This window comes from Cololabis saira, chromosome 18 (assembly GCF_033807715.1).
Source record: "Cololabis saira isolate AMF1-May2022 chromosome 18, fColSai1.1, whole genome shotgun sequence".
NCBI lineage: Eukaryota > Metazoa > Chordata > Actinopteri > Beloniformes > Belonidae > Cololabis > Cololabis saira.
In genome coordinates, this window is record NC_084604.1 from 14,903,436 (window position 1) to 14,975,524 (window position 72,089).

The following is a 72,089-nucleotide window of genomic DNA, read 5'->3' on the forward strand; positions in this document are numbered from 1 at the left end:
TTTTTTTCAATTTTATTTTTATTCTTCATTATTTTCTGTTTATACATTGCTTTTCATTTTCTATCACATTGTTTTTACTTATTTTCATTGTTTATTCCATACTGTATTTTTTCATTGTTTTTCATTTTCTCTCACATTGTTTTTTTCAATTTCATTTTTATTCTTTATTATTTTCTCTTTATTCATTGTTTTTCATTTTCTATCATTGTTTTTTTCATTTTTTTTATTGTTTATTCCATACTGTATCTTTTTCATTGTTTTTCATTTTCTATCATTGTTTTTTAAAATTTTATTTTTATTCTTCATTATTTTCTGTTCATTCATTGTTTTTCATTTTCTATCACATTGTATTTTTCAATTTTCACTTTTCTTATTTTCTGTTATCCATTGTGTTTCTTTATCATAGCACATTGTTTTTACTCATTTTTATTGTTTAATCCATACTGTATTTTCTCTTTTAGTTTTTCATTTTCTATCACATTGTATTTTTCAATTTTCACTTTTCTTATTTTCTGTTATCCATTGTCTTTCTTTATCATAGCACATTGATTTTACTCATTTTTATTGTTTAATCCATACTGTATTTTTTTTTATTTTCTATCACATTGTTTTTAATTATTTTTATTGTTTATTCCATACTGTATTTTTTTCATTGTGTTTCATTTTCTCTCACATTGTTTTTTGAAATCTTATTTTTATTCTTCATTATTTTCTGTTTATACATTGTTTTTCATTTTCTATCACATTATTTTTACTTATTTTTATCGTTTATTCCATATTGTATTTTTTTTTTGTTTTTCATTTTCTATCACATTGTATTTTTCAATTTTATTTTTATTCTTCATTATTTTCTGTTTATTCATTGTTTTTCATTTTCTATCACATTGTATTTTTCAATTTTCACTTTTCTTATTTTCTTTCATCCATTGTCTTTCTTTATCATAGCACATTGATTTTACTCATTTTTATTGTTTAATCCATACTGTATTTTTTCATTGTTTTTCATTTTCTCTCACATTGTTTTTTTTTCAATTTCATTTTTATTCTTCATTATTTTCTGTTTATTCATTGTTTTTCATTTTCTATCACATTGTATTTTTCAATTTTTACTTTTCTTATTTTCTGTTATCCATTGTCTTTCTTTATCATAGCACATTGTTTTTACTAATTTTTATTGTTTAATCCATACTGTATTTTTTTTTTTTTTCGTTTTTCATTTTCTATCACATTGTTTTTAATTATTTTTATTGTTTATTCCATACTGTATTTTTTTCATTGTGTTTCATTTTCTCTCACATTGTTTTTTTTAATTTTATTTTTATTCTTCATTATTTTCTGTTTATACATTGTTTTTCATTTTCTATCACATTATGTTTACTTATTTTTATCGTTTATTCCATACTGTATTTTTTTAGTTTTTCATTTTCTATCTCATTGTATTTTTCAATTTGTATTTTTATTTTTCATTATTTTCTGTTCATACATTGTTTTTCATTTTCTATCACATTGTTTTTACTTATTTTTATTGTTTATTCCATACTTTTTTTTTTTTTTTTCGTTTTTCATTTTCTATCACATTGTTTTTAATTATTTTTATTGTTTATTCCATACTGTATTTTTTTCATTGTGTTTCATTTTCTCTCACATTGTTTTTTTTAATTTTATTTTTATTCTTCATTATTTTCTGTTTATACATTGTTTTTCATTTTCTATCACATTATGTTTACTTATTTTTATCGTTTATTCCATACTGTATTTTTTTTGTTTTTCATTTTCTATCTAATTGTATTTTTCAATTTGTATTTTTATTTTTCATTATTTTCTGTTCATACATTGTTTTTCATTTTCTATCACATTGTTTTTACTTATTTTTATTGTTTATTCCATACTGTATTTTTTTCATTGTTTTTCATTTTCTATCACATTGTATTTTTCAATTTCATTTTTATTCTTCATTATTTTCCGTTTATTCATTGTTTTTCATTTTCTATCACATTGTATTTTTCAATTTTTACTTTTCTGATTTTCTGTTATCCATTGTCTTTCTTTATCATAGCACATTGTTTTTACTAATTTTTATTGCTTAATCCATACTGTATTTTTTTTTGTTTTTCATTTTCTAACACATTGTATTTTTCAATTTGTATTTTTATTCTTCATTATTTTCTGTTTATTCATTGTTTTTCATTTTCTATCACATTGTATTTTTCACTTTTCACTTTTCTTATTTTCTGTTATCCATTGTCTTTCATCATTGCGCATTGTTTTTACTCATTTTTATTGTTTAATCCATACTGTATTTTTTTTTATTCTCTATCACATTGTTTTTAATTATTTTTATTGTTTATTCCATACTGTATTTTTTTCATTGTGTTTCATTTTCTCTCACATTGTTTTTTGAAATCTTATTTTTATTCTTCATTATTTTCTGTTTATACATTGTTTTTTATTTTCTATCACATTATTTTTACTTATTTTTATCGTTTATTCCATATTGTATTTTTTTTTTGTTTTTCATTTTCTATCACATTGTATTTTTCAATTTGTATTTTTATTCTTCATTATTTTCTGTTTATTCATTGTTTTTCATTTTCTATCACATTGTATTTTTCAATTTTCACTTTTCTTATTTTCTTTCATCCATTGTCTTTCTTTATCATAGCACATTGATTTTACTCATTTTTATTGTTTAATCCATACTGTATTTTTTCATTGTTTTTCATTTTCTCTCACATTGTTTTTTTTTTCAATTTCATTTTTATTCTTCATTATTTTCTGTTTATTCATTGTTTTTCATTTTCTATCACATTGTGTTTTTCAATTTTTACTTTTCTTATTTTCTGTTATCCATTGTCTTTCTTTATCATAGCACATTGTTTTTACTAATTTTTATTGTTTAATCCATACTGTATTTTTTTTTTTTTTTCGTTTTTCATTTTCTATCACATTGTTTTTAATTATTTTTATTGTTTATTCCATACTGTATTTTTTTCATTGTGTTTCATTTTCTCTCACATTGTTTTTTTTTATTTTATTTTTATTCTTCATTATTTTCTGTTTATACATTGTTTTTCATTTTCTATCACATTATGTTTACTTATTTTTATCGTTTATTCCATACTGTATTTTTTTAGTTTTTCATTTTCTATCTCATTGTATTTTTCAATTTGTATTTTTATTTTTCATTATTTTCTGTTCATACATTGTTTTTCATTTTCTATCACATTGTTTTTACTTATTTTTATTGTTTATTCCATACTTTATTTTTTTTATTCGTTTTTCATTTTCTATCACATTGTTTTTAATTATTTTTATTGTTTATTCCATACTGTATTTTTTTCATTGTGTTTCATTTTCTCTCACATTGTTTTTTTTAATTTTATTTTTATTCTTCATTATTTTCTGTTTATTCATTGTTTTTCATTTTCTATCACATTGTATTTTTCAATTTTCACTTTTCTTATTTTCTGTTATCCATTGTCTTTATTTATCATAGCACATTGTTTTTACTCATTTTTATTGTTTAATCCATACTGTTTTTTTTTGTTTTTCATTTTCTATCACATTGTTTTTACTTATTTTTATTGTTTATTCCATATTGTATTTTTTTCATTGTTTTTCATCTTGTCCCACATAGTTTTTTTCAATTTTATTTTTATTCGTCATTATTTTCTGTTTATACATTGCTTTTCATTTTCTATCACATTGTATTTTTCAATTTTCACTTTTCTTATTTTCTGTTATCCATTGTCTTTCTTTATCATAGCACATTGATTTTACTCATTTTTATTGTTTAATCCATACTGTATTTTCTTTTTTAGTTTTTCATTTTATATCACATTGTTTTTTTCAATTTTCACTTTTCTTATTTTCTGTTATCCATTGTGTTTCTTTATCATAGCACATTGTTTTTACTCATTTTTATTGTTTAACCCATACTGTATTTTCTTTTTTAGTTTTTCATTTTCTATCACATTGTATTTTTCAATTTGTATTTTTATTCTTCATTATTTTCTGTTTATACATTGTTTTTCATTTTCTATCGCATTGTTTTTACTTATTTTTATTGTTTATTCCATACTGTATTTTTTTTTTTTGTTTATTTTCTCTCACATTGTTTTTTTCAATTTTCACTTTTCTTATTTTCTGTTATCCATTGTCTTTCTTTATCATAGCACATTGTTTTTACTCATTTTTATTGCTTAATCCATACTGTATTTTTTTTAGTTTTTCATTTACTATAACATTGTTTTTACTTATTTTTATTGTTTATTCCATACTGTCTTTTTTTTAATTGTTTTTCATTTTCTCTCACATTGTTGTTTTCAATTTCATTTTTATTCTTCATTATTTTCTGTTTGTTCATTGTTTTTCATTTTCTATCACATTGTATTTTTCAATTTGTATTTTTATTCTTCATTATTTTCTGTTTATACATTGTTTTTCATTTTATATCACATTGTATTTTTCAATTTGTATTTTTATTCTTCATTATTTTCTGTTTATACATTGTTTTTCATTGTTTTTTATTGTTTATTCCATACTGTACTTTTTTCATTGTTTTTCATTTTCTCACATTGTTTTTTTTTATTTAATTTTTATTCTTCATTATTTTCCGTTCATTCATTGTTTTTCATTTTCTATCACATTGTATTTTTCAATTTTCACTTTTCCATTGTCTTTCTTTATCATAGCACATTGTTTTTACTCATTTTTATTATTTAATCCATACTGTATTTTTTTTGGTTTTCATTTTCTATCACATTGTTTTTAATTATTTTTATTGTTTATTTCATACTGTATTTTTTTCATTGTGTTTCATTTTCTATCACAATGTTTTTACTTATTTTTATTCTTTATTCCATACTGTATTTTTTTCATTGTGTTTCATTTTCTCCCACATAGTTTTTTTCAATTTTATTTTTATTCTTCATTATTTTCTGTTTATACATTGTTTTTCATTTTCTCTCACATTGTTTTTTTCAATTTTATTTTTATTCTTCATTATTTTCTGTTTATACATTTTTTTTTTTCATTTTCTATCACATTGTATTTTTCAATTTTCACTTTTCTTATTTTCTGTTATCCATTGTCTTTCTTTATCATAGCACATTGTTTTTACTCATTTTTATTTTTCATTACTTTCTGTTTATACATTTTTTTTTTTCCCCTCCTTGAACCGCCACCTTACTGTGGTGGAGGGGTTTGTGTTGCCCGAGTGATCGTAGGAGCTAGTTTGTCTGGGGCATTACGCCCCTTGTAGGGTGTCCCATGGCAAACAGATCCTAGGTGACGGGCCAGACTAAGAGCGGTTCACAAAGCCAATCATGAAGAGGAAGAAATCAAGGACCGTCAAGTGGCCCGGATTGGCGTCACCGGGGCCCCTCCCTGGAGCCGGGCCTGGGGTTGGGGCTCGAAGGCCAGCGCCTGGTGGAGCCGGACTTTGTGCGTGAAGTTGAGAGATACCGGCTAGAGATAGTCAGGCTCACCTCCACACATAGCTTGGGCTCTGGAACCCAGCTCCTTGAAAGGGGCTGGACCCTCCACTACTCTGGAGTTGCCCAGGGTGAGAGGCGGCAAGCTGGTGTGGGCTTGTTAATAGCCCCTCAGCTCAGTCGCCATGTGTTGGAGTTCACCCCGGTGAACGAGAGGGTCACTTCCCTGCGCTTTCGGGTCAGGAAAAGGTCTCTCACTGTTGTTTGTGCCTACGGGCCGAACATCAGTGCGGAGTACCCGGCCTTATTGGAGTCCCTGGGAGGAGTACTGGATAGTGCTCCAACTGGGGACTCCATTGTTCTACTGGGGGACTTCAACGCTCACGTGGGCAATGACAGTGATACCTGAAGAGGCGTGATTGGGAGGAACGGCCTCCCCGATCTGAACCAGAGTAGTGCTTTGTTGTTGGACTTCTGTGCTAGTCACGGTCCATTTCTATCACATTGTTTTTCATTTTCTATTGCATTGTATTCTTCAATTTTAACTTTTCTTACTTTCTGTTCATCAATTATTTTTAATTTGCATATCACACTGTTTTTACTAATTCTTATTTTTTATTTCATCCTGCATTCTTTTTGGTTTTCCCATTGTCTGCATTCTTTTCCTGTTTATTAGGGCCCGAGCACTGACGAAAGCCCTATTGTATCTGTAGGAGATTTTTTCTCGTTCTTCTCGTTTTTCTTCCGATGAAATGAGGGCCTTTTGCCCCCCTAAACGTGCCCCAAAAGTCACCAAATTTTGCACGCAAGCCAGGCCTGGCAGAAAATTTGATATTTAATGGTTTGCATTAATGGGCGTGGCCTAATGGCTCAACAGTGCCCCCTTGAAAACTTCGTGCCTCAATTTCACGGTTTGACGTACATGCACGAAAATCGGTACACACCTAGATCATGTTGCAACTTAAAGAAAAGTCTCTTGGCGCCATGGCCCAAACCGAACAGGATGTCGGCCATTTTGAATTAATCGTGTAATTTTGGCGCAATTTATGCCATTTCTTCGTCCGCTTCTTCGCCCGAACCGTAACGTGCACCCAGGTGTGTTATACACCAAAATGTGCATCTCGATCCTGCGACGATGGACATTACTTTTCCCAGTCAAAATCGTTACCGTGGCGACGACAGATGCCAAAAAGCGCACCCCCCCTTCATCTGATTGGTCCATATTTGATAGTTGCTACTTTCTGCCATAACTTTTGAATGGTATGACATAGAGTCATGGGTGGTGTCATCGGACATGGTTTTGAGTCCTTGACCTTTATTGGTGAAAATTGCACGTGCGAGGGCCCGTTCATCGCTGCTTGCAACTTTAATTATTATCATCAACATCATCATTATTATTATGTTATTTAATGAAAACCTTGCAAGGGATCAGCATCCAATCACAACAAAGTATAACTGTTATTAAGGTGTAGGTGTGTGTTGTAGCCTATATGTTTTTCTATAGGGTATTACTATTGGGTTTCTATAGGTTGCTATCGGCTTATCGTGAACTCAATATCGTGTATCGTACCGTATCGTGAGATAAATGTATCGTTACACCCCTAATATAGATCCAACAAATCCATTATTCCTTCATATAAATTGTTGAAATTTCATGAATTAGTAGATTATAGTATTCTCCAAATTATGTTTAAAGCTCATTGTTACGTGTACTAGTATGGGGGGGCAGTTTGTGTTTTCTCCTCTTTGGTCCTGCTCCTCTCTCTCTCCCTCCATTTCTGTCTCATATTCACAGGTCCAGCCCATTCCCTCCACTCGGCTCCACCCCTCTCCTCCGGTTGGGACACCACTCAGCGGTCCCACCAATCATCTCAGCTCATCACAATATATAAAGCACCTGTGTCCTAGCCATCAGGCTCTTCTTCTCCAGCTGCAACCCTCCTGTGCTCCAAACACCCAACAGTCTCAGTACTTTGTTCAGTTCTCAGTTAAACTTTCCAAGCAGTACTTTCCACTCAGTTCCTTACGGGGAAGGGACAGGGTAAGATGAGGTACCCTGTACACCTAGCATCACGTAGGTAACGTTCTGTTATGTACACCAGGTTAGAGGTGAGTGCCACATATTGTAACTTCTTTTTTTTAGGTAGAGTAGGAAGTTTTGTTTGGCTAGGTAGGTTAGATTTTTTTTGACTAAACTTAGATAGCATTGTTTGATTGTACTCTTTACTTGGCACCACCAGTCCCTTCCCTTAACCTTTTGTGTTGTTGGATTTTCAGTTGCTTTAGTTAATAAACAAGTCTTTTCTGTTCACTTTAACCATTTGTCAGTTTCCATTTCTTTCATTTTTGGGTATACACATGTTATTGTCCCTATTGTGCTTATTACCACCACCTTGGGACACTCATAAGAAAACTTTACCAATCAACATTCAGAAAAGATTTGAAAAAAGAGAAAGCAAGTATAACTTAAAAGGAACAGAGATTCCCTAAAAAGGCAGAGGAATACGCCGAACAACTCTCTGCTCCAGGGCCGTCAACATCGGGGGACTTTTAAACTTTTAAATCATGGATCTCAGGAATAGACTGCATTATCGCCCGGTGGCTATCGCCACCACAACAGTGACCGTCACTGTCAAGAGGCACGTATATGCAACCTGCGCCTCACTATATGGCGGTAAGAATGGGGCCTTTCTGTGTGGAGTTTGCATGTTCTCCCCGTGCTTGCGTGGGTTTTCTCCGGGTACTCCGGCTTCCTCCCACAGTCCAAAAACACGCATATTAGGTTAATTGGTGATTCTATCTATTATAGATAATGGATGGATGGATTCTAAAGCCCAGTTCACTGTATTAGGGCCACAACCTGACGGTTACTGACCGTTTTGTCCCTGGAGTGCTAGTGTAAGATGATCATGATGCCTTCAAGTACCTGGCTGTCTCCAAGTAACAATCCATAATACAGAGGTTGAAGTTGCTGCCACGTTTAATGTTTGAGAAGCTGGATTTGTATTTATTCTTTCTGTTTTTGAAATAATTTAAATGGTTATATGATTGGTACAGAGCCTCAGAGAGGAAGACTCTAACACGTTTTTCTCCCTGTCGGTCTCTCATCACATTTATTTGTTCACGGGCTCAGGTTGGTAGATACATTTTAAATACCACACTGTGTTAATTATGAGTCTCCTGTTAATATCTGACTTTAGTACTGTGCTTACTTTGAAGTTCCTTCAAGTGTTTGCCTCTAGTTCATTAAAAATCTTAAGATTGCGATTAGGTTTTTCCTAAGGCGAAAGCCATAACTTTTTTGTTTTTTCTTATGTTAATCCATGTGTAAGGTTTGTATCTTTTACTGCAAGCTACTGTGGATTTCAAGTTTGAAAAAATGCGTGCTCCTACTTGATCGTCCGTTCCCCTTCCTATACCTCATTTAAATATCTTGTTATTGGATGTCAGAGCTGGTGGACCAATTTAGAAGTTAGCAGCAGGCTATCAACAAATGTGGGGCAGTAATATTATTTTATTTAGCTTCCCTAAGAAGCACCATTCACTTTGAATTGGCTAGAGTAGTTCTGTTTGTTCTTGTTATGTGGTTGTGGTTGACCGGGGAGGGATATTTGGGTGGGGGAAGGGACTAGTAGATGCTGTAGCTAACAAAGGGCGTACAGTGGCGGGGTGGGAGGGATACGAAGAACCTACGAAAAGATTTTGCATGACAGCTGAGCCACTAATTGTACAAAACTGCTGATGACTGCGAATGTCAATAACACAGGGATAAAAAATCTCACATTTTCCAGTTGGAATGTGCGAGGAGTAAATAATCCTGTCAAAAGAGGGAAGGTTTTGTCCCATCCTAAAACACTGGCCTCAGACATGTTTTTACAGGAGACTCATCTGAATAATAACTCACATGGCAGGCTTAGGACAAAGTGGATAGGAGAAATGTATCACTCTACTTTCTCATCCAAAGCAAGGGGTGCAGCAATTTTATTTAGAAAAGGTGTTCCTTTTGTGCAGAAAATATTTACCGATAAAGAGGGTCACTATATTATAGTGATTGGAGAAATACACTATCTCCCTTACACTAGTGAATATACGCCCCCAATACGGACAACCCTGTATTTTTTCAAAAAGTCTTCGCATTAATACCAGATATCTCACAAACTAATTTGATAATTGGAGGGGATTTTAATACCGTTTTGGATACTTATCTTGATAGATCCTCCACAACAAACCTCACAAATAAAACCTCAAGTGAATATCTGAATACATACATAAATAATACAAATAGTCGCCTACTTAATTGTAAATGTAACATTTATGGAGGAATAAATAGCATTACGCCTTCAAAGTAACACTTTGATCCTGTCCTGTCTGTATATTCTATAATGCAGCAGGTGGGTGTATTGTATAAATAATGTGTTTATTCTGGGCTGGATAAAAATGTTCAAATGAGAACGAACAAGTGAATTTAAAAACAAGCAGCCTTTATTATTAGCTCGAAAGTGTATTAAGACTACAACAACCAACCTAGCCTGTCTTAAGACAACCACAAGACACCAGCTAAACCATTTAATGAACTATACAGTGTGCCCCCTGCTGGTCAAACAGAGACATTGCATTGGTCCATTCTCTCCAGTTGTTCTTCTGAGTGTTTACTATTCATTCTTCAGACTCAGTCTCAGACAGTTCTACTACCTCTTATATGACATCAGGCCTTCTGCTGCTGCAGCCTTCTCCAGACTCTTCTTCAGAGTCAGACTCAGACAGTTCACCCGGAGGTAACATCGAGAAGAAAAAATAAAAAGGTGCTATGGTGCGCACAGTATTGGGAATCTCAATTTGATTTAGAAATGGCACAACAGTTGGGAATCTTGATTTTTCTAACTAGCCAAGTGGCGAGACAGCTAAAAATCTGTCTCGCCACTTGAGGAATTTGGGTCGCAAATGGAAAGTGGCGAGTGCTAAATTCAAGCACTGCATGCTGATAGAGGGATGTACTATAAGGACCAGTACGGTCCAAATCAATGTTAATTTCCAAAAATGATTCACCCCAAATGTGTCAATTTTTATTTAGCACTTCCCCCTCTTTTTCTCCCAACTTAGCCTTGCTAATTCCCTGTGTGTGTCATGGTGTTTCCTTACTATCCATGTACCTTGGTGAAGTTTTGCCAGAAAATCCTTCTACACTGTGTTGAGGTGTCACATATGGGATTAGTGTGTCTCGCGTCACATTGAATATTAACAGTATAATACAATGATTTGGTTTTTTCTTCTCATCAATCTCATGATTCAATTGATACATTCCTTCTTGTTCTTGTGTGTTTATATTAGTTGGAGGACCAGGTGATGTGGTGAAGAGGTACAAGGAAGTCCTTGCCATTTTCCAGACGGGGAAGAATATGGCCAAAGTATGGAGTAGACAGACTTACTATTGTGAGGACTGCAGCGATTGCCGAGCTTGCCATAGCTGCTCCAGAAGAATATGATCAGGTGGAGAAGGGGGGGGACGATGGCAGACTTTGCTAAAAGATGCGAGGAGGTTATAAAGGCCAACGAAGTCATTTCTGCTACAATAAATAAAATGAAGGATGATAGAAAGCTCCTGCGCATAACACAGAAAGTTTAGATTTACAGACAGTGGGGAGACGGATAGATAGACAAGGGAGGGGGGTAGACTTATGGACAGACAGGTAGACTGATAGACAGTGTAGAGACTAACAGACATTGGAAGACTGACAGACAGGTGGGAGACAGCAGGGAGACTGGTGGGGATAGACAGACAGACAGTGGGGAGAGTGATCTACAGGGAGCGGACATTTCCAGGGAGGGTAAACAGAGGGCAGCCTACCATATTGTCATGTTACTAAATAATGTTTGTTCAGAGCTCTCCTCTGTGCAAGTTGTTGTTATCTGTTATCACAGATGTATATATATATATATATATATATATATATATATATATATATATATATATATATATATATATATATATATATATATAAGATGTATACATATAACAGATGTTATCTGTTACAATCTGTTTTGTTTTGTTTTAAATAAACAGTGTAAACTTCTTTATATGTGATTGCTTCATTCACTAATGGTAAGTACACGAGGGTGCGTATTTAAAAATAGAGCGGGAGCAAAACTTTGTTTGATTGTAGGCTACTTTATTTCAGCTCCGCTAAATCAGCTGTGCCAGTCCGAATTTCCTCGCTGTCAGAGTCACTTTCCGTGCCGTGCAGCGCCTCGGAAATGCTGGCTTTTGCAAAAGCTCGCAAAATAGTACCAGCAGACACGTTAGCCCACGCATCAACAATACATCTGCAAACTGTGGCATAACTTGCCCGGCACTGCCTTCCACTCTTGGTGAAACTGTGTTCTCCCTCAGTCATCCATCTCTCCCACGCCGCTGCAGCCTTAAGGCTGATTTATGGTTCCGGGGGGTGGGGGGGGGGGGGGGGGGTACACGCCGCTCAACAGTACTTTGAAAGTGACTGCAGTACCAGTTTTGGCCATTTCTTACACACAGCTCCTTTAAGTAATACATAATAATGGTTATTTAACTATTATTAAACTGTTAATTAATGCTTAATAATGCATTAACTAACGTTAATTAAGGGGCCCTTATTGTAAAGTGTTACCTATTATTATTATTATTATTATTATTATTATATCTTATTATCTTATCAGAAACTTCCAGCTCCCTGGCGATCTCCCTCCGGCCAGCTGCCACTTTATTGAGGTTTTTATAGTGAAATGAGGAGGTATCATAGAGATAACTTCTCATTTCAACTAACTGGATCAGTCGTTCCTCATCCGTGACTGTTTCCTACAGCGCTTTCAACCGGCTTTCAACGCGAGCGACAGGGCGTCCGACAAATGTTCAGCTCAAAATGGCGCGCCGACGCAGCGCTGTGTTGCTCGCGGCCAGTTTGGACAGTCCAATAGAAAATAAAGCAATGGAATAGTTTTTGTCGCTGACGCTCGCTCACGTCGCATGCAGTTAGGACACGGTGTGCTGATGGATGGATGAGCTTGGCGTCTCACCTCCTCACAGGACCAGGCTAACCACGCAGAAGAAAAAAGCGGAAAAGGGAAATTCATCTGGAAAACATGGTAAGATGAATCTAACTACGTTTAACTGTTAGCGCTTAATGTTAACTTTATGACACTTTTTTTGCAAAGTTCACAATTCGAGTTGTCATAACAAATACATCATTCTGACAAAATGTAAAATTTTCAAAAAGATGCTGCATATTTGACTCAGTAACACTTGAATAATGGAGAAGAAGTTTACGTCGGTAAATTTGAAAGACTGACTTCTCAGTCATGTAACTGAAAGGGTGTGTGTAGAAGCTAATGCTTACACCTCGTGGAGGCTGACATTTTTTCAAGATTACCTGGCTGCAGGCAAGATGGCCGACAGGGGCGCGGCCATACTTCCATCCATACCGGAAGTCCATACCGGAAGGTGGTCTTCGTGTATATAATTTTTTTTTTTTTTTTTTTTTTTTTTTAATTTAAAACTTGCAAACAGTACAATGATAACAAAACTTCACATTATTCAATTTCACGTTGAATTATAACATATAAAGAGTATTACTCAAATAAAAAGCAAAACCAATGCATACCGGAAGTACATACCGGAAGTTGGTCTTCTTCGTGTATATTATTCAAATATGACGGAGGTAGTTTACAAGCGGCCATAAAACGAAAATTATAAAACATTATTATAAAACATTATATAACATTTTATATATATACTGTATATATATATATATATATATATATATATATATATATATATATATATATATATAGCCTATATAATATAAATTTACTTACTAATAATGATGTTTTTTTTTTACTCATTTATATACATATATAACAAAATAAAAAACATGTATGTATATATATATATAGCCTACGGAGGTAGTTTACAATAGACTAGTTTACAAGCAGCGATTCGAAAATGATAAAACACACACATTATATATATACATATATATATATATACATATATATATATATATACATATATATATATATATATATATATATATATATATATATATATATATATATATACATATATATATATAACATATATACATAAATATATATACATATATAACATAAACACTATCATGCTGGCAACAGTAAGAACTTGACTTGGAGTTCTTTTTTGAAATCAACTTTTTATTCTCCAAATATAAAATAGAAAAACAAACATACAAAGAAAAAAGATCAAAAACAAGGAAAAAGCATGAACAACAATGAGGAGGAACAAATTAAACTGAACATAACAATGAAATAATAATGAACAATGACTGTGGGATCAGCATCAGACTCCCACTGGCCATCATGATCTCAGCCTTCAGTCTGGTCATGCCCTCTCCTTCCAGGATTTTGATCATTATCTGAAAAACGGTTAAATGATCCAATCATACTCTAACGTGTGCACTGTTTTGGTTTTGTTTTCCAAAGGAATACAATATTGACCACCTAATAATTTCCTTCCATTTCCTAAGGAAGCTCTATTGACCATCTTACCTCTGGGAGCATCACATCAAAGACAAAATCCAGAAGTCTAATCTCCCCACTCTTTATTCTTGCTCCTATACCTGTGACCTCCTCAATCACCCCGAGTAGCACAAAGATCTATTGAAAATAAAAGTAGAAATCAATAAATTCATCTTTTATATGTTATATATCTGTGAACACACGTATACATGACTGATGGCATTTACATTTACCCGTTGGTCACTCAACTGGCTGTTTGAGGTTAATTGAGGTGGATTATACAGTGTGTATATATATATATATATATATATATATATATATATATATATATATATATATATATAATGTGTGTGTTTTATCATTTTCGAATCACTGCTTCTAAACTAGTCTATTGTAAATTACCTCCGTAGGCTATATATACATACATGTTTTTTATTTTGTTATATATGTATATAAATAAGTAAAAAAAAAACATCATTATTAGTAAGTACATTTATATTATATAGGCCATATATATATATATATATATAATGTTATATGTTTTATAATAATGTTTTATAATTTTCGTTTTATGGCCGCTTGTAAACTACCTCCGTCATATTTGATATTTAATATACATGTTATGTCTCTGTAGGCGTTGGGCTCAAGTGCAAGACACAGGATGGCAGAGATTTGGTTTAATGCCCGGGAGGGCCTTTATTGCTGTTTGGGGGGAGAAAAGGGTTGAGGCCTGGCGGGCTGGATCCAAGGCAGGCTGGGGTGACAGCAGGGTGAAGGAGTGGAGTAGGTGGGTAAGGGGTCAAGCCAGACTGCAGCACAACGGTGAGGGCAAAAACTGTTGAGCAAACAAAAAGGAGGCAGTTATCAAAAATCACAAAAGGTAGCTTCAGGAGTGTCAACATATAAACGAGCAGCTATGTATGCGACAAACACAGACAGGATACTTGCCATTCTTAGGGAAGATCTGGCGATGAATGACTGGAAAACTGGGGTTTAAATAGACAGAGGGATCTGATGAGGAGAGTGGCTGCAGCTGTGCTGGACCTGGCTGGAAGCTCCTTCCCCAATCACCCACAACTCACATGCAGTGGGGGTGACAGGTCACTGGTGACAAAGGGCTTTAACCGGGAGACGTGGAACACCGGGTGGCTACGTCGGAGGGAGTGAGGGAGGACCAGCCCGACGGCAGCGGGGTTGATGACCCGGTCAATGGTGTAGGGCCCAATGAATCTTGATGCCAGCTTCCGGGAGGAGACGTTGAGAGGGAGATCAGCTGTGGATAGCCAGACCTGCTGGCCGGTCTGGTACTCTGGGGCTGGAGACCGGCGTCGGTTGGCACTCCTGGTGGCTCGGGCGGTGGCCCGGAGCAAGGCAGTGCGCACAGAGGTCCAGACCCTATGACAACGACGGAGGTGAGCCTGCACCGATGCCTCAGTCTCCTGAGCTGGCAGTAGGGGAGGCTGGTAACCGAGGGAGCACTCAAAGGGTGAGCGACCGGTGGAGTCATTGACCATGGTGTTCAGGGAGTACTCAACCCAGGGTAAGTCCTTGCTCCAGGATGATGGGTGAAGGGAGGACATGCACCGGAGTGCCGATTCAAGGCTCTGGTTAGACCTCTCAGCCTGCCTATTGGTCTGAGGATGGTACCCAGAGGAGAGGCTGACAGTGGCCCCAATCCCTGAGCATAAGGCCTGCCACACCTTGGAAGTGAACTGGGGGCCACGGTCAGAAACGACATCCTGGGGGAGCCCATACAGACGGAATACATGGGTGGTGAGGAGGTCTGCCGTCTCTGCAGCAGTCAGTAGCTTTGCCAGGGCCACCAACCGCACGGACTTAGAAAACCGGTCCACAATGGTGAGGATGACAGTGTTGCCCTGGGCTGGAGGGAGACCAGTAACAAAATCCACGGAGACGTGGGACCATGGCCGGCTGGGCACAGGGAGAGGCTGCAGCAGGCCAGACGGTGGTCGGTGGGATGCCTTGCTGCAAGCGCAGGTGGGACAGGCAGAAACAAACTCCCTGACGTCCTTGGCCATGGTGGACCACCAAAATCGCCGACGTAGGAAGGACAGGGTACGTCGGATACCAGGGTGGCAGGCAAAGTGGCTGGCGTGACCCCATTGCATCACCTGGGTCTTGACGGAATCTGGGACGAAGAGACGGCCCTGTGGACCCGTCCGGGGGTCGGGCTGGGTAAGCTGGGCCCTTCTTACCACTGTCTCGAGGTCCATGGTGACCATGCCGATGACCCGGGAGGAAGGAAGGATGGTGTCGGGAGTGGTCACTTCCTCCCCTGCCGCATGAAGCCGCGAAAGGGAGTCAGCCTTGGCGTTCTGGGCCCCCGGGCGAAACGTGATGGAGAAGTCAAATCGCCCGAGGAACAGGGCCCAGCGTGCCTGCCGCGAGTTCAGCCGCCTGGCCGACCTGATGTACGTCAGGTTCTTGTGGTCTGACCAGACGGTGACGGGATGCTAGGCGCCTTCCAGCCAATTACGCCACTCCTGGAATGCCTCCACGACAGCCAGCAGCTCCCGGTTACCGATGTCATAGTTGGCCTCAGCGGGGGTATAGCGGCGGGAGAAGAAGGCACAGGGGTGCATCCTCTCGTCTGCCGACCGCTGTGACAGGACGCCGCCAACGCCAGTGTCCGAGGCATCCACCTCGATGATGAAGGGCTTGGAAGGATCCGGGTTGACCAGGACTGGTGCCGAGGTGAAGCGCCTCTTCAACTCAGCGAAAGCAGCGCTGGCTGCAGATGTCCAGTGGAAGGGGCGCAGAGAGGAGGTGAGGGCAGTGAGTGGGGCAGCCACCCGACTGTAGTCCTGAATGAATCGCCGGTAAAAGTTAGCGAAGCCGAGGAAGGACTGCAGCTGTTTCCGGGTGGTGGGTTGGCTCCACTCGACGATGGCCTGGATCTTTCTAGGGTCAGGCCGAGTCTGCCCACCCTCCACGATGAGCCCCAGGAACTCCACAGAGGGGGCATGGAAGGTGCACTTCTCAGCCTTGATGAATAGGCGGTTCCCCAGGAGGCGCTGGATGACGAGTCGAACATGCTGGACGTGCTCCTCGGCATTCCTGGAGAACACCAGGATGTCATCCAGGTAGAGGACCACAAAGATGTCCAACATGTCCCTAAGGACATCGTTCATTAGGGCCTGGAACACTGAGGGGGCGTTGGTGAGGCCGAAGGGCATGACCAGGTATTCGTAGTGGCCACGGGGGGTCTTGAACGCCGTTTTCCACTCATCCCCCTCACGAATCCGGACCAGGTGGTAGGCGTTCCGGAGGTCCAACTTTGTGAAGATGGTGGCCCCGAGGAGGGGCTCGAAGTTGGAACTCATGAGGGGGAGAGAGTAGGTGTTCCGGATGGTGATGGCGTTGAGCCCACGGAAGTCAATGCAAGGCCGGAGAGACTCATCCTTCTTCTTCACGAAGAAAAACCCTGCTGCCACCGGGGAGTGTGAAGGGCGGATGAGTCCCTCGGCCAGGCAGTCAGAGATGTAATTGTCCATGGCCGCCTTCTCAGGGGGAGCAAGGTTGTAGAGGCGACTGACCGGGAGTTCGCTGCCAGGGTGGAGGTCAATGGCACAGTTGTAAGGCCGGTGAGGAGGCAAGGTGCGGGCTCGCTCCTTGCTGAAAGCCTCTCCGAGGTCGTGGTAGACTTCCGGCACCAAGGAGAGATCAGGGGCAGCAGGAGGCAGTTTGGGTGACAATGGGACTGGTGCGGCACGGAGACACCGTGCGCAACAGGCCGTGCTCCAGCTCAGGATGCGTCCCTCACCATAGCTGACATGGGGAATGTGGAGTTCCAACCAAGGTCGACCCAGGATGAGAGGGGACTGGGGGGACCTCAGGATGTAAAATCGAACCTCCTCCACATGGTTCCCAGACATGGTCATGGTGAGGGGGCTCGAGCGATGGGTGAGGGGTCCCAGATTGTGTCCATCCAGTGCTGACACAGCGAGCAGGGACTCCAGGGTGACAAGGGGAATTGCTGCTGAGTCAGCCAGTTGAGCGTCCAGAAAGTTGTCATCTGCCCCAGATGCCTCGATGATGGCCTCCAGAGGGAGAGTTCTGCCAGGCCACGAGAGGGTGACTTTAAACTTGGCTGGGTTGGTGATTGGTGGGGAATGAGTAACACGGCTCACCCGGAACCCCCCCTCGGGTGGGCCTACTCTTTTGGCAGTACAGGGCAGGTATCACGGAGGTGCCCCTTCCTCCCACAGTAGAGACACAAGCCCTGAGCCCTTCTCCGTTCCTTCTCAGCCCCTGTGAGACGGGCCCGGCCTAGTTGCATGGGTTCTTCACCAGGGGAAAGAGTGGCGCTCGGCTCCGCTGCAGAAGGGGGATTAGCTCTGGGTGTGGACCGTGGGCCAAAATCCGGGAGGCGAGGTGAGGTTGTCTGGTGGCGTCCTCTTTCTCTCCGGCGCTCCCGGATGCGCTGGTCCACATCGATGGCCGTGGCCACAAGTTCATTCAGGGTGGTGGACTTGTCCCTGACGAGTTCGTCCTTGATAGCCTCACTCAGACCCTGGCGGAAAGCACACTTCAGCCCTGCATCATTCCACCCACTGCTGGCAGCCAGGGTGCGAAACTCAATGGAGTAGGCTGCAACTGTCCGGCTTCCCTGGTGGAGGGACATCAGCCGTACCCCGACATCCTGTCCTGCAGTGGGGTGGTCAAAAACCCTCCTGAACTCAGTGAGGAAGGCAGCATAGTCATTGAACAAGTCGGGGCGGGTGGAGAGGATGGACTGCGCCCAGTTCAGGGCGTCACCGGTGGTGAGGTTGGTGACGAAGGCGACAGGGGATGCAGGTGACAAGAAGACAAACACAGACAGGATACTTGCCATTCTTAGGGAAGATCTGGCGATGAATGACTGGAAAACCGGGGTTTAAATAGACAGAGGGATCTGATGAGGAGAGTGGCTGCAGCTGTGCTGGACCTGGCTGGAAGCTCCTTCCCCAATCACCCACAACTCACATCACCTGCGGCGAAGAGCACGCAGTGCACGAGCTGTGGGGGTGGGGCAGGCTGGTTGTTGAGGAGGGTGAGTGTTAGGTGGAATGAGTGGAGGTGACACCATAACAATACATCCCATATTGGAATAAATATGTAAAAAATATTAACTGTAAGAAGGTCTATTTTTACTTTTAATTGTGAATTAAAACAGTATCTGGACTCTATTAAGTTTTCTACTAATTCAAAAGCAATCAAAACCATAAATATATGTAAATATTTTGGCTTTCTGTTATAATTTCATCCCCCGTGTTGTGCTTTTTGTTTCGTTTTTTATTTGAGTAATACTCTTTATATGTTATAATTCAACGTGAAATTGCATAATGTGAAGTTTTGTTATCATTGTACTGTTTGCAAATGTTAAATAAAAAAAAAATTAAAAAAAATTGAATAATATACACGAAGAAGACCAACTTCCGGTATGGACTTCCGGTATGGATGGAAGTATGGCCGCGCCCATGTCGGCCATCTTGCCTGCAGCCAGGTCCCTCTCCATTTTTTAGGAATCCCGTGGGTCCCGGTGTCGTGCCAAAAAGTGATTGCCTGCCATAATCTGATTTCTCCCCTGAAAATGGGTCTTTTTACCTGCCAAAAATTGATTGAAGGCCAAATACAGTTAATGAAAAGTTGTTTCTGCCTAAATATGACTTGATCTCATTCTTGAGCTTCATAATCTGAAAATCTGACGTTTTAGCGCTATCGCTCAACGGGCTGCTGTGCGATCCGTGTACCTTCCGTTCATTCTATTTCCAATTTTGAAACGCAAATCGGAAAACGAAAAAAAAGGCATTTTTCTTTTTTCAATATATGTAGCAGGTTGTTTTCCTATTATTGATTTTTACATTCTCAGATAAACACAAAGAATCCAATATATGTTAATCCAAAATGCAAAAATGCTGGGATTTTTTAACATCTGTATTATTACAAGGTGAACCGGAAGCAGTATTTTAGCCTTTTTTCCGCGATTAGCGCGTCTTTAGCACAACAGTAGCAGATTTGGTTGGCAGGAGGCAGAAGACGACGAGATGGTGTCCCATCGAGCCTTATGGGAATTTTATAAGAGAAATGATAGCGCAAAATCTCTCGCACGCGGACATTTCGACAAATTTATTACAGTTAGGTGTGCAGCAAGGATGTTCTGAAATGAGTGTCAGGAGATTTTGTGCACATCACAACATTTCCAGGAGGGGACATGTATCCTGTATCATGTAATTGGAGGTCGCTATCAGCAGGGCAATAAATCAGGTAGGTTATTTTGGTTTTCTTCGATTTACAGAGGTGGGTAGTAACGAGTTACATTTACTCCGTTACTTTCACTTGATTAGGTTTTTGGATAAATTGTACTTTGGAGTAGTTTTACATCATCTCCATACTTTTTACTTTTACTTGAGTATATTTATGGAGAAGAATGTACTCTTACTCTACTACATTAGGCTACACTGTGCTAGTTACTTTTCTGTTTACCCGTTCAGTATTCTATGCATCATAATAATATTTTCCCCCCTACGCATCAATTTAATGTTTTATTTTGTCAGAGAGGGACTTCCGCCAAAGGTTCTACCACGTGACTGTGTTTCACCAATCAAATTTGTGTTTCTTGTGCCGTAATTTATTTTGTAAATATTTAATTTATTTTTCTTTTTTTTTTTTTTTTACCTTGTCTGCACACATATTATTGATTGATACCATGACGGTAGAAACCAAAAGTGTATATATGTGCATTATTACTATATGTAATATATACATATATATATACGCACACATATGCATACACATACATAAATATACACATACAAACCCAGTGTTTTTTTTTTTTTTTTTTTTTTTTTTTTTTAATTTATTTTTCACTTTTACTTATTCTATTATTTTTTTGGATTGGAAGTACTTGAATTTACCTGAAGATTATCATTTTGTATTTTTGTCTGATTAAATGTCTTCACAAATAAAGTAGACGTTACTCAACAGTTACTCAGTACTTGAGTAGTTTTTTTAACCAAGTACTTATTTACTCTTACTCAAGTATTATTTGGATGACTACTTTTTACTTCTAATTGAGTCATATTATTCTGAAGTAACAATAATCTTACTTGAGTACAATTTTTGGCTACTCTACCCACCTCGGTTTTATATTTTATATTTCATGTAGACTAGGCCTACATGTCACGCCTTATGTTGATTCATCAGACAGGGTCAACATATGGCCAAAAGATGATGACCTGTCTGCGATGGGAGTGGTTGCTGGTGAACGCCGAGTGGGGAAGATTTTGAGAACAACTCATTGTCCCTATCACGAAATGCGCAAACGTGTAAGTATCTTTTGCAAGCCTTTAATGTTGTAGTATATGGTATAATGTATTTTACTAGCTGACTTTTACTTACTTTTTCTCCCAAAGGGCGCACGTAACCTTAACCCCGTCCCCTACAGTGCTGCATCCATGGGACACAAAGTCCACATCGACCAGAACGAGAAATTGGTCATGTTTAGAGTGACACATGTTCTCGCAATAGATGGGTACAGCAGTAAGGTCGTTGCCCATGCAACCATGCCTGTCAAAAATAACCTCACAATTTATGAAGACGTTTACAGGTTAGTACAGTGCTTCTCAACCTTTTTTTTGGCTTCAATACCCCCTTTCTCTGATTTCTGAATCCTTTTTATGCAACTTTGACTATAGATGTGATTTATTAGCTGGGAAATACAATAGGGATATAGCCTGAAGCCTCACACAGTTCCACTACACATTTGAGAACAATAAATCACATCTATAGTCATCTGCAGGCTTCTGTTGCACAATTTATTTAGGTATGTCATCTCAATAATTAACATATATTTATTCTAATTTATTGATTTTCACCTGTAATTGTGCACACAATGCCCTAGTACATTGCAATATTCTTGGTCTATCCTACATTGCAGACTTAACATTTGATGAGTCAACATTTGATTGAGTCATTTTTCACTATTTTATAGATCAGCAGTTCTTGAATATGGGATGTGGGACCAGGTCAGGGTGGACCATGGCTGGGAATTTTACTTGTCCCTCTACATGCAGGGGATGCTGTCTAACCACAGACACAACTTGCAAAGGCAACCATATCTGCAAACTCAGTCAACAAAGGTGAGGTCCTTAATGTACAAAATGTGCCTTGTCTATGCCCGACATATGCTTTGGAGATGTTACTCAGATGTTTTGTACTGAACAACAAAATAACAAACTCTAGCAATGATTGTTGTTGGAATATACAGCTATTTAACACTTTTTTAAACAGAATATATCACTTAACCCAGCCTTCTCAACCGGGGTGTCGCGGCACCCTGGGGTGTCGTCTGACTGCTTCAGGGGTGTCGTCAAAAAATTACCTATTCTGACATTTCATATATAGATACCGTATTTTCGCGACCATAAGGGTGCCGTGTGCCTACCCTACCCTACCCTACCTACCCTCGGTTTTGTGTGTCATTTCTGTATTTAAAACACACACGGCGCACCGACCGAAAAGTCGCCGTCTACACACACTTACGACACACACGCGCACCGCAGAACACACACACAAGCACACAAGTGTGCGTATTTAAAAATAGAGCAGGAGCAAAAATTTGTTTGATTGTACTTTATTTCAGTTTTTACATTAATCAACCCCATCGAAGTCTCATCCTCTGTTTCTGCATTAAAGAGCTCCGCTAAATCAGCTGTGCCAGTCCGAATTTCCTCGCTGTCAGAGTCACTTTCCGTGCCGTGCAGCGCCTCGGAAATGCTGGCTTTTGCGAAAGCTCGCAAAATAGTCCCAGCAGACACGTTAGCCCACGCATCTACAATCTATCTGCAAACTGTGGCATAACTTGCCCAGTACTGCCTTCCACTCTTGGTGAAACTGTTCCCCCTCAGTCATCCATGGCTCCCACAGCGCTCGCAGCCTTAAGGCTGATTTATGGTTCCGCGTTACACCAACGCAGAGCCCACGCCGGAGGGTACGCGGAGAAGCACACCGTACGTGCGCGTCGCCGCGTACCCTACGCCGATTTAATGCAGAACCATAAATCAGGCTTCACTTTGAACGGCCGGTTCACACCGACGTCCAGCGGTTGGAATGCCTGCGTCAGACCTCCCGGAATAACAGCAAGCACAGCGTTCATATTTTTCACTTCTTTTTTTACATTGTGAGATGGGCGCGCATAGAGTCACAGATCAACAGCGATGGTGATGTGTGGAAAAAACCACCTGGTCACCTTACATAGACCTGCCTCAGCCACTCTTCATCATCCCTTCATCCATCCAGTCCTTTTAATTTGCCTTTATAATGACTCCGGCTGGAAAAGTCTCTTTAGGCAGTCTTTCTTTTAAAAATCACCATAGTTTCTGACTGTCCATCAGCGTGACAACCAAGCACAACAGTGAACGATGACTTCTACTCTGGTGCAGTTATCGTGTTCAAGTTATTGATACAAAATAAACGGGATATATGCATTTACAGTCAGAGCGATGCAGGGTGGTTTTTAATTATATTTTACTCTGAGTTGTCGTGAGATTTTATTAACTTTTGAACGGTGTCATGACTGAAAAAAGGTTGAGAAAGGCTGATTTAACCAGATGCACCCTTGAGTTGGGGTGCTTGTAGGTACCCCTACACATCAATGGTCCTGCTCCTTGGACTACCAATCAACCCTCTTTATATTGTCTGTTAACTTTTTTTGATTTTGCAGACTAAATTGAGTGGGGATTTTTTTTTGAGTGTTGGTTTTATATTATCCAACTTTTTAAGTTAAAAAAAAAAATCTACCCTTTTCTTGTCTACATTCTACATTGTAATCATACAGTAGAGCGAATGTGGGTAGAGATCAACCACCGGGTAAATTACCCATTGAAGGAGACCCTCATGCAGCTGCAGGATCAGGAAGTCCTCAACATGGACGACAACGTCACCAGATACTGTACATCTAACCTTACTGCTGAGCTGTGCAAGATTGGCATAACAAGAGCTGTACTTGCATGGAATGCACACATAATCCCAGGTGAGTTACATAAAAAAACATGTATCACAGTTCTTTTTTGTGAACTTTTTCTTTATTTTAAAGTTGACAGTGAATTCAAACAGTAGCTGACATTTTGTGACCTATGCTTTGCTTCACAGGCAAAGGAACACCCAATCGTTTGGCAGAAGGAGGATGTCCAAAAAAACTAGGAGAAGAGTTGTTGCCACATGCCTCCCAAGCAGCAGACATGTACCAGCAGTATGTTGGCTGTTCATGTAATGGAAAATTTTGGTATAACACTGTCTGTTGCCTGTTTTCATTCCTATGCCGAGGTCATGTTCCTTTGACACAGTGGCCTGGCATGGTTGCCAGGGTGATGGGTGATGTTTTGTCTTTTCCAGCTCCAGAGTATAAAATAACCTGTCTATAATCTTCTTCAGCGCACTCAGGACTGTCGGTTCATGTGACCGGTTGGACTGTGTGGCTCCGTTCAATTGAATGTTTGTCCTCTTTTCATTAAATCTTCGAAAGACAGCTGAGGTGTCCTGACATTCTTTTTGAACAACAATTTTTGCCACCACAATTTTGGCGACCACGAAGGGACCTCATCTGTGCCGGATTTTTTCCTTCTCTCCTCCGGAATCGAAGGTGTTTTAAGCATGCAACAACCTCGTACTCCCCCATCTTCACCCGTTTCACCCATCGGAGAGATGAGGAAAAGTGCTGGGAAGACTGGCTGTCTCAAGGACATTTTTGACTGGCAGAAAGCCTGCGTTTCGCCAGGAAAATTGTGAGACTATTGCTGCAAAAGGCTGAAAGAGTGCAACGGGGGGGCAGAACACATTGAGGGCCCACGCGAAAAGGGGGGCCGGACTGTCTAGGGGTGGCGAGGAGAGCCGGTGAGGTGTCCGGTGGAAACGCAGAGGCCGGCTGTGAAGTCTGCAGAACACGTGAGCACCTGAATACTAAATACACATACACACAAGAACCTTGTTTTTCATTTAATAGGTCTGGATTTTATGTTTAATGTCAAAAGGGAAGGGAAATCAGCACTTGTCTGTTTAAGATTAGGTTATGATTTAAGATTATAACGTAATTTATTAATAGACGTTGGAATTGAGTATTGTGTCAGGAGAGGTTATTCATGACGTGTGGGTACACACCCCAATGCTGTTGTAGCTGCTTTCCCGTGATTGGTATCGTCTCAGACGTGGTTATTGATAAATAAAAAACTTCAAGTTACGTGAAGACAATTGTAAAATTAAATAAGTATCGGTAATTTTACTCATGCCGAACTGTTAGAGAGTTAGAGGCTTCATTATAATACTTTCAGCTGTTAGAACAATGTTGCAGGGGCTGGTTTATACTTTTTGTTTATTCTACAGCAGGAAAACTCTTGCATCACATGCCAGACTGGAACGCCTCATTCATGGTTAATTAAAGATGAGGTACAAATAAGATGAAGTGATATAAATGGACTAGAAGCGAAATGGATTCGACCTGAATTCACACGCTATTTTCTCTCAGGTTCGGGTAGTTTTATTTATTTTTTGCTCGGCATTCCAGTCCATCCTAACAGTCAATTTTGTTTGCTGTTGTTTTGATGGTAAAATTTTGTTTGCTGTTGTTTTGATGGTAAAATTTTGTTTGCTGTTGTTTTGATGGTAAAATTTTGTTTGCTGTTGTTTTGATGGTAAAATTTTGTTTGCTGTTGTTTTGATGCTAAAATTTTGTTTGCTGTTGTTTTGATGGTAAAATGTTACACGTTTGTTTTGATGGTAAACTGTTACACGTTTGTTTTGATGGTAATATGTTATACGTTCACTCGTGTGGGGTCGGCTTGACCGGGGGTCAAGCGGCCGTGCTGACCAGGAGGAGTCTGGGAGACCCGGTGACCAGCAAGGAGGAGGGGTAGCTGACGTAAGAGACACTCCTCTCGATGGATCTAGGGGAATGGGAACTTTTGTTTGCCTGTTTTGGCTAATGGTTCTCCTGTCCAATGTTTTTGTCTAGTGTTCATGACTGGAACTGTTTATTGAATTGGGATTCCTGTAAATGCATTAAAGTGGGTTTGAGTCCCGCTGAGGGGTTGAGTTGAAGGTCAGGGACCTTCGGGGGTCTGGGACCCCCCCCCTTTTTTAGCTAGGGATTTAAATTGCCAGATAAACTTGGATGTTGATGGCGTGGCTTCGTGAAGATACTATGTTGATACTTTACTATGTTGACATGGGCCTGAAAAACATAAACAGAGATGTTGAGGTTGTGAAATGTATGTGAAATTCAGCATTAACTGCTGATGCGCCTGCGCTATGTGTGTGCGTGTGTGAACGCCTGGGTGTGTGTAAGCTCCGTGTCGCTTGTCTGACTGCGCGTTCACGCAGGGAGCGTTCACGTGAGGCTGCGTGGATGAGAGAGATGTTATCTCATTTTCCTTTCTGTTGACATTTTTTTTTTTGTTAAATTGATACAAGTAAAATAGTCTTTTACTCGTTCTTTTCCCTGTGTGGGGAATTGATGATGTGGAATTGTCAGAATTGGGTTGATTTACCGTTCGAATGGTTGCAGGTCACTTTTGTGATACTGTATTTGAACCGGATTGTGGGTCAAGGACGTATAAGGCCTTTGAGTAGCCCATTTTTAAAATACTTAAAATATAGATATTTTTGGCCATTTTCCAAACATTTGAAATGTAGTGTACACGTACATGTATGTGAAAGCTTCAAACAAAAGTATTTTTGTGTTTTTAAACCTACATCTATAGGGCAACGACCCTGGTTTTTGTTGTATGGAAATTGGATTCTTGCCGTTGAGCTGTGTATGATTGTGAAAAGCATGTTACATATCAATCATTTTCCTTTATTTTGTCTGTCGTAAAGTCACATACTGTTGATTGACGGTTTCGTCAGGAGTGGGTTTCGTCCCGTAAAATGAGTGCCCTGTGTTTTTTTTTGGATATGGGTCAATGACAAATAAGGCTTCCGCAGAAGGTATTTTTAAAAGAACTCTGTTGTATCTACAATATTTTAAGATTATTGCATTCCAGTGGCCAGGCATTTAGTATCTTTAGCGTCCAATTTTACATTTAAAGACGGAATAATAATTATACAAATATACAAATGAATGCATTTAATACGATATCTATTCACATCATAGTTGTCAACCATTCGTTCACTTCAACCTATTATTTATTGGTTTAAATGAATGTTTTATGTGGTCGCACCACCTGACATCAGTTGTACCACCTGACTTTTACAGCTAATTTTAAATTAGACGGGCTTCTACTTGGACACCTGTATTGGCTACCTTGGCTGTCAAGTTCATACATATCATTTTTAAATAGAATAGAGAGTTTTATGATAAAATCACATTTTCCTGGTTTTACATTGGTTGTACCATTTGACATTTTGGGGGTTTGAGATGCCAAAATGTAAAGTAACATATATTATCTGAATGTACCTGGAAGGTATACTGCCTGAGGGGCAGTTTGGAAGTGCTTATTGCAGTATGTTGTTGTTATCTTGGTTGCGAGTGAGTCCTGAGACGAGTGCGTTAAAGCTTCTCTGGACCTGTTGACCCATTTTGGCTGAACAGGGGCATCAACCCCTGTCCGAACTGCAGTTTGTTGCCACAAGGGTTGCGTTTCTGGGTCATGTCATTTCGGGGGAGGGCAGATCCCTCTCACCTGGCAGGATTAAGGCCATTCAAAAGGAGAAACGCCAGAACTGGTCATTAAGAAACAAATTATGTAAATTCTGGGCTCCACGAGGTATTGTCGACAGTGGGTCTCGCATTATGCGGAAATTGAGGCACCATTGGCAGCAATTGCCCATGGAGAAGGCCTACAAACATCAGACCCTGGTACCTGGACTGATGAGGCTGACGACGCCTTCACTGACCTGAAACTGACGTTACAGACGCCTCCACTACCTGGACAGCCTGACTGTTCACGACTTTTCGTCCAGACTGTGGACGGAAAGGGGGGTTACATGACTTCAAGTGCTACAGCAAGTTCTTAACCCTTACCCTTTTGCCAACAGCGGATGATGGAGAACCACTCGCAACGCTAACATCCATTTGTTCCCCAAGACCTGAATTTGAGTGATGATGCTGTTGTAATGATGTTGTCTTTGTTCCCCAAGACCTGAATTTGAGTGAGGTTGCAATTGACAATGCTGACTTTGATCTTTTTTGTTGTTGGTTCTGCTTCCAGGGCTCCTGCTACGTGAGTTAACATTGCAGGTTTTGCTTTTGGGGCTTTTGTCCCTGATACGTTTTTTTTATTTTTCCACAGGTAGACCCATAGCGCATCACGTGGATACAATGTTCCTGCCTACACAAATTGCTGTGTGTAAATGTGATGATCACACTAACAATCTGATTTTGTCTCTCAATGAAATGTTCAAGCTGACGCAGCTGCAAAAGATACTGCGTCCAAACAACCCTTGTCTCTCAAAGTACGATCTGTCTCCCTGCTACTTCCGTCCTCGGCTGTGACCTCGGTTGAGATTGGTGAATTGTAACTGTGAGGGAGCTGGAAATCATCCCCCTCACTAAGGTGATCAACACACTCTTAAACACATATGTGTTCAGTTGGAAAAACTGTTTAATATAGGAAGTTCTTTTTTGTTGTTTTTTGTATTTTTATTTTGGTGACCCTACTAACCACTCTCTCTTTGAGGTCGACTTCCGGGTGGGCGTGTTCTCATGGGTGCATACATGAACATGCAGCCACAGAACTCCAATTGATGGGATACAGCTGTGTCAATTGACTACCTGGTTGGGCTGTACCAAGTAGACCAGGACCAGAGAGGGGAGGAAGTAGAGGGTTTTGTTGAATTTAGCTTCTGTTGGACATTTATTCAGTTTATTATGTATTTTGTTTAATCTGTGTTATGCAGTATGCATTTGTAGATTGTTTGTGTAAATATTATTTGCAGGATTTATTGGTTAACATATTTAAACTTAGTTGGGTGTGTGTGGGAAATGGTAGAGGCCGTTAGTAGAAAGGCCAGGTGTGAGAACAAGTGGGGGGCGAGAGAGAGGGGCGTCAAGTTGGGCTTCACCTTGGCTGCCAGGATCTGCGGCACCTGTAAGCCTGTGCTTTGTTTGCCCTGCTCCATGTAGGAGAGTGTGACTTTGTGCAACAAGTAAAGAAAAAGAGTTCTGGAAAATCCCTGCTGGTCTCATGTCATGTCATTACTCGCTCTACACCTGAATCCCGCAAGGTTTCGTCCTGCCTGTAAGGGTTACCATCTCTAAAACCTTACATTTGGTGGCAGTGGTGGGATGAGACGTGGCAAGATTTAAGGTGAAAAGTGTTGAGAGCTGACAACATGGGACCTAAAGCACAGTCCAAGGCTCAAAAGATGGATGTTGTGGAGGATGCCTCTGAAGAGGGTGCTGCAGGAGGACAGCCCATGATCCTACACCCCAGCGTGGAGCACCGGGGGCCTGTGGATATGGAATCAATTACTGGTATGTTGCAGCAATGTCTTCACTTTCAACGTGACCTGAGTGAAAGGTGGGACAAAGAAACAATTAGACAGGACAAAAGGTGGCGCCAAATGCAGATTCAAATGAACAACCTCAGAGATGATCTGGAGCAGCAGCAGCAGGGAGGTGAAAATCAGCCCCAACTGAATGCATCACCAGAGCGGCGGCGGCAGCAGCAGCCACAGCAGGAGGAGGGGGAGGGGCATGTTTCCCAGTCCAGTGTCCGCAGCGAGCCAACGGGCAGGGGCTGGGGGCAGGCTGCAGTTCCCCGGCTGGAGGAGGGTGATGATATTGAGCAGTACCTGACTACATTCGAGCGCCTGGCGATGGCATATCAGTGGCCGGAGGTCGAGTGGGCAGTGAGGCTGATTCCTCACCTGACGGGGAAGGCACGAGCAGCATATGTGACCATGGCAGCAGAGGACACCTTTGACTATAAGGCAGTCAAGGAGGCCATCCTTGCCAAATATGAAATCAATGAAGATGTCTATCAGCAGAGGTTCAGGGAGCCTGACATCCGCCCTGATGAGAGCCCAAGAGAGTTTTACAATCGACTTAAAGACTTTTACGATAAGTGGATTCAACCGGAGAAGAAGACGAAGGAGCAGATTGGGGAGACCTTCATTCTAGAACAATTTTACCGCTCTCTGTCTCCAGAACTCAGAGTATGGGTGAAGGAAAGGGATCCAAAGTCAGCACGCCATGCAGCTCAGCTGGTGGAAACCTTCCTTGCTGCCCGATGGGGGTCCAAGAGCTACAGGTTCGAGCCTCCACAGAAGTCCATAACTACCCGTGGTAAGCCATTGGGGTCAGGGGGTTGGGGTGGTCCCAGAGAGCCAGAGCCAGCTAGGCCCCTAGAAAAACCTCAAACTCTCATTAGGACAGGTTCGGCTGCTAAACCTGTTTGCTATCACTGTGGTCAGGAGGGGCACATTAAGCCAGAATGTCCTGTCAGAAAAACTAAAGCAGATTATTTTTGTACTGTCCCTCGGCCTGGTCAAAGTGACAGTTGTGTAGTGGGGAAACGACGGGTCACTACAGTAAAGATAAATGGTAAACCAGCCCAGGCTCTCCTTGATACTGGTAGTACACAAACTCTCATACGCCCATCATTAGTCCAGAAGGAGGGTCCCCTAGGAAAGTCAGTTCTAGATATTTCTTGTGTGCATGGTGACCTTAAAGCCTATCCTATGACTATGGTGTACTTGGAGGTAGCGGGGCGAACTTACCTTCTCTCAGTGGGGGTGGTAGACAGCTTGGCCTATCCAGTACTCTTGGGAGAGGATGTTCCCATCCTGCAGGAGTTGGTTAGGTCATGTAAGCCAGTCAACATTGTCACTACGAGATCACAAAGACGGGTACAGGAGTTGGTTGAGGAAGGGCAAAGTGGAGACCAGGCAGGACCACCTGAAAGTGTTCCGGGCCTAGAGGAGCCAGTACCCCAGTCCTCAGTCCAGGTAAATCCAGAGGTTCACGGCCCAGGCCAGGATTCAGCTGAGGAGGATCTAAATGTTCTCTCCGAATTACCTTACTTTGATGAAGGTTTTCCGGAGGGCACTGTTAAAGTGAGGAAAAGTAGGAGACTGAAAAGACAAGAGAAAATGGCAGGTACAGTAAGGACAGGTTCAGGGCTTTCAGAGCCGGATATTTTTGATGGTGACAAAAGTTGTGATTTTTTACAACTTCAAAAACAGGATGAGTCACTTCAGGGCTTCTTTAAACAGGCAGTTGTAGTGCAGTGGGGTCAGGTGGCAGGCGAAGGCTATTTCCTCAGGGACCAGGTGCTGTACTACAAAGGCAACCTAGATGAGCGGGAAAGACTTGTGGTTCCACAGAGGCTCCGGGAACAGGTGCTAGAGTTGGGCCATAGTATTCCCTGGGCGGGTCATCTAGGAGCTAAAAAGACCTTGGACAGAATTGCCAGCAGATTTTACTGGCCAGGCCTGAACACAGAGGTACAGGATTACTGTCAGTCTTGTCCAATCTGTCAGCTATCAGGAAATAAGAATGTCCCCAGATTCCCATTGCAGTCGCTTCCCATCATGGAGGTGCCATTTAGCCGAATAGCCATGGATATTGTGGGTCCGTTAGAGCGAACACAGTCAGGACACCGCTACATATTGGTGGTTTGTGACTACAGCACCAGATATCCTGAAGCATTTCCCCTCAGAGACATTACAGCTAAACAAATAGCATATGCATTACTGCAGCTCTTTTCTAGAGTGGGTATTCCATCTGAGATCCTGACAGATCAGGGAACAAACTTCCTTTCAAACACTCTAAGGCAGGTCTACAGGCTCTTAGGCATTAGGACCATTCGGACCACCCCTTACCACCCCCAGACCGATGGCTTAGTGGAGAGGTACAACAGAACTTTGAAAAGCATGCTGAAGAAGTTTATCTCCACTAATGCCAAAGACTGGGACAAGTGGCTCCCGTATCTACTGTTTGCCTATAGGGAGGTGCCGCAAGCTTCAACTGGCTTCTCACCTTTTGAGCTCCTTTATGGCAGGCAAGTGAGGGGTCCCCTTGACGTGCTGCAGGAGACCTGGGTGGGATCCCAGGGTAAGGAAACCAGTGTTTTGGAATTTGTCCTTCAGATGAGGGAGAAAATGGAGCAGTCTACCAAGCTGGTGAGGAAAAAGATGGAGAAGGCGCAGCGTGGACAGCAAACCTGGTATGACAAGGCGGCCAGAGAGAGATCCTTCAGTCCAGGTCAGCAGGTACTTCTCCTTCTTCCTACAGTTGAAAACAAGTTGCTGGCGAAATGGCAAGGACCATATACTGTGCTGAAGAAGTTGGGTGCAACAACATATGAGATTGCGATGCCAGAGAGGAGAAATCCAAAGCAGACTTTCCACATCAATCTGCTGAAGGAGTGGAAAACTCGGGAAACCCCACCCCAACAGCATATGTTTGTTCGGACTGTGGGGGAGGAGGATGATGTTGTGGGTGAGTTTACTCCTACATGTCACAACTCTATACCCCTTGATCTCTCTCATCTCTCTCTGACTCAGCAGCAAGAGTTGCGGGCCATTTTTCCACCAGATTTGTTTCAGGAGAAACCAGGAGCAACCCAGCTAGTGGAGCATGACATCCGCCTGAAGAACAGCACCCCCATCAGGCAGAGAATGTACCGCACTCCACAGAGGCTGTTGCCGGTGTTAGAAGAGGAAATTGCTGTCATGCTGGAGTTGGGCGTCATCGAGCCCTCCAGCAGTGAGTGGAGCAATCCTATCGTCCTGGTGATCAAGAAGGATGGGAGCATCAGATTTTGCATTGACTTCCGGAAGATAAATGCACAATCTGAATTTGATGCTTATCCTCTGCCAAGATTGGATGATCTTATTGAGTGTGTGGGCCAAGCAAAGTTCATCACCACCCTGGATCTTTGCAAAGGCTACTGGCAGGTGCCCCTGTCGGATGCTGCCAAGCCGCTAACTGCTTTCAGGACCCCTCAAGGACTCTGGCAGTTCACCAAGATGCCTTTTGGTCTCCACGGGGCTCCTGCCACCTTCCAGAGGCTGATGAACCAAGTGCTGGCAGGTATGGACACATTTGCCGCTGCTTACCTTGACGATGTTGTCATATACAGTAACTCTTGGCAGGAACATCTGAACCACCTGGCGATGGTGCTGCAGAAAATCAAGGAGGCTGGCCTGACTATCAATCCGGGGAAGTGCGCAGTGGCGAAGCAGGAAACCCAATACCTGGGTTACATCCTAGGAGGCGGTGTCATTAAGCCTGTGCAGGACAAGGTGGAAGCAATCCGAGCAAGGGAGAGGCCAGGAGCAACCCAGCTAGTGGAGGCCAAATGTAAGGTTTTAGAGATGGTAACCCTTACAGGCAGGACGAAACCTTGCGGGATTCAGGTGTAGAGCGAGTAATGACATGACATGAGACCAGCAGGGATTTTCCAGAACTCTTTTTCTTTACTTGTTGCACAAAGTCACACTCTCCTACATGGAGCAGGGCAAACAAAGCACAGGCTTACAGGTGCCGCAGATCCTGGCAGCCAAGGTGAAGCCCAACTTGACGCCCCTCTCTCTCGCCCTGCTGTGGCTGCTGCTGCCGCCGCCGCTCTGGTGATGCATTCAGTTGGGGCTGATTTTCACCTCCCTGCTGCTGCTGCTCCAGATCATCTCTGAGGTTGTTCATTTGAATCTGCATTTGGCGCCACCTTTTGTCCTGTCTAATTGTTTCTTTGTCCCACCTTTCACTCAGGTCACGTTGAAAGTGAAGACATTGCTGCAACATACCAGTAATTGATTCCATATCCACAGGCCCCCGGTGCTCCACGCTGGGGTGTAGGATCATGGGCTGTCCTCCTGCAGCACCCTCTTCAGAGGCATCCTCCACAACATCCATCTTTTGAGCCTTGGACTGTGCTTTAGGTCCCATGTTGTCAGCTCTCAACACTTTTCACCTTAAATCTTGCCACGTCTCATCCCACTTCACCAAGATGCCTTTTGGTCTCCACGGGGCTCCTGCCACCTTCCAGAGGCTGATGAACCAAGTGCTGGCAGGTATGGACACATTTGCCGCTGCTTACCTTGACGATGTTGTCATATACAGTAACTCTTGGCAGGAACATCTGAACCACCTGGCGATGGTGCTGCAGAAAATCAAGGAGGCTGGCCTGACTATCAATCCGGGGAAGTGCGCAGTGGCGAAGCAGGAAACCCAATACCTGGGTTACATCCTAGGAGGCGGTGTCATTAAGCCTGTGCAGGACAAGGTGGAAGCAATCCGAGCAAGGGAGAGGCCGACTACCCGGAAGCAGGTCAAGTCGTTTTTGGGCCTGGTGGGCTGGTACCGGCGCTTCATCCAGGACTTCTCTGCAAGGGCGGCGCCCTTATCGGATCTCACCAGCACAGCAAAAACCAAGTTGGAGTGGGGTGAGGAGCAGGAAAAGGCATTCCAGGACCTCAAGGATGCCCTGTGCCAGGAGCCGGTTTTGCAGAGTCCAAACTTCAACTTGCCTTTCACAGTCCAGACGGATGCTTCTCGTCGGGGGATCGGTGGGGTCCTCCTACAAGGAGATGGAGAAGAAAGGAAACCAGTGGCATACATCAGCAGGAAGCTGTTTCCCAGGGAGACCCGATACTCGACTGTGGAGCTTGAATGTTTGGCCATTAAGTGGGCTGTTGACACCTTTAAGTACTACCTGCTTGGCAGGGAGTTCAACCTGGAAACGGATCATAGAGCGCTGCAATGGCTGGAGCAGATGAAGGATACCAACAGCCGGATCACTCGTTGGTTCCTGTCCCTTCAACCATACCGATTCTCCATCCACTACCGGCCAGGGAAGCAGAATACGGTGGCTGACTTCCTGTCTCGCCACGGGGTTGGCGAGACTGCCGGAGGGGGTGAGAAGTGTGAGGGAGCTGGAAATCATCCCCCTCACTAAGGTGATCAACACACTCTTAAACACATATGTGTTCAGTTGGAAAAACTGTTTAATATAGGAAGTTCTTTTTTGTTGTTTTTTGTATTTTTATTTTGGTGACCCTACTAACCACTCTCTCTTTGAGGTCGACTTCCGGGTGGGCGTGTTCTCATGGGTGCATACATGAACATGCAGCCACAGAACTCCAATTGATGGGATACAGCTGTGTCAATTGACTACCTGGTTGGGCTGTACCAAGTAGACCAGGACCAGAGAGGGGAGGAAGTAGAGGGTTTTGTTGAATTTAGCTTCTGTTGGACATTTATTCAGTTTATTATGTATTTTGTTTAATCTGTGTTATGCAGTATGCATTTGTAGATTGTTTGTGTAAATATTATTTGCAGGATTTATTGGTTAACATATTTAAACTTAGTTGGGTGTGTGTGGGAAATGGTAGAGGCCGTTAGTAGAAAGGCCAGGTGTGAGAACAAGTGGGGGGCGAGAGAGAGGGGCGTCAAGTTGGGCTTCACCTTGGCTGCCAGGATCTGCGGCACCTGTAAGCCTGTGCTTTGTTTGCCCTGCTCCATGTAGGAGAGTGTGACTTTGTGCAACAAGTAAAGAAAAAGAGTTCTGGAAAATCCCTGCTGGTCTCATGTCATGTCATTACTCGCTCTACACCTGAATCCCGCAAGGTTTCGTCCTGCCTGTAAGGGTTACCATCTCTAAAACCTTACAGTAACTAAGGGCTTTGCACACTGAAATATGGTCCTGGGAGGATGCGGACTGCAGGGTAATTAACAGGGTGTGAATGGGGCCCGACGGCCGGCCATGTCTCCCCAAGAATTTTTTCCCTCACTTTGCTTAATTGACACACGGTTTCATGTGTCAAGGGGTGGGGGATGGTGAGTGAAATACGCAATAGGAGTGAATATGAAGACACAACTCGCCCCCACCAGACAGACGTTTCAACATTTGCAGATGGATTTCATTGAACTTACACCCAGTGAAGGCAAAAAGTTTGTTTTTGGTTATCATTTGCATGTTTTCTAAATGGATTGAAGCTTTTCCCACAACAAGACAGGACTCCGCCGCAGTGGCCAAGGCTTTGATGAACCTGATAATTCCCAGGGATTCCCGGGGGATTCTGGCGAAAAAATCAGTTCAGACAATGGCGCTCCGTTTGTGAGCGCGGCACTGAAACAGGTCGGTGAGTACATGGGCGTAGATATACGACAACATTGCGCCTACCACCCAGCCTAATGTGGTGCTAATGTGGCGCGCCAGAGAAGCAAAAATGGCCTGAGCCCCTGTGAAATCCTGTTTCAAGAGACCTTTAAACAGGGATTGGGCCCGTTTAAGAGGCAGCAGCAAGAAACAGGCCTTTGTGAAGACGAAATGTTACGATATTGTGCAACCTTGTCGTCTGTTTTGTCTGATATCAACAAGCAGGTTAAGGCGGCCCTCCCCAAACCGGCAGAGACGAAACTCCATGACCTCGGAGTGGAGACTACATCGTGGTCAAAGACTTCAGACGTAAACACTGGAAAGCTCAGAGGTGGAACAGACCGTTCCAAGTGCTTCTGGTGACGGAGACAGCAGTCGAGGTTGCAGAGAGACGTACCACGTGGATCCACGCCAGCCACTGCCGACGGGTTCCTGATCCACGCGCACGCCATGCACCTGATCGAGAGGCCACGGCCGTACCATCCCCTTAGGCAGTTCGGATGCGGCCTAAGGGTGGCGACCAGCGTCCTGCTGGTCGTCTCCATAGGGGTGAGGTTGCTTCTGCTGCTGTTGGAGAGCCTGCACGATCACACGTCACAGACCAAGTGCACGACAATCTCACCTCCCTCTGACCACGATTCTGAGGCGGCACCTACCCCTCTTTGGCTGGTGAGAAGGGCTGCTGTTTACACGAACAACACGACCAACACGACCAACACAGCGTTGCAGCTACAGGACAACATATGGTTCCGTACCATGACCACTGTGACGAGGCAGCTGACCAACGAGATCGATGTGACACATGTTGTCGGACACCTGAATGAATTGTTGCATTTGCAGAGGAGGTCCTGGTTTTCCATTTCAGGGTGGGAAACTGCACTGTTCAACCTCTCTGCCCCTGAACTGACTATTCTTTTGGGTTTGTATGTTTTTCTGTGTTTTATTGTGCCATGGGTGAAGAAACTAGTAGCTTCTTCCATTCCCACCGCACCTGGACGGTTTGCCCAGGAGATGGACCACAATGATGAGTGGGTTCCTCCTTCCATGGAGGATCCAGAGCTACTTTAATTTATATTCTGCATTAATCCTTCCTCAGGTTGATGATGTTTTTTTTCATTTATGCTGTTTTGAACTGATTATGAGCTGTTATGTCCTGTTGACAGGTTGTGAGGGAATCAAGCATTAGCCCCGTGGTACGGTGGGTTAAAACATGGAGGGTTTTGCCAGGACATGTGGAGAATTTTGTCATTATTTTTATTATTATTATTATTATTATTTTACATGTTATCTCATTTTATCCTTGAACTGCATAGTCACACAGTGCCTTTGATTTTTTTCTCTTCTCCTTTTCCCTTCATGGACTATTGTGCTGAATGTGATTTGTTTTGGTATTGTTTGAAGTAGATTAGTTTATATTCCATGATGGGTTTTTCCCCTACGGGGGTTTTTTCCTTCCTTATCTATGATAGGGTAGCTAGACAGATTGAGTCTTTTGACTCTCCCCTTTTGCCTAGTGGAGGGAGAGGTTTTGGCTCTTCTGTACCCGTGACTTAGATCCTCTGTCGGGGTTTCTGTAACTCCCGCGTTGGAGAATGGGTGTGCTAGCGTTTGGCTGGTGCGCGACAGAGCATAAAGGTCACGGGATAGGTTATTGCGAAATTTCCTATTTTATGGTTTAGCATAAAAATGCTAAAAGGGGTGGAATGTAATGGAAAATTTTGGTATAACACTGTCTGTTGCCTGTTTTCATTCCTATGCCGAGGTCATGTTCCTTTGACACAGTGGCCTGGCATGGTTGCCAGGGTGATGGGTGATGTTTTGTCTTTTCCAGCTCCAGAGTATAAAATAACCTGTCTATAATCTTCTTCAGCGCACTCAGGACTGTCGGTTCATGTGACCGGTTGGACTGTGTGGCTCCGTTCAATTGAATGTTTGTCCTCTTTTCATTAAATCTTCGAAAGACAGCTGAGGTGTCCTGACATTCTTTTTGAACAACAATTTTTGCCACCACATTCACTGACTAGAGTCTCCTGCTTTGGAACTGACCCCTTCTCAACTGAGGAGGACAAAATATCAGCAGAACAACATTTGCTGAGGAGTACCCTGATATTTCAGTTTTATTAGACAACGTGGTAAACTACAGAATAACTTTGTACCTTTTCAGGATGCATTGCTGTATCTGATAAACATTACGCAACAATATGCATGAACATGTCAAATAAAGACCCCGTACACACGTAGCCGGGTATCTGCTAAACCGAAGATATTTTCCTACGTTTGGACCTGTCATCCACATGAAAATGCAAATACATTTTTTTTTTTTTTTTTATTTTACACGCCCAACTACTGCTCCAAGAGCACAGGCGACGGACAAGATTGCGGTCTGTAATTTACCACCTCTTGGACACTCCACCTAGGCATGAACCTCGCTGCAATCGTCAACGCCGCTTTTGGGTCAGACCGGGACGCACTGCCAGCTGGTGGGAAAACTTCGAGACTGAAGTCGTACTCCCAGAGGAATGGCGTGAGAATTTTCATATGTCCCGGTCCTCACTCCTGTCGCTGTCAGAGATGTTACGTCCTCATATCGAGGGGCGGTCCACGGTCATGCGATCACCCGTCAGTGTGATCAAAAAAGTTGCGTGCACGCTTTACTATTTAGCTGACGAGGGCAGATTACGGAAAACAGGTAATGCATTTGGTTTGTCAAGACAGGTTGTCTCAAACATTGTCAGGCAGGTGTGTAGAGCTATAACAGTGCACTTGGGACCCCAGTTCATACAACTGCCAACAACTGAAAGTGCAGTGCATTCACTAGTGGAAAAATGTGAACAGGTACATGGCCTTCCTCAGTGCATGGGTGCAGTGGATGGGACACATGTGGGGATTAAGCAGCCTTCAGCAAATTCCACTGATTATGTGAACAGAAAGGGTAATTTTACCTTAAATATCCAAGCAACATGTGATTATAAATACTGCTTTATGGATGTGGTAGTCAAGTGGCCAGGATGTGTCCATGACGCCCGTGTCTTTTCCAACTCAACCATCAATGACTTTTTAAAAAATGGAAAAATCCCTCCTTGTCCAAAACAAATTGTTGACAATGAAGCACCCATTCCAGTTTACATTTTGGGCGATCCCGCATACCCCTTATTGCCATATCTAACGAAGGAATATGATAATGGAGGAAGCACTGTTCAGGAGCAGTATTTCTGACTTTCTTTGTGCAGAGCGCGCATGGTAATAGAATGTGCCTTTGGGAGGCTAAAGGCCCGTTTTGGAGCTTTGAGGAGAGCCATGGATATAAATCTATGTAACCAGCACGAAAAATCAGGTTACTAACCCTGTATTTGTCATTTAGACAGTTCTAGTAAACGCCCAGTAGATGGCAGTATTTCCTTGTTAGTGGTTGTACCCCTTCGTGAACCTAGGTCAGGTTATCGCGTGAAGTTTGCACCTGAGAGTAGACGCCATTTCTCTCATACACGAGGCAGACAGCAGCAGAGCCGGTCATACCAGGTGAATCGAAAGACCAAACAGAGCAAACACGAAGCAAAGAGTAGCAGAGAGCCGTGGATAACGACAGAGACGTCCGCAGGCAGCCCGGTAGTCACAGGCGAATCCAGGTCCGACCGATAAGCTGTGAACCGAGGGGGAAACTCCCTTTGAGGGTAAAATACATGGAGCTCCGGTGAGTTAACACACAGTTAGCTTATAGTTCGGTAGCTGTTCATTGGTAAAAATGCATTTATTGTGCCATTAGCTTGGGTTAAGTTGGTCTATATTGCTTAAAATATGCCATGTGAATGTTTTTCTGTTACTTCTGTGCATTTTCTACCGTAGTTTATTGTTTGTAAAAAGATCGCTAGCTTAAAATGCTAATTGCTAAGCTAAAGCGAAGTTTCCATGTGGTTGCAACTGAGAAAATGCAGTTATTCATTATTTATACCAGCCTTTCTCAAACTGTGGTACGCGTACCACTAGTGGTACGCGGGCTCCCTCTAGTGGTACGGCACGCAAAATAATCACTTATACTAAAAAAAAAAATAATAATTTAAAAGGTGAAACACTATTCAAATAGACCCTCCAGAAAAACGCGGGCAAAAATCCTTGATTATGCGGGCTAAAATCCTTGATTTTGCGGGCTAAAATCATTGATTATGCGATTAAATGTGCGGGTTTTTTATGTGCTTTTATGCGGTGAAATTGCGGAATATGCGGGAATTTGTGAAATATGCGGAAAATTGCGAAATATGTGGAAAGTATGCGGGTACTGGAAAAAAGGTAATTCTTCTCACATAACCCTGTTAGGGGGCTACTTAGGCTACTACTGAATGCACAGGATAAATATTAATTAAAGCATAGTAGAAGCAAGCTACATCACAGATTCACAGTTCAGTTATTTTTTATTTTCTCAACTCAACTTAGGTCACAATATTTTACAACAAAACAAAGTGCAAACTCTTAAGTGCTCAAGTAGTATTAATGAACAGTTACAGACTATGCAGTCATTTCCCTGAGGCACAAAAAATGTAAACAGTCCTTCATAAAAGTGAGGTAGAACGAACAATTATATTTTCAAAAACACACTGTTGAAACTGAAATAAAAGCTGTGAGCTTGTAGACTGGCTATTTACCATTTTAAAATGTTTTAAAATAATAATACAAAAAAATGGTTTAGGAAATACAAAGTTCCCACCCGAACAGCAATGACATAAAAAATGTGATTATTTTGTAATGGTTCTAAACCTTCGTTAACACAATAATACTGTATTTGCAACAAAACAAAAGGTGCAATCTACAACGGTGTTGTTGTAAAGCTTAACGTGCTTAAAATTGTATGACTATGCAGTCACTGCCCAAATCAGTCATCCTCCATGCCCTCTCCCGCATCATCCAGGCCCTCCCACTCCTCCATATCCTCCCCCTCTACCACGTTTCCCTTCTCCCTCTCCTCTCTCTCAAACGCTCCACTGAGGATGCGTTCATTATGACACAAGAAAACCAACGCTTTTAGGTTGGGGTTGGTCGTTGACCTCCTTCTGTTTGACAACACCAGCTTATAGATGCTGTTACTCCGTTCAGCATCAGCTGAGTTGGAGACAGCATCCTTGTACCTGTGGGCTAAGCTGGACAGCACAGGAAGTCTCTCCTGTAAGCCATCCCAGAACACATCCAAATCCACCACACCACAACCTGAAGCTCTGAGTGCTGCTGGACCCAGGGCTTTGAAATAAGAATCAAATTCATCTCTCGGCACATGAGTGAAACCTGGAATGGCCTTGTAGCTTTCCACAGAGTCCTCAAGGAAGGCGATGTGACGAGGATCAAACACCCTGACCTCTTTGAGAAATTCTATGGCTGGCTGGCCATCCGACATATACTTAGTGAGCTTTTCCTCAGCATCGACATATGCCTCACCAACTGTGCCGAGGATCTCGGTCTTCGTGCAGTGTTGTAGGTCAAACTCCTCAAAGTATTCTGCACATATCTCATGCTGCAGCTCTTTGTTGGCAGCAATGACCACCTGAAGATCCTCCAGATAATTGTAGATCTTTGTGGTCACTGGGCGTCTGCTTTCAAAGATGTCTAGCAGATTGAGGATGGGTTGGCACTTGTCCGCCATGATGTTGATCTGCACATTCAGGGACTGAGCCAGGTTTGGGTGTTGAAGCATTTCATGGAGTCTCTCCACAGATGGTGGTACACTTCTGCCACACACCTGTGAATGAAAAAACACAGAGAAAGAAAAGAGAAAGAAATGTGATTAGGTCAAACATACAGTTAAGTGTTACATATGACTGTTTTTTTATTGTGACATAATTAACTCATTCATGCTTGTGCATTATCATTTATTTATTTGTTCATACATTATATATAAATAAATAAATATGTGTACGTTTAAGGGGCATAATTGGTGGCGAAAGGGACAATTACTGTTATGTGTAGTTAAACCTTTTTTACCTGTATCTCCGTCTCAATGAACTCCTTGTACAGTCCAAAGTACTTCTTGTGGTATTGTACGGCAAAGAACCAAGAGTTCCAGCGTGTTGCACAGGGGTTTGGAGGCATGGTCACCTTTTTTCCTGGCAGCTTGTTTATCATGAAGCAGAGGTATCTTCTCTTGCGTGCTCCAGCATTGAAGAACATCTGGGAGAAACTCAGCATGAAGCTGTTCAACTGTGCAAAAGGTTTGCGAAAGGAATTGCCGATGAGGTTCATAATGTGTGCCATGCATGTGATGTGCAGTGAGTTGGGGTACAGTGCATGAAGAGCAGCTGTGAATGCTTTCTTCATGTATGCTGCGTTATCTGTGTCAAACACAATGACATCCTCATTTTTGATGCTGTATTCTTGAAGGCAATTTACGACAGCCACCGATACAGTGGAATGATTGCACTGCTCAAGGAACACTGTGTCTGCAAGGTAGGCCAAGATCCGTCCAGAAGCATCCTTCTCTAGTGGTGCAAGCAGGATGTTCAACACACATCTCCCCTCTACATCTGGAGTCTCATCGAAGATCACAGCGACAGGTTTTCCTGCCAGGAGTGTCTTCAACTCTTCTTTTCTTTTCTCATATACTGCTCCCAAGTGTTTCTCTTGCAGCTGGTGAAATCCTGGAATCGCTCCACCATTTACTACTCTTTCTTTGAGGAATTTCCTCATTGTAGGGTGGTCACTTTTAGACAAGGGGATGTTCACTGCAGTGCAGGTGGAGACCCAGGTCTCACAAATCTAAACAAAATAAAGATAATGAATAATTAGCTTACATTTGGTGTGTGTGTGTGTGCGTGTGTGCGTGTGTGTGTGTGAGAGAGAGAGACACACACACGCACACACGCAAACGCACACACACGTAAAATTATGAATCCCCCTCCCACCCATCTCTTTCCCCTCTTTGATTGATTGATTGATGAATTTTATTAACAGATTGGAGAATTACAGTACAATTCAAGCACAACTCAAGACAATACTGTTAAATGTGGGCGACTCCATAAAAGCATTACACTTGTTTCCAATGGGGCCCACCATGTTCAATTCATCAGTTACAAATACAGACGTACAAATTATACGCTACTATATAATCAAAAATCATCAAGAAAAATCATCATGGGGAGGGCGAGGGCTCTATGTCTAAGTTTGTTCTTCCCCCTTTTCCATCCACAATTTTCTTGATGATTTTATGTTTTGGTTATATAGTAGTGTATATTTGTACGTCTCTAATTGTTATTGATGAATTGAACATGGTGGGCCCTATTGTAAACAAGTGTAATGCTTTAATTATGGGTCGAAATTATATAATTATTATATTATTATGGGTGAAATGTACTACTAATTCTCCGATCTGTTAATACAATTCATCAAACACACACACACACACACGCGCACGCGCACACACACACACACACACACACACACACACGCACACACACACACACACACATCCCCGTCTCTCATTCTATCTGACCAGCTCAAACTCACCTCATTTCGTGTCGCCCTTGCGACGGTTTTAGAAGTCGATGCCTCCAGGAGCGTCAGTTGTCTTGCGACAACTTTTCCTGCAGCAGCATTGAGCATTTTGGCATGTTTTGCGCTGGCAAAATGGTTTGTCACCGTCGACTTCCTTAAGTGCTCTAAAACACAGTTGCACGGGGTGCAGAACAATTTCCCGCCACTCTCGTGCAATAGCCCTGGGTACTGCTGTGCCCGGTCTCGGGCTGAAATGTGTGTAGGTAAGTGCGATTTATTAGCTTTTTTCATTTTTAGCTCCGTCCGTCCGTCGTCCGACTTCCACTCCATATCCATCCACATGCAATGTTGTTGTTGTCTGTGAACGCGCGAGCCGATTACGTCGCGCGTCGCATAACATGATGTCACTCACAACACTTCCCCCTTGTGAAATCAAGCGAGCCCCGCATAATCCCCGCATAATCGCATATTCAGCGCGGACATATGCGATCATCGCGGGAAATATGCGCCCTTTTAGGAATAAATGCATCCCCGCGTAATCTGCGCCATTTGGCTGATTATGCAATGAATTCTGCGATCGCGCAATCGCGTTTTTCTGGAGGGCCTATTCAAAGGTGACCTATTATGGCATTTAATGTATATTTTAAACAGGCCTTGAATGTCTTAAAAACAATCTAAAGCTTTTTTTTTGTCTACATAAATCATAAATCCAGCCTGTGGGCCCTGTCACTAGTTTTACCGCTTCTAACCTCTTTTTCTGTGTCTCATTCTAAGGGAAGGGGGGGGTATGATAATGAGGCTCTGTGCTGATTGGCTCCCTGAATGACGTGTAGCAGGGGAGGAGAATAAACCTGCTCCGCCAGAGCAGCCCGAGCCTGTAAATAAATATAACACTGAATTTTCACAAATGGAAACTTTATTGTTAAAAAAATAAAATATGAGTTGTATGTAAATAACATTTATGCACTATTTAAGCCGGATCTACCCGACGGAGTCTGAACGCTGGCCCCGGAGGCAGCGCGCATCACGGCGGCTTTAACCGGGAAATCTGACCGGTTCCGACCGGCCGGGACCGCAGGAACTGGCCTGGACTGGTAGCAGGGACTCCCGGGGACCGACCAGCGGAATTTCAGCCGGATCTGCCCGGCGGATGCTGCGTGACGGGCGCTGCAACCCCACGGCGGGCGCACAGATCCGCTCCGCGGCGCATCGCCCGTTACCGGGGATCTAACCGACAGATTTGCCTGAAAATCTCGGAGGGTGAAGCTGGTCCGACCTGGGACAGACCCCCGAGGACCCAGCTCCCAAACCACCCGGGAACCTGGATGATTTAACCCGGATCCGCTCCGCTGCGGCGCCGCGTCCGACTGGCTCGAGTAAGCACCGCTCCAGCAGCGGAGAGAGCTGGTTGTGGGTGTGGTTTCAGCAGCGGAGGAGACCGAGGGCGTGGTTTGCATTTTGGTGACGTAAAGAAAATGCACAAATCCAAACGGCTCACAGAAACCACATGACACTGGGGGATTCATTGGGCGGGGGAGAGCAGACCTTCCAGCAATATTCCCGCCGCTGCAGACGATAACAAGGATTTTAAAAATGAAGCGTTCAACAAAACTATTGTCGTGGCTTAAATCAACAAAAACAGATGTGCAACAGGAGACAACAAGAACCGAAGAGGAGGACGTGTGTGAGCCTAGCACAAGCGCGAACAGTGACGCCAGTACCAGCCGCCCCACAACATCTGCTACTGTTACCAAAAAAACGACAAAAAACAGTAAGGAGAAATGACGAGAACTACATCAAATTTGGATTTATTTGTAGCGGAACAGAGGAAGAGCCCAGACCGCAGTGTGTGCTGTGTGGTGACCTGCTGTCCAATGAATCAATGAAACCCTTGCATCTCACCCGGCATCTAACAACCAAACACCCGGCACTTGCGGACAAACCAGTGAGTTTTTTTTTACGAAAACGTGAAGGACTGAAGCAGTCAAAGTCCGCGATTCAGTCCTATGGTACACCCACAAGCAAAGCACAGGAAGCATCATATCGTGCCAGCCTCCGGATCGCCAGAGCCGGTAAGCCTCACACAATTGGAGAAGAGCTGTGTTTACCATTAGCCAAAGAGATGACAAAGATCATGTGTGGAGAAGATGCTGCCAAGAAGTTAAACTTCGTGCCGCTTTCAAACGACACAGTATCAAGAAGAATAACAGACATGGCCAACGATGTTAAAAACACACTGATTGAACGCGTTAAAAAAAGCCGATATTTTTCCATAGAGCTTGATGAGACAACAGACGTCGCAGATTTAGCACAATTATTGGTTTACGTGCGATATGAAAATGACGGTGCAGCTACGGAGGATTTGTTGTTTTGTCAACCACTTCAGACCAGAACTACAGCAGACCAAATATTCCAACTACTAAATGAGTTTATGCAAGAGAACGGACTGGACTGGAAAAGGTGTGTGGGTGTGTGTACGGATGGAGCAAGAGCAATGACTGGCCGTAATAGCGGGGTAGTGGCTCGCATCCGAGAGGTGGCGCCCGAGATGCGCTGGACTCACTGCAGCATCCATCGTGAGGCGCTGACAGTGAAGAGGATGCCTGAAGAGCTTAAGTCTGTGCTGGATTCAGCTGTAAAAACAGTGAACTTCATCAAGGCCAGACCAATGAATGCTCGGTTATTTCACGTGCTCTGTGAGGAGATGGGAAGTGAGCATGTCCAGCTTTTACTTCATACTGAAGTAAGATGGCTCTCAAGGGGGAAGGTGCTTTCGAGGCTGTTTGAACTACACAGAGAGGTGTATCTGTTCTTGCAAGGAACAACCTCCCCCTTCGCAGACCTTTTTGAGGAACATGTGTGGCTCTGCCAGTTGGCCTACCTGTCAGACATTTTCTCTCGTTTAAATGAACTCAACTTGGGACTACAGGGACTCTCTGTAAATGTTTTTGGTGTTCAGGACAAAATCAATGCACTGATAAAAAAACTTGAGTTATTTGAAATCAAAGTCAGAGCAGGTGATGTCTCAGCTTTCCCTGCGTTGGAGAGTTTTTTTGTCAGAAAATGACCTGATGCTTGAAGATGGAGTGAGGGAGAACATCGCTGCACACCTTGCCTCACTCAGAGAACAGTTCTGCAAGTATTTCCCAGGGCTGCACAAAGATGGAGCTGGCAGCTGGATGAGAAATCCCTTCACCATTGACATTACCCACATGGTCTCAGGGGACTTAAATGCTGTTGAGCAGGAGAGTTTGATAGAACTATCTTGTGATGAAACACTGAAGGCTTCTTTCAAAGAGCACACGTTGTTGGACTTTTGGATAAAGCAGTACAGTGAGTACCCTGTGCTTTCTGACAAAGCAGTGCGCACTCTCCTTCCCTTTGCAACCACCTACCTGTGTGAGAAAGGCTTCTCTTCACTTGTTGTCATAAAAACAAAGTACAGAAGCAGAGTGGAGGCTGAGCCCAACCTGAGACTGAAGCTGACCTCCATTGACCCAGACATTCCCCGACTGTGTTCACAGAGGCAAGCACATCCATCACATTAAGCTCATGTAAGTGGTCATCATATCTGTGGATGTTTAATTGGAACTTATTCTGAATGCTTTTCCACACTTTTTATTCTTAAATCTTATTGTTCTGTCTCTGTGTTTGTGTTTGTCTCTGTTTCAGAAAGGAGTCACTAAAGCTGAGAAACAGCAAGAACTGTAGTCAGGCATAGCCTGTTTTTATTTTTTTGTCTTTTTTTTAAGTGAAGTCAGTAAAGTTATAACATTTCAGCACAGCACAGTTTTATTTAAATTTTTAAGTACAGTTTCAAATAACATTGAAGATTTGTTTTATATTTATTTTATTACAATGTTTATTTCATTTTCATATGCAGTGCATTTTGATAGATTTTGTACAGTAGTTTATAATTTTCCAATTTTAAACACAGTGTTCCATCTGTGTATGATTGTTACAGTTGTCAACAATATTAAATAAACTTGTTAAATAAAACTTTCAAAATGTTTTTCATGAAAACTTTGACTTACTCCGCTACTGTACTTTAATGTTGGTCATTAGGTGGTACTTGGAGAGCAAATTATTTTCTCAGGTGGTACCAAGTGTAAAAAGTTTGAGAACCACTGATTTATACCATTCAATCTGCTTTATTTATGTTATTAGCCACTTCAAATGGTAGTAGCACCATTCAGGGTGTGGTATATTTCATTTATTGATGAAGAAATTGCACTTTAATGTATGAAAACTGTAATTAACTTCATGTTGAAGAGTTAAATATTAAAAAGGTGAATTAAAATAGTTATAAAGTAATGATAAAAGATAAATAGAGGTTTAAGAAGATACATTAAGCATGTGTCTGTTAAAAAAATACTATTGTTGATATGAATAATTGATTGCATTCATGGTTAAAACTAATTGTTTTAATTCATAATTCATTCATGGTGTTTTAATGTATTTCCTTAATTTTTTTGGTGATATACTTTTCATGTGTGAGCTGAGAAAATGATGAGTACTCATAGGAAACAGAGACAGAATCGGATTACGTTTCTTACACCTATGCACTTTCTGTCTAGGTTGGTCTTTTTTCTTTGCTAGTTTGAAACTGCTGTACGAGAAATAGAGAAAGAGACGATTGAGATGGCGAGCCCAGCCCAACGAGTCTGAGAGAACGTGAGAGAGTTGGAGCTGCAGTGTGGCCAGCTGCAGAACCTACCTTCCTCATCGAATCCGGATCATCTGAATCTCACATATCGAGAGCAGATAAGATACACTGATACTCCTCGCCTACCCGGGTAGTAGTGATAACAGAAAAGACTGAAGACAAAGAATCTCAGTTGACACAAATACACAGAACATACACATTGGATCCTCCGAGAGGAATCACCAGACCTGAGCAGGAGAGCTCAGTGTCCAAGGACTCTTTATTTTTCTTGCGTTTTATTTTTTTCTTGTTGTTTTCGAGTGCTTTGCGGTGGGTAAACGTGCACAACCCATATGTGAATGTTTATTATTTTGTCCTTCATTGATATTAAAATATCACCTGTTCAAGCCACTCCTCTTTTTGAGTCATTACAACTCCTTACCCGAACCTAGAGATGTGAGTAAGTAACCATTATTTCTTAAATCTAGGACTAAAGGTGCTACATCTACATGACCTGCCCTATGTCATTTATGCGTGTTTTGTGCTTCACAATTACTGCAAGGCCTCTAAAGACACAATAGATGACAACTATGTTGCTGAAGCCATTCGCTATAACAGGGACAACCAGCCAGACCCAGAACCAGCTGTTGTCAGAGGAGACAGCTTGACAGCTGAAGGGAAAAGGGTCAGGAGAGTCTTAACCCAGTATCTGGATCCATAAAGGGGCCAATTTTGTCAGAAAAAAGCAAAGAAAACTCTTCAAAGCTGTTTTACTGAAGTGGCAAATTTTTTTTTATTATTATTGTTCTGTCAAAACAAACATTGCACTTGTCACTGAACATTTGGAAATGTGCAAGAACAGTTAAGCAAATAAGAGCTCAAGAGGATGTTTCCGTTCTTTCCTCACAATCTTTTCTTTTTATCACCCGTTTAATTCAGTACCTATCTGTGGCTGATATTACTTATAACATATTGTATGTATCAGAGTCACTGCCGTCAGTATTGCTGCAGAAATAAAACTGTTGAAAACCAATATTGCCACTTTGTATAATTATAAACAGCATGAATAAACAGTGTTATAAATGTATGAAAGATTCTTTCAAAAAAAAAAAATTCTTTCAGTATGAAAGAATTTGGAAAAAGGATTTAACAAAGACCGCATTTTAAAAACATGCTACAGAAAATAAGTTTGCATCTTAAATGCAAAAAAGTAACCCAAATTCAGCTCCTGTAACCAACTGTAAACACTTCACATTTATCGCAAGAACATGCGATAAACATTTAAAGGAGCTTGAGGCAAGAATAAGAAATGAGACTCGGGGGTACTGCAGCCAACAGCGAAGCCGGCACGGGAGAACGGGGAGAACGTGCATGCAGCGTCATTTGACGTCACATCCGCAGTACAGCGCGGGAAATTCCGGGCCCGAATTTCCCGCGCTGTCCTGCGGATGTGACGTCAAATGACGTCTCATTTCTTATTCTTGCCTCAAGCTCCTTTAACACAAGAAAACTTTTGATCAGTACTCATCACTGAAAAGAACTTGAGTGTAAGAAAACCCTGTGCTGTCAGCAGTTGTGCTGGAATGAGCTGCATCTTGTGTGTTAACTGCATTCCGCTGTGTTCCTCTGACAGGAGGGGAGATGTTTGAGAGTGACTGAAAAGCTTGATTAGGATGTGCTGATTGTATATATGGTGTGTGTGACATGTGCCCTCTTGCTTCGTATGGCATGTAGTGTGATGGCTGAGTGGGTGGAGGCTGCATGATTTGTCTAAGGACAGAAAAACCTTCTGACGTTGTAGTTAACATGCTAAGAGCATCTGAAAGTTTAGCAAGTTTAAGTTATCAGCTGCTTGCTTCTCTGATGTTTCCAAAAAGTCCACCAATCTCTTCTTCACACGCTGGTCCTCTTCCATTGCATTAAGCCACTGGGTCTCGGCTGGCAGCTTTCTCTTCATTCGGTTGTGCCGATGTCCATTAAGTCTTTCCTTTAAACAAGAAGATCAAAAAAATGTATATTCGAATCGTTATTTCAGTGCAACTATAGCGTCCAGATGGCATCTGCAACACACACACACACACACACACACACACACACACACACACACACACAACACACTCCCCCCACACACATACACTGCCCCTTAACCCTCCAACCCCTACATACACACAGTACACCCCCCAACCCCCTGAATCATCAGTATGCCAATGCCCCTGCTCTTACTGCCCCCTCCCCCCCCCCCCCCCATGCACTGCATGCTTTACATCAGTAATCATATGCATGTGACGAATAAACATCTTTGTATCCTTGTAAACGTATACATACTCTGTTAAGCAAAACTGCATATACTTTACCTGCGACAAGTCTCTTCTTTCTCTCACTGAGGGTGTCACACTGCTCTCCTGATCGGTATCTGAAGCAGCCCCGGCGGCGGACGAGGAGGACGCAGTAGGCGAGGGAACAGAGAGGCTGTCATTCAAGTCATTTGTTTCTATGCCAGACGGCATGGTTGTGGTCGCGGGGGAACCACCCCATATCTGTTCACATAATTTGAAATAGAGAAGAACGACTCTGCCATACCCGCTACTGCGTCTGTTGTCAACAGCCAAACGATATTTGCTCCTCACAGCCTTTATTTTCATTGTCAAGATACTCGCGTTAACTCGCCCCTCTTATGAGGGAAGTCGTTAGAGTTCTCAGCGGGATACTGCTCCAAAAATTGTGTCAATATGTCCACATATTTACTTTGGCAAGATTCCCAATCTATGCTCTCCTGCGTCTTTTGAACTTTATATTCCAAAATTATATTAAGAAACAATTCTGTTTCCTTGTTGGTCCAAACGAAGTAACTTGGCGCCATGTTGCTTGTTTAGGCGGAAGTGACGACAACAGAGGGCTATTCTGATAGGGTAGGATTTGGGGAAATAACCGGAAATAATGCCATCTACAGGTTTGGATTGCTTATGAATGTGGTCGAAAACGCAGATCTTCGGTTATGTGTGGAAGGTTGTTTTTTTTTAAAAACAATGTAATGTGGATACAAATTATTTTATAAACGGAGGGGGGAAATATTCGGTTTTAAAAATACCCGGCTACGTGTGTACATAGCCAAAGACAAGTTGGTTGTGGATATAATGTATATTTTGTTACTTTCTGTAGCAGGGCGAGTGCTAAGGGTGCCCGACCGACAGAACAGAGAGGACACGGGTTTCAGTGCACAACCACTTTTATTCACTAACACCCAGGATACACGTGCTACAGCTTCAGCAGCCTCTCCAACAGCAGCCCCTTTGCTGCTGTGCAGTCCCTTCTTATGAAGGCAGGCAGGGTGGAGAGGTTGATGGGACACACCTGTGGCCCATCACCTGAGTGGCTGCTCCTCCACCCTGCCACACTTTCCTTTAAACTCTAGGGCTTAAGAGGTTAATTGCAACTAAAATTGAACACTTGCTACAATAGCAATGTTAAACATTACACTATGTTCCCCACCCAGTGAACATATTTTTCTAAAGTGCAACATGAAATACAAACAATATATAGAAATAAAAATATTCTGTATCCTCTACAGCCATTGAACAAGTGCAAAATTCCAACTGGCTTTGAACAAGGCAATTAGCCAGATGTACTGTAACAGAGGTAATCAAGCTTAAATCACAGAACGTGATACAATCACATCTTAATTACACCACCCAGTATGGAGAGAACATTGTCCAGACTGATCAGCCTGTGTGCATTGACAGACAACTCATCTGCCCTGCATTTGAGGCACTTGTCAGATGTCAGCATCCACTGGTCAACGCAGTTTTTGCAGCCAACAAAGCTTTTGCAGCACACAGCCATCACAGGTTCTTCCATTAGCCTTGTTTGATGAAGAAAATAAAAAGGACAATAAACATGCAAGATTAGAGTTCAATATATTATCTTCTCTTTACATATATATTACATATGTTTAAAAGTTTGGCAAGGGACAGTTTCACTTTAACATGCAAAAGTGAATTAATGCTTGATTCACTTCGACATTCAATTTGATCCTGTTTAAAGGTAGACTTTAATATAGATCAAACAGCAAATTATGTTACAGACCTTTGCACACAATACAACCAAAGGCATCCTTCATGCGTGTTATCATGGTGTGGGTCAGAACCAGCATGGCGCCCCTGGTGTTGCTGGCATGTGTTGACAGGTCCTTCATGACTGTGGTGACTTCACTCAGTCCTTGAGCAGCCAAGATCACTTCTTCTATTTTATCATGGACCTCCTGAAGACTTGTGGAGTCCATATCTTTAAGACTACAAGTGTTGTGCCACACAGGTAGCTAAGCTGATCAGTTATCGAAAGCTATTAATAATTTTATTAATAATTAGTAATAATTAATAAAGTCGACTATTTATCTAATTGAATTATCAAAATGATAATAATTCTCGTATGGGGCACCACCCCGGGGCCTTAAAGGAGCTTGAGGCTCCTTTTAAGAAATGAGACTCTCTAGCGCCACCCTTCACCACGACGGCCGTTGGGGGTACTGCAGCCAACAGTGAAGCCGGCACGGGAGAACGGGGAGAACGCACATGCAGCGTCATGTGACATCACATCCGCAGGACAGCGCGGGTAATTCGGGACCGAATTGCAGCACATTTTGCAGCAGACAGCCTGTTCAAGACAAAGGAGAGATACACTAGAGGGCTCATTCTTTTGGGTTTGGAACGCTTCATCTGACCTTATTACTAGAAAACTTAAAATGTATACAGATTTTTTTTCATAAATCTTGCCACAATCTGGCCTCAAGCTCCTTTAATCCAGGGAAAAATGATAACTTAACAGCAGAAAATCAGTCTCAGATGATTAAGGTTTAAGTATAGTATAATATAATTGAAGGGTGAGATTCGAGCACTGGCTCTGCTCAAACAACCAGAATGTGACCAAATTGCATGAAACAACAGAAACCACTCATTAAAAATCAATCAGAATTTATTTACATACGGGTATCAAAGCAGATGTAAATAAATTCCAAATAAATCCTGATGGCACACTACATTATTATAAAACCATTAATTAAGAAAAACAATCAATAAAAATAAAATGGAACTTAAATGCATGGAATGAAAAAAAGAAATCAAAGCAATAACAAAGATGATATCAACGAACATCTACGGTTTAAAACATTGCGGCTGCACAAAGATGGCTGCGGTGTTTAAAGACGGCAGGACTCTGTGGTATTTAAAGATGGACGCGCCCTTGCCACGTGCGATCAGACCAGATGGCAAAGGCAGCATTAAAACGTGCCTACGGCAGAAAACAACGACTACCAAATAATCAAACACGATAATGATAACAATGATGATGATGTATGCAGTAATCTCAGTTCGGAACACAGATTTAGCTCTGAAACGCTCCAATTTACTGATAACCAGGGATCATGACTTCACACAGTTCTGAACCGCTCTTAAGTCCTACTGATCACCGGGGCTCATGAGCTCACGTCTCCTCGGGATCCGGATCGGGTGCCTGCGGGCTTTGTCGACGGGGGTCGCGGTCCTGCTGGGGGGTTTCCCAGTCAGGCTCTCGCGTTCCGTCCCTTCCCCTGAAACGGATTAGACAGCGGCGGGGCCGCCTCGTGCCGGGCCGTGCTTCCGGACCAACGGAGGCTCTCACGCATTCCTAGGCGCGGCGGGAGACCGGTCATTCCTTGCCGTGCTTCCCTGCTCGCCGGTCGCCGACGCGCGGCCGTCCAGGCCCCGGGAAAGCTCACAACCGGAAAACCGTTCCGATCCCTGCGCGGTCAGCAGACAGGGGCTCGGACGGGGAAGGGGGCTTCAGTCGGAGCGTTCAGTCGCAGCTGTGTCCCAATCTGATGGCCGGGAGCGCGTGGGCGGCGTGAGCTCGGATCTGTAAAACTTAAAGAGGACAGAGTTTAGTGGGAGCCGGAGCCTCCCGGAGACCGCCGCTTCAACGGCCGGACCCCGCGGGCCCGGTCCGATGCGGGCCTCCTGCCTCCCCCCAGCCCGGGGGGGGGAGAGAAAGATGGGATCTTGGCCCGGAGCCAAAGATCCAGCTCGGATGAGATGTTGTGGGGAAGAGCGCGAAAAAGGAGCAGCTGCAGGGTTTTGATCCTACGCGCGCTGCAGTGACGTCATCAATGCCTCGTTTGCGATTGGATGCGCGCCGTTGTAGGCGCCCCCCCCCCCACGCAAGGCATGCTGGGGGTTGTAGTTCATGGCAAGGTGGCCATTTTAAGAGGCACATTACAGCCGATTTTCGGCTGAGCAGTCTCAAAGTTGAATATACACATTCACAAAATGTTCATACATTTATAAGTTCAGAGTTCACATGAGCATATGGGCGAGGCCCAAAACAAGGAAGGACAAAAAAGAAATTGTACAATATTCACCAGTTCTCTTCAGATAACCTTTTTTCTAAGAGAGATGTTATTAAAAACAAAATGAAAGACAAATATTAATGGGCAGGAACTAAAATGTTTACCTCAGTTTCTGTCCCTTTGTTCCTTGCTGGAACTCATGGAAGATCTGCTCTGGGACAGCAAGAAACTTTTTTGCATTTTGCTTCCAATATTTGGAGGCTAGCAAGAGAGGAAGACAAATCATTTAACAGATATAATGTAAACACATTTGCAGCAAAACAGAATACTACTTTGTGGGTCAAAAAGTTAAGAGACAAAGCGAGCACAGTATTGAAGTAGGTGGGGCATATAGTTGATCAAACAAAGCATTTTTATTTATTATGTAATCATTCATTTTTTCAATTAGTACCTCTTGTCCCTTCAGAGTCCACAATCTCATTTCCCTGGGCATCAGTCAGGATGAGAGGGTCATCACTCTGCAGGGCATTGTGTATTTTTGCAAGGATACCTGCGGTTGTGGCTTCAAACTCAAACAGTCTGAGTACAACCTTACGAGCAGACTTCAGTTTCCCCTGGCAGAGATCAGCAATGAAAACAGACCTACAAAGATTGTTGTGGGAGTGGTTTACATCAAGTCAAATTAATTAATTCCATCTCAAACACAAAGTGTACATTACAATTGATCCAATTACAATTGATTCACGTTTTTAAATTATCTTGGATACAAAGGATCTTAAGAATCACGAAAACAAATACAATTATGTTGATTTATTCATATGTAGCTTGCTAGTCAATTGTAGGGGCTGTGAACTGATGAGACTGGGGGTACCTTTGGAAGGTTATGCATGCTTGCTCGGGGGGGAGTGGGAGCTATGGCCTGAACAGGTGACCCTAGAGCAGCAGTGGGCCGTGCTGTACGGTGGAACTGGAAACGGTTCTGGCCTGACAATGGAGGAGTCTGCTCGGTGACTGGTAGACCAATATCATCCCCATGAACCTCATAGTGGCCACGAGCTCTTAGGTCCAAGCAGCTGAAATGTCCAGCTGATCCCGGGAATATCGCCACATTGTCATCATCAGTTATATACAGGCTAGGAGCATATACCTTTGAAAGAAAAGCATCAGCTAAATGTAAATTACATTTATTGCTATTCTATTATTATAATATTCTATTGCTCCCCCCCCAACTCTCACTCACACACACCAGCTCTCACTCACACACACCAGCTCTCACTCACACACACCAGCTCTCACTCACACACACCAGCTCTCACTCACACACACCATCATCTCTCTCTCTCTCTCTCTCTCTCTCTCTCTCTCTCTCTCTCTCTCTCTCTCTCTCTCTCTCTCTCTCTCTCTCTCTCTCTCTCTCTCTCTCTCTCTCTCTCTCTCTCTCTCTCTCTCTCTCTCTCTCTCTCTCTCTCTCTCTCTCTCTCTCTCTCTCTCTCTCTCTCTCTCTCTCTCTCTCTCTCTCTCTCTCTCTCTCTCTCTCTCTCTCTCTCTCTCTCTCTCTCTCTCTCTCACACGCGCACGCCGGAATGTCTAGAGAACAATATGTTGCTTCAGCAGGGTTTCACATTAATGTTAAAACTAAACAGTTTAAAGTGGAAATGAAGCAGTCAGTCAAGTATACATTATTTGCTAAATGGATATCCACTCTATTCACCAATTATGTAATAAACATGAAAAACGTAATACAATAAAAAATAAAAAGAACTCCCGTTATAGCTTTCATAGCACGGACGCCGCCATCTTGGCCGTGACGTAACGGGGTTGGTTAGCTTCGCGGGAGTCCACAGACAGAGGTAGAGGTAGTGAGAGACAGAGACAGAGACAGAGGAAGATAGAGACAGAAAAAGATCCAGATAGAGAAAGATAGACATTTATAGATAGAGATAGTGACATATAAAGATGGTTATATATAAAGACATTGATCTATATTAGTGATCAATAGAGTAAAAGAGGTAGCCTAGATAATTTGACAGACAGTCAAAGACGGAGACAGTTTTCACAGACAGACAAGATGGAGACTGAGGAAGAGCCACGACAGGACAGAAGAAGACAAGTCGGAGGTCATTATTGCATTGCTCCTGGGTGTAATAATGAATTTTACCGGGTTAAGGGCAGGGACAAAGCAGTCCATTTCCATAAACTGCCACTGAAACGGAGCGCAGTACTGCGGTGCTGGTTAACGGCGCTGAAAAGGAAGAGCCCGCCCATCGGCGCTGACTCTCGTGTTTGCAGTGAACACTTTTTGGAGGAAGATTATGTTGAGGAAAAGACCTTTGAGTCTGGCAAACTAGTTATTCACAGGACCAACAGACTAAAGCCAGAGGTTGTGCCATCTGTCTTTGATTTCTCTCAGTATAACTGGTGCTCTACAGACCGCCCTGTACACACTGACAGCCAGTCATCAGTCCGCCGCAAGGAAAGAGCAGTGAGACGCACCAAAGAGGCAGGGAAGAGACAGGTAATAGCCCCTAACGCAAAGGCAGTATTCACAAACATCAGTCACAGAAACCTAGCTGTTTGACATCATCATCACTGAAATAAAGTTTCACATCTCCCGCATTGAACACATCTTTCATTCCAAACAACAGCACTCATAACACCTGTCGCTGACAGCACAGACACTCCCCCTAGATTTCCATATCATCTCTGCAGCAGAAGAGTTTAGCTATACAATATAGCAGCCAAAAAGACAGTCAGAAATTAAAAATGAACCACATCTATTATAAACATCCGGGCTACAAAGCAATTCAGCCAAAACCTACGTTTTTCCACACCATACTGCTTCGTAAACAAGAGAAGCTAACAGCTGATGCACACAAATATCTGGACAGCAATAACGTTGAACAACTACTTCATGACAGATACTGTCAAATATCTGTCTCTAGACACAAATAGCCTACTGGTAACTATTACCAATTACGCCAAATAAAAAAAAACTAAGTCTAGTGTCCCCTTTTGCCTATTAAAAAGGCTACCTCTGGTTGCTAACTTCACTTATTTGTGATGAATCATTATTGCACACGATGATGAAAATGTCCGCTTTTTCCAATAAAGATGATTTACTTACAGATCGTGTTTTCCAATACAACGAAATGCATCCAACTTCTTCTGGGTTTTACGTCCATTTTCCACTCAAACAACAATAAAAAAAACGTGGCTTTTATACTCCACAGCACGGTCAAAAAAGTTCACCTCTGCTCTGCAGCAACACCTGCGTCCATCAACATGGTGTGCAATCATTACCGTGATAAAATTAATTTACTTTTTTCCCAAGTGACAGTGCCGCCCTCCCCCTAGTGTTCGGAGGCAAATTTCAAACAAAGCATACAAAAAACAACAACTATAAATCACACACTCTACTCAAAACAGATGGCTCTCACATTTAGAAATCAAAGTTAAGATTAGAATAGAAACTAGATTATCAATAATAATACTTATGATTAATATTATCATTATTAATAATAATAAAGATACTAGAGTATTTCATTAATCACAGGGAAATGAGTGTTACAGCACCCACTTGACACAAATCAAATCAAAAACAATGAAGTACTTAAAAGAAATCCAATTAAAAGATATTATATTAATTATATACAACAAAATACATAAACTTCAATATAAAAATATAAATAGCATACATAAAAATAGAATAGGCAGTGGAGATATACCCATGACTATAATATACTATGTCCTGAGTATACACTGCGCAATGATGTAAATTCCATAATACACTGCACATTAGTGGAAGTAAGGTGGATATTGCTGAAATAGCAAAGTGCATTATTACCCATGGATGTAAGAAATAACTTTACATTAATACTAGTATTACTTGTCACAAAAGTATAATAACTAGTAATATATCATTCACAGGGGAGGATAGGCACTACTGAGAAAAGACGTCAGATCACTGAGGAGAAAACTACTGACATATGATTCTGGCTGCTACATTCCATACATTGGTTTCAACAAGAAATGTGATATCAACATAATAATTTAGTTAATTTTGCCCGGTATTTACACATGTGAATTTCATGACAATAAAACACCAAAATTAAGTACTTTTAGTGATTTAACCCACACCACAACCAGAACTGGTAAAGACATTGAACCAAAAACAATTGCCCGAAACCACCACTTTAACAAAATATAAGAATAACTGGATAGTTTTCAATGCATGGCTATTGTAAAAAATAACAACACAACACATGTATCAGTATATGATTCTTTAATATGTATTCAGCATATCAGTACAAAGTATTTCATGTTAAGGTTGTCGACATAATTTGGGTACCTAAAAACAGTAAATCTTGTTAACAGGTTGAGCAGGCATGCATGCAACTGGTGGCCAGCAGCAAATCCCCAGAGGCTGACATCAGTGAGGACGTAGGGCAGAAGACAGGCAGTGTCCACATTCAGTCAGTCAGTGTCAGCGCCCAGACTGATACATTTGAGCAGCACACACAAGAGGGAGGAAATAAGCAGTACGTTTGCACAGGCACTTTAACAGATGATATAGTTACCAACCAAGTCATCAAAAATGACCATTCATACCCTACTTCTACTACATACTCTCATACATCATCTATGGAAGGCCACGCCCCAGCGAGGTCCCCACCATCTCAGCAAGATCTCGACCTTAGCAGTGAGGGCTGTGAAGAGTCTGAGGAGGAGAGCTTGATGGAAGTGAGTCAAGACAGTGTCAGTGAGGATGAGTTTGACTTGAGTGGTGAAGGAAGCATCAGTGATGAGGAGCAAAGTGTCAGTGATGAGGATGAGGATGTCTCTCAAGAAAGAAAAAGTATAGTGTCAACAGGAGAATTGTTGAAGCTCTTCCGTGTGTGCCACTGGGAAGGTTGTGGCAAATGTTTGGTGAGGTCACCAACAGTCACCAAAAGTGGATTTGGCCTCAGGATTAACACCGAGTGCATTGATGGCCATGATTATCAGTGGCATTCCCAGCCTTTAGTTAGAGGAATAATGGAATGTAATGTTTCTGTCCCTGCTGCTGTGTTTGTCACGGGAAATGAGTGTAGTCCATTCATGGAGGTGTGTGACACCATTGGTCTGGAAACCATCTCAAAAAGACAGTGGTTCAACATACAGAAGGCCTATGTCATCCCAGAGGTCAACCATGCGTGGACAGTACACAATGAGGCTGTACTGAGTGCCCTATATGACCAGCCGTTAACTTTGACAGGAGACGGCAGATATGACAGCCCAGGTCACAGTGCTACACACGGAACCTACTCACTCCTGGACGCCAAGTCGAAGTTGGTCGTGGCGCAGGAAACTGTATCAGTCACAGAGGTGAAGAACAGTTATTGGCTTGAGGTGGAGGGTCTGGAGAGGTGCCTTTCCAAGTTAGGAGACCATGATGTGACCATATCTGTTTTGGCAACTGACTGCCACCCATCAGTACAGAGTGTCATGCGCGAAGAATGTAAATACATACAGCATGAATATGACCTCTGGCACATTGTGAAGTCCGTCAAGAAACGACTCCTGCACTGTCACAACGAGGAGTTTTTTGAGTGGATCCGAATGATCACAAACCACCTCTGGTTTTGTGTCACAACATGTGAGGGAAGTGTGACCAAGTTAAAAGAGAAGTGGATTTCACTCCTGAGTCACATTACAAACGTGCACCACTGGGTATCTGGTGAGACCATGACAAAGTGTGAGCACCCTCCCTACACACCTGAGGAAGAGAGCCAGCGTCCGTGGCTCCTCCCAAGCTCTGCAGCGTTCCAGCACCTGCAGAAGATTGTGCTTGACAAGCTGCTCCTGAAGAAATTGAAGAAAACCACACTGGGCATTCATACGGGACAGCTGGAAAGTCTTCACTCCCAGTACACAAAATACGCCACAAAGAGGAAGAAATTTCTGAGAGACAGTTTGGAAGCACGTCTGCGTCTTGCTGCACTGGATCACAACAGTAACGTGAACAGGGAAACTGCTAAAACTGCAAAAGGTGAGGAGCAACATAAACACCAGTACTCAAAGGCTGCTCAGCGATATGTGGTGTCCCCACTGAAGGTGGAGAAGGATTACACCTTCAGGAAGAACATTGTGGCAGGAGTCGTCAACAGATGCAAGTCGGCTTCCATCCGGGCAACACTGCAGGAGCTGAAAACCGAGAGTCGGATCACTCTGGCCCAGCATAAAGGGGTGGAAAGACCAGAGAAAGCACTGTCTGTTGCCAAGCATCTGAGCAGATTTCAAAGCTGAAATTACATTAATGTTCAATGATTATATAGCAGAGTTCAGTTTGACAGAAAAAAATGTTCAAATTTAGAGTTCTAAAATGTATTTAATTGTAAACATTAGGTATGAAATATAGATAATACAATATATATATATATATATATAATATATATATATAATACAATATATAATATATATAATATATATATAATACAATATACAATATATAATATATATATATATATATATATATATATATATATATATATATATATATATATATATATATATATATATATACTATCCCTAGTAAGCATAGAAACCTTCATCATCATATATATAGGCGTACTCAAATCCATGGTACTCCAGGGAGGGAAAAATGTCTCTGATGGAGCTGACCACGCAGGCTGGAACTGGAATGTGGTTCCTCCTCCCCAGATATCCCCTGGCCCAAAGGGTGAACTGCCTGTAGGCAGTCAGCCTAAAGAGACTGATGAAACAGAAATGTATTGGTTAGATTTAGTTTATATTATAAGTGATATACATTCTGATTGTTTATATATAATACTTATGTTTGATATTTTTGAAGTATGCCTTTTGTATACTGCTTTATTCTATGTATTTCATTGAATTGTTAGTTGTTTTTTAATGTTTAACAATGAGTTATGTTGAAGTGAAGAATGAGGTTGAAGTAAACTTTTCTGGATGGATGAACACTTGGTGAATGTAATTGTAGGCTAAATCTTGTCCCACTGGCAGATTTTTCTACTTATTTCAAGTGAAAATTTACTTGAAACAGGTGAAAATGGTCAAATAAGTTATTTTTCTGGTGTTATTTTTCTGGTGATGACTCTAAATGTTGAAATAGCAGTAAAACCACATTCATTGATGAAATGACATAAGGGATGGAAAGGGGGGATGGCAGTTTTACAGGGGGGATGATTTGTACCGTTTTTATTTCAGGGGGGATGATTTGTACCGTTTTTATTTCAGGGGGGATGATTTGGACCAGTTTTAATTTCAGGGGGGGTGCCATCCCCCCTCAACTCGAGTACTGCTCACACGGAACTCAGAACTTCTTCATAAATAACTCAAAAATCCCAGAGAGAAAAAAAAAAACCAGCAAGCTAACAAACAAACAAACCAATAAAGCTCTGAGTTAACAAAACGTACCAGGAATGAACAACTGGCAGCCCCGCTGTGTTTTAAGGCATATTTATGGTTCCGCGTTACACCAACGCAGGCCCTACGCCGTGGGTTACGCGAACTACGGCGCACCCTACGGCGAAAGCTCCACGTCGATTTAACGCGGAACTATAAATCAGGCTCCACAGCGCCCGGCTCGTGCTCCTCGCCGTGCGCAGCTCTCGCCGACTCCGCGCTCATATATTTAATACATTTATATAGCCCATATATTTATAAAGCCTCACTTGGCCGAGCCCTAACGCTGGGGCCATGGTAGATTTAGGTTACACGCGGACACGCGGCACTGTTGACTTTTCCCTGCCGGCTCTGCTCACTCGCTAAACGGTCCCCACACAAACAGTGTCCAGCGGCGCTACGTTCCGCCGCGCAGCGTTCCCAACGTTGTGTGCGCTACTCACCGGTATTACGGTATATGAAAAATTCATATCATAAGACAAATAAACGGTAAACCTGATTTTATTTTTTAATTTTCTCGCAAACACCTCGGTATGCCGGAAATCCGGCGTGACGCCGGAGCGCTATCACCCCTGTCTATTACATGTCAAATTTAGGCCCATCATGTCTCATGTGTTATTTACTTATCCTAAGAATAATTTTGGCGAACAAAATAATATCTCCTGCGACCCAGACTTATGAAAAACAGCGAACAACTACTATCATTGTTAGCTAACAGCTGTTAGCATCAACTAGCTAGCGCTAGGATTTAGCTAGTAATTATCACCAATTATCGGTCAATTAACGTTTTACAGTATGTTAAGAAAAACTGCACATGAAAACATTGTTAGCACTGTATACTATCATCCCTGTCTCTGGCCAACACCATGTAGTGTGTATGTTTTTCGTTTACTGTAGTTTCACTTACCTGCTGTTGATAGGACGCACCAGGGTCTCCGCTCGGACATCTCTCAGGGACAGCATAGCCACCTCCAGCACATCCACCTCTCGACACAGCATGTTATAAGAGCAGTCCATCGTGATGCATATCTGACCACGCAATAAATGGTCCAGATCAGCCTCTTGGCAGCAGATACACTCCGGCACGGTGGGCATCACCGTGCATAAACCACACCTACACCAGGTAGTGTTGCCGACCCACTCCTCACCCAAAACACCCGGCTCCTCCACGACTTCTTCCTCCCTAACCATCACCACCGCTCGGTTCCCTCGTCTAATAGGCTCAAAAGCATAAGCCATAGGGTTGCTGACCTCCACAGTCCTCTCAATCTCGTCCTCATCCATGATCTTTCGCAAAAACCACTTGCTGTCCTGTCTTGCCAATAGAGCGTTCAAAGCACCAACCAACCCCGTGACGCAAGCACCGACGTCACTTCAAGATGGCGGCTCGCTAGCCAGAGAACTAGTTAGAAACTACGAAAATAAATGTGTTATTTCCATTGGGTTTCACAATTTAAAAAAATCAGATTTTAGACAAAGTCGTTTTTTAAATATATTTGACCACTACCAGTGCCAAAACATGCACGTTTCATTTCCACTTTAATTTGCCCTCACGATAGTTTCATAGTCGTTTCACTATAGCATCCCCCGGCACGCACGCACGCACGCACGCACACACGCACACACAGCACTTTATTTTGTAAATAGGCTTATAGTTTTTAATTTTCAATTATCTTACATTGAGGAGCCTTAATGAGTCGGCTAGCTGTGTGCTATATAAACCGGGTCCGATGATACCCGGACCTGCTATGCATAGCATCCTTAGCATGTTCTCCAAGCAAACGAAAAAAGTGTTACCTACCTGGAATATTCTGGCGATTTTATCTCCAATCATGTCGTCCTCCTTTAGCATTAGCCTTTTGTTTCCTTTAAAAAGGATATAACTCGAGTCCATTCTGCACAATGAATTGTTACCGCACCGACACAATAGAGGATGTTTGCAGACAGACACCACACTGAAGTTAATTAAGCTAGGCTACCGTACTCTTTCCTGCGTGTCCTGCAATGTGGGAGTTGGATGGGACAGGAGTGAAAATACACTCCCGTGTCACCCTCTAACACATACCCTTTTTACCTTACAAAAATAATATAGCAAAAGATAGAACAAATTTGAAATTATTACCTTCATACCAGTAAACTTAAATTTCAGCCTCTCATTTTAGAAAAATATACTTGTCACAAAAAAATGAGAATCAGTGTGCACAAATCGGAAAGTAATAATACAGTATCTGTAAACTTAAATTTCACTAATAACATGAAATTATGTATTTAACAACATTAATGACAACATTCATCAAGATTCCTTCACATGCTCTGTCAAGTCCATGATGGTGTCATGTCAGTCTCATCAACCTTCAAATAAAGTGTTACTGCTAATGTTAACATTAGGGAAGGAAGCTGGGATACACACCATAATTTAACCAGTCAAATTTAGATAATTTTGGAATTGCTATGTTCTGTTCTGAATAGATGATAAGACTACAGAGGCCACAACTGCCAAAGTTGCCATGGACACCCTGAGAAAAGAAAGGGACAAGTGGAAAGCACGTGCTGAGTTCCTGGAGGAAGAACTTTCAGATGTCACATCAGAACGTGATATTTGCAGGACTCAGCTCTCTGGTGGTGAGAGAAGATTCTAGACTACTTTCAGGATATGTAAATAAAATGGTCTTGGTATATTAGCACTGATATAAAAGAGTGAGTGTGAATATGGCTGAGAGAAAAAAAAATCACCTGCACTTGCATAAACATGCTATTCCACTCATCTAATAGATGAGCGAAGGCTTTCTTTTTATCAAGAAAAAACATTGATTTACACACACAAATACCAAGACCATTTTATGGTGTTCAGCTTTATTATTGCTATGCATTTTGCAAGGTAAGAGATCCAGACCTTCACTGAAACTTGATGTGATGAAGCTCTGCTGCCCCTGCTAGTTGTGGGGGGGGGGGGGGTCACCAGACATAAAACCTGTTTTCTCTGTATTTTGAAGGTAGAGGCTTAGATTTATTAGGAATTTGTGTGAAAAAAATTATAATAGGTAAGAATTACAGTACATCAAAAATATGTGGTTATAATGGGAGTCAATGGGGCAAATTTGGACATGATTTAAGTTTTTTAAATGAACTCTCATTGTTCCAAAAATAATGCATCAAAATCAATGTCATCAATTATTGACATAGTCAATGCTGTAATACCTTTCACTTTGAACCTATTTTTTTGAAAATATTGCATATTTTGTGATTTTCCTATTGAAAAAATCAGGAGTTGTAAAAAAGAATATTTAAAGATTATAATAAACTTCATATCTATGGCTAGTTCTGAATTTGTTGAAAAAATTTTATGTGGTGAAAGTGAAAATAAATATGTATTTATTACATTTTTATTGCACTTTTATGAGAGGGTAGTCAATGAGGCAAATTTGGAAATTAGGGTAAAAAGTATATATTAATTTTAAGGGATGCTCAAGGGTTAAAGAATGATGGGTGTGTACGCTGTGGGTGCGAAAGTTGTGTCATAGCTGTGTTTGTTGTTGTAGGTGTTTGTATACAATAAGCAATCAAACTGATGTAATCAACTATCAATCCTCGCATCCATAGCTTTGGCATGTCCAGCTCTGAATCCAGCTCTGACTCCAGTTATGACTCGTCAGAGAGTTCTGATTCATCACCAGACAGAAAGAGGAAGAAGAAGGGGAGAGGGAAGAGAAAGAAGAGTGGGAAGAAGAGAAAGAATAAGGAGAAAAAGGCGAAGAAAAGCAAACATTGCTCTCGCCTGCGGGGTATGTGAAGCGTATTTCTTGGCTGGCTTGGGCTGTATGTGTTCTGTCTGTTGTTCCTACAAGTAGATCAATTACTCATCACAAGACGCTGATAGAGGGATGTACTATAAGGACCAGTACGGTCCAAATCAATGTTAATTTCCAAAAATGATTCACCCCAAATGTGTCCATTTTAATTTAGCATTTCCCCCTCTTTTTCTCCCAATTTAGCCTTGCTAATTCCCTGTGTGTGTCATGGTGTTTCCTTACTATCCATGTACCTTGGTGAAGTTGTGCCAGAAAATCATTCTACACTGTGTTGAGGTGTCACATAAGGGATTAGTGTGTCTAGCGGCACATTGAACATTAACAGTATAATACAACGATCGGGTTTTTTCTTCTCGTCAATCTCATGATTCAAATGATAAATTCCTTCTTGCTCTTGTGTGTTTATATTAGTTGTAGGACCAGGTGATGTGATGAAGAGGTACAAGGAAGTCCTTGCCATTTTCCAGACGGGGAAGAATATGGCCAAATCCTTCGAGAAGTATGGAGTAGACAGACTTACTATTGTGAGGACTGCAGCGATTGCCAAGCTCGCAATAGCTGCTCGAGAAGAATATGATCAGGTGGAGAAGGGGGGGACGGTGGCAGACTTTGCTAAAAGATGCGAGGAGGTTATAAAGGCCAACAAAGTCATTTCTGCTACAATAAATAAAATGAAGGACGATAGAAAGCTCCTGCGCATAACACAGAAAGTTTAGATTAACAGACAGTGGGGAGACGGATAGATAGACAAGGGAGGGGGGTAGACTTATGGACAGACAGGTAGACTGATAAGACAGTGTAGAGACTAACAGACATTGGAAGACTGACAGACATACATCTTGGAGACTAAATCCACAACTTCTCACCGATAAGAAGTTCCATGAATATCTGAATGATCAAATCTCCCTGTACTTTGACAAGAATGACACTCCTGAGATCCTTCCACCCTTTGGGAAGTGTTCAAAGCCTATATTAGAGGTAGCATAATCTCATTTGAAGCATGAAAGAAAAAAGAAAGTATACAAAGATGGTTATTAATATTATTAGGGCCCGAGCACCTTCAGTGCGAAGGCCCTATTGTATCTGTAGGAATTTTTTTTTTCTTTCTTTCTTTCTTTTTTCTTTCTTCTGACGAAAGGACATTTTTAGTTTTTGTTATTTCGTTAGTTTTCGTGAACGATAATAACCTTGCTGCGTACCACTAGTGGTGCGCAGGCTTCCTCTAGTGGTTTAGATAATTAGGGCCCGAACACTGACAGTTTGAAAGGCCTATTGTATCTGTAGGAATTTTCCTTCTTTTTTTTTTCTCTTTTTTATTTTCACGACGAAATGAGGGCCTTTTTGCCCCCCCTAAACGTGCCCAAAAAGTCACCAAATTTTGCATGCAAGTCAGGCCTGGCGAAAAATTTGATAGTTAATGGTTTGCATTAATGGGCGTGGCAAAATGGCTCAACAGCGCCCCCTTGAAAACTTTGTGCCTCAAGCCCCACGATACGATTTGACGTACATGCACGAAAATCGGTACACACCTGTATCATGGCGCAACTTAAAGAAAAGTCTCTTGGCGTCATGCCCGAAACCGAACAGGATGTCGGCCATTTTGAATTAGTCGTGTCATTTTGGTGAAATTTATGCCATTCCTTCGGCAGTTAATACGGCCCGAACCGTAACGTGCCCCCAAGTGTGTTATACATCAAAATGTGTGTCTCCATCCTCCGACACCACGCATTACTTTTCTCTTTCAAAAGCGTTACCGTGGCGACGCTAGACGCCAAAAAGCCCGCCCACCCTTAATCTGATTGGTTCAGACAGAAAAAACTTTGCGCTCAAGGCCCATAATACGGTTTGACGTACATGAACGAAAATCGGTACACACCTGTATCATGTCGCAACTTAAAGAAAAATCTTATGGCGCCATGGCCGAAACCGAACAGGAAGTCAGCCATTTTTAATTAATTGTGTCATTTTGGCGCAATTTATGCCATTCCTTCGGCAATTAATACGGCCCGAACCATAACGTGCACCCAGGTGTGTTATACAACAAAATGTGCGTCTCCATCTTGCGACTACGCGCATTACTTTTCTCTTTCAAAAGTGTTACCGTGACGACGCTAGATGCCAAAAAGCGCGCCTCCCCTTAATCTGATTGGTCCACATTTGATAGTTCTCCAAAAGTCACCAAATTTTGCATGCAAGCCAGGCCTGGCGATACATTTGATATTTCATGGTTTGTATTAATGGGCGTGGCAAAATGGCTCAACAGCGCCCCCCGGAAAAATTTTTGTCTCAAGCCCCACAATACGGTTTGACGTACATACACGAAAATCGGTACACACCTGTATCATGTCGCAACTTAAAGAAAAGTCTCTTGGCGCAATGGCCGAAACCGAACAGGAAGTCAGCCATTTTGAATTAATTGTGTAATTTTGGCGCAATATATGTCATTCCTTCGAGAATTAATACGGCCCGAACCGTAACGTGCAAAGGCAATATTTATTTTACTTTTTTCATTTTTTGTTTTGTAAAAATGGCTTAAGTTGTACAAGGCTTAAGACCAAAATAAAGACTATTCATTTATTCATTCATTCATTTATTCATATTCCTTGGCTTTCAACCCTGCATGAGACTCTGCTCCTGTTTTAGTGTTTTTATGGTTTGTTTTTTAGTTATTGTTTTTAATGAGTTTTAAAAACAATAAATAATTATTTTAGTATTTATTTCTTGTAAATTGTCTTATGTTACTGTGTTTTATGTATTTGTCTACAGCACCTTGTTTCAGCTGTGGTTGTTTTACAGTGCTTTATGAATAAAGTTGAGTTAAGAAAAAAAATAAGGAGGTTTTTTTATAATTTGTATATAGTTTTTCTTTATGTATGAATAAATGTGGCTTGTTACTCTTTCAAGTTTGAAGCTGTGTGTCATTCCTTGTTAAAGTATACCGTATTGGCCCCAATATAAACACGGTGTTTTTAAATAATCCTGAAAAAAGTGGGGGTCGTTTTACGTTCGGGGTCTAGACATTATACCCAGGGTGCGATTTGCCGGTGGGGATGGTGGGGATTTTCCCCCCCTCTGCTTTACACGTCCTACTCTCTGCTGAATTATTTTTATCCTCGGTGGGGACAAAATTTATCCCCCCGACCAAAAGTATTTTCACCATTACATCGTAATTATTAACAACTAATAACAACCAAAACACACAGAGTCCGTGTTCATTCTGCTTGTGCTGTGATTTTGATACCAGGAGCGAGTCAGAGGCATCGCACACACAGAAAGCAGTTTTATTTTGAAAACCAACCGGATTTTCTTGAATTCCAAAAGTCCGACTTCCGGCCCGCCAAAATAAAAGATAGTCAGTCAAATGAATGAAAAAATTAAAAGAATCCAGAGCAGCATATGCATATCCTCATATTTTACAGGATCACAACCAAAAATCCTGAGAAAAAATGCGACGGAAGATGAAACCAGATCTGACATTGCTGATCGGACGGTGGGCAGCAGCATCTCCCCGGCTGAGGAGAGCTCCCAGGCTGCTCCAAATGAACAGTCAGTCGGATCACAAGCCTCGCCCCCCGAAACTATGGTTGGGGGCTGCGTTGAGCCGGGTCACTTCGCTAAATGGCGAGAGGGTCGAGAGTGGATTACTGTCACCACAGACAAATCAATCCGGTGCACAGCCTGCTCTGAAATTAAAGATCTAGGTCCCTATGCTGAAGAGAGGCTCCACATCGACCCTGCATTTATTAATGGCGTAAAAGCAAAGTCAGCAAAAAAACTACATGACAAAATAAACCGACATGGAAAGTGCCACTCCCACATGAAATGTATTGATATTTTATAGACAAGACAACAGGCTGCAATTGAGAAGGCAGTTGATAACAGCGCAGAGTTATGGAGAAAACGTAAATAAAAAAGTTTACAGGCCACTGAAAGCTGCATGCGCACTGCCTACATGATATGCAAAAACCACCTCTCATTCAAAATCCAACCACAGCTGGTGGAACTTCAGCAACTTAAACAAAACGTGCTTGATCATCTATATTAGAATTCCTTATGAGGGCGAGATATGCAACTTCTTTTTCCATCTCATTGAACTACAGTCATGCACCGGGGAATCCATCTGTGACACCCTGCTACAAAGCCTGTCTGAGCAGGGCATCTCTGAGGACATGTTGCACTCCCGGCTGATTGGCATTGCAACTGATGGGGCAGCTTCTATGATGGGCAGATACAAAGGTGCAGCCACACTCCTGCGTGAGAGGATAAATATGAACCTGAGAGTCATTCACTGCATGAATCACAGCTAGAACTTGCAGTCCACGATGCTGTGAAAAACATCACTGAGGCAAGTCATTTCCAAATGTTCATTGACTCTTTATATGCGTTTTTCTCTCAAAGCCCCAAACATATGACAGAGCTTGAGTCTGCGGCTTTTGATTTGGGCATCCAGGCTCGTAGGATAGGGAGAGTGTTTGATGTGCGCTGGCTGTCCTCATCCTGCACATCAGTCACAGCTCTCTGGGAGAGCTATCCAGCCTTGGTGAAACTTTTTGGAGCGCTGGCTAAAGACCCATCCAGATCCACCAAGGAGAGGGCCAGATGCACACTAAAACAACAGAGTGGCTTTTTTTGGTGGAGATGTCACTGATGAAAGATGCGCTGGAGATCCTGCAGGCCCTGTCACTTTTCCTTCAGAGGAGAGACGCAACAGCTGTCCGTGCTGATACTGAGGTGGGCGTGGCGCTGAGAGCACTGAGATCAATGAGGAAAGCCGACGGTGTGAACACAAAATTCATGAGGGAGGAATTTGAAAAATCTTCCACATTCAAGGGGGTCAGTGTGTCTCAGCCAGGTGATGGGGGCCGTCGCAAGGTGGAGGTCTTTCGCAAGCGTTTTTTTGTCTCCCTTGCTGACAACATCGAGCGCAGGCTGGATGACAGCGGGGTTATCTCTGCCGCCGCTGCTCTAAATCCATCAAACTGGCCATCTGATGAAGACGAGCGCATCCTCTACGGCGATGGAAAACTTCTCGCCATAAACAAAACTCTTGCTGTTGAGGCCGCAAACAGTCCCATACTCCTGAAGGAGTTCCATGAGTTAAAGAGTCACGGTGTCATAGGAGAGAGCAGAGTTCTCCCCGCTATCTCCACTCCCAGTGTCCACAGCCGAGTGTGAGAGAGGTTTCAGTGCCATAAACCGTGTTCTTACTGAAGGCAGAAACAGAATGAATGTGTCCACACTGTTGAGGCCAAAATGAATCTTGGTTAGTTTAAATATACTTTATTTACTTAATCCTTTATTTGAAAGAAGGTGTATATGAATTGGTTTGTGGGGGCATGGTATTGTTTGTGTTGTATATATTATGGACAGATAAGTTCAGAAGGAATCATTTTTTGTTGGTTTGTTGCCTTGTCTTCGGGCCCCTTCTTTCTTGTGTCAGAGCGTCTGCGGTGATTTAATTAGTGATTATTGACACCTGCAGATGAAGGGAAGAGTGTGAGTGGGAAGCGGGACAGTTTTTTGACTGCAAAGGGCAGATCGCAGAATTATATTAAGATCCTTTTTTTTTGTCTTTTGATGGATACTTTTTGCGACAGTATAATCTGCTGAATTATTATTTAATTGCATCAATTTGGAGGTGACGCTGGATCCGCGTCTGTCTTTTGTTTTTGACTGTGTTGACCCGCTCAGTAGCGGCTCACAAAAGTTTGAATAGAGAAGCCGCAACACACACTGAACAATCTATTATTCATTTTTGTAAATGGACCAGATGTTGCCTCCTTCCCGGCCCGCAGGTTTGCAGAGATGTGGTTGAAGCAGGGACACCACGTTGCTATTGATCCGCCAACCGGAAAGCAGAAAAAAAAGGTGGAAGTGCTCTATCAGAGCAGACTGTTTTCGTAGTCTGACGGTCAAACTCTGATCTATACCCAATTAACCACAAAAAAAAACAAAAAATACAAAAAAAATTTTTGACAGCATATTATTTCATGTTTTCTGTTAAACTGTTATTGAGAAAGAATTTAAAAATATATATATTTTTTTTAATTTATTTTATTTGGCACATTTAAAAACAATATTAGGAGAAAATATTCTGCAAATGCAGTGGTTCAGTTCATGTTCAAAATAGGCCTACCGCCTATGTTATTAAACAAGTTTTCATATAAACTATACTGTTTGCCCGCTGTTGTGTGGTAATTTTTCTAAATAAAAATGTTTCTCAAAATTATCCCCCCTTCTGGTTTTTTCACAAATCGCACCCTGATGATACCCATTCACAAAGCTAGATGGCGCCAGATATCTTTAAAGCGAATGCTTCCCGTATGGCTGTTCCCATCTGGGTTGATGGTTGCGTCTCCCTCTGCAGCC

General features: G+C 42.1%; 2 protein-coding genes and 1 pseudogene across 2 annotated transcripts; 2 read left to right on the forward strand and 1 right to left on the reverse strand.

The window, feature by feature from the left end:
* The first annotated feature begins 18,876 nt into the window (after positions 1 to 18,876).
* On the forward strand, positions 18,877 to 24,746 carry LOC133464783 (uncharacterized; annotated as a pseudogene).
* A 16,176-nt stretch (positions 24,747 to 40,922) lies between these two features.
* Positions 40,923 to 43,861, reverse strand: LOC133464784 (uncharacterized). The gene is made up of 3 exons (XM_061746971.1): positions 43,541 to 43,861; positions 42,023 to 42,793; positions 40,923 to 41,780 (listed from the first exon to the last, which is right to left on the reverse strand). The coding sequence occupies exons 1-3, from the start codon at positions 43,856 to 43,858 to the stop codon at positions 40,923 to 40,925; spliced, it is 1,947 nt and encodes a 648-aa protein (XP_061602955.1). The 5' UTR covers positions 43,859 to 43,861.
* A 1,879-nt stretch (positions 43,862 to 45,740) lies between these two features.
* On the forward strand, positions 45,741 to 47,239 carry LOC133464785 (zinc finger BED domain-containing protein 5-like). The gene is made up of 2 exons (XM_061746972.1): positions 45,741 to 46,466; positions 47,201 to 47,239. Exons 1-2 carry the CDS (start codon positions 45,741 to 45,743, stop codon positions 47,237 to 47,239), a joined length of 765 nt encoding a protein of 254 aa, XP_061602956.1.
* Positions 47,240 to 72,089: the final 24,850 nt, after the last annotated feature.

What these genes read in the sequence shown, in the direction of transcription:
- LOC133464785 (XM_061746972.1), top strand. Translation starts at nt 45,741, where the DNA reads ATGGCCAACGATGTTAAAAACACACTGATTGAACGCGTTAAAAAAAGC. An exon ending in TGGGACTACAGGGACTCTCT is followed by an intron (nt 46,467 to 47,200) that starts GTAAATGTTTTT and finishes TCTCTGTTTCAG; the next exon opens with AAAGGAGTCACTAAAGCTGA.
- LOC133464784 (XM_061746971.1), bottom strand. Translation starts at nt 43,858, where the DNA reads ATGGAGTGGAAGTCGGACGACGGACGGACGGAGCTAAAAATGAAAAAA. An exon ending in CAAGGGCGACACGAAATGAG is followed by an intron (nt 42,794 to 43,540) that starts GTGAGTTTGAGC and finishes TATTTTGTTTAG; the next exon opens with ATTTGTGAGACCTGGGTCTC. An exon ending in TCATTGAGACGGAGATACAG is followed by an intron (nt 41,781 to 42,022) that starts GTAAAAAAGGTT and finishes TTTCATTCACAG; the next exon opens with GTGTGTGGCAGAAGTGTACC.